This window comes from Chanodichthys erythropterus, chromosome 11, assembly GCF_024489055.1.
Source record: "Chanodichthys erythropterus isolate Z2021 chromosome 11, ASM2448905v1, whole genome shotgun sequence".
Lineage (NCBI taxonomy): Eukaryota > Metazoa > Chordata > Actinopteri > Cypriniformes > Xenocyprididae > Chanodichthys > Chanodichthys erythropterus.
Genome location: NC_090231.1, coordinates 45,821,212 through 45,893,300, shown reverse-complemented (window position 1 = coordinate 45,893,300; position 72,089 = coordinate 45,821,212). Strand labels below are relative to the sequence as shown.

The 72,089-nt window shown below is 43.2% G+C and overlaps 1 pseudogene; it reads right to left on the bottom strand.

The window, feature by feature from the left end:
* Positions 1-24,509: 24,509 nt before the first annotated feature.
* LOC137030772 (uncharacterized) lies at positions 24,510-27,966 on the bottom strand (annotated as a pseudogene).
* Positions 27,967-72,089: the final 44,123 nt, after the last annotated feature.

Below are 72,089 nucleotides of genomic sequence, written 5' to 3'. Positions count from 1 at the left end.
GCAAGCGAACAAATACACCTGAGAAACTACAGCTGCAAAACCAAAGTTATTTACTTCAACTCCAGGATGAATTGAATGGGAAAATCTATTCAAGGAAAGCAGCAAAGAACATCTTGATCCAGCCAAGCTCAGGATCCGTACTATTATTAACTTGCAGTACCTTAAGAAAACGTGTCAGCAAAAAAAAAAAAAAAAAAAAAAAAAAGGAGCAGTTTTCTTGCAGCATCATCTCTCGTCTCTAGAGAAATGAGCTTCCTGCAGGTCATTTGTTTAATGTTGAAGGCTTTTCAGAGAGTTTGAGGTATTACTAATTGGCAAAAAACCCAGAGACTTGAGCTGGATTAGTAATTCACAATGTCATTTAGCTGAAGGGTTTGTGTGTAATTATTAATATTTCTCATCTTAAACACACTTGCACTGGATGTTCACTGGTCTTCGCAAATGCATCTGCAGTGCTTCTCAAACTGCTGGTTGTGTCAGACAACTCGTTAATACCTGTCATCATCATCTTATCCTGCTGATAATTAATTAAATAAATAAAAGAGCATCTCTTTTCAGTCCCACACAGCTTCCATCTTGTTTTCCACAATGAAAGAGTCTCTGCATAAAAAGGACACGCAGCAAAACTTCTCATAAAAGAACAAAAACACTGCAAATAATAAAGCGTATTTTGGGTGTGTGTGGTTTGGAAATGAGGTTAGATCGCTTTCACTTGCTCACACTCTGACAGAAGTAGGACAGAAAACAGGAAGCGCTGGAGCGAGTTTCTCTGTGACTTCCTGTCAATCCTTTGTGTCTTTAGTTTCAGCCTCCAGCTGCCTTCCGGACACTTGTTCATTACCCTCACCATTAATATGCTGTCAAGGAAGTTTGGACGAAATCTACACTTCTGTCAAAAGCCCTCTGGAGAAAACTGTCCTGCTATATGAGGGGTTTAATTAAAACTTCATCAACACTATGATTAAACATTTATTTCACTGAGACAAACCAAGTGTGAATAATTCTGTTTAAATGTGCATTAAATTATATATACAAATCTAGAAGTCTATTGCTCAAATATTTTCAGTACATGTCTGAATCTAAACCTCAGTTTCAATAATACAGGACCAACTAGTTCAAATACTGTCAGTTTTGCAATCCTTTAAATTATTATAATACTGAACTCATGAGACAAACTGAATAAAGCAATTCATCAACAAAAAAATCTGAAAGTTTGTGATGTTACACAATTTTCTCTCGATTCAGTTGCCGTGTGACAAAAAGTGGATGACTTAGAATGTGATTTTAAGAAATCTTCTCAAAGCTCGTCTTTCATTGGTTTGAAGCACTGATGGGTGTTTCCATCCAAATGAAACTCCTGCCACTCCACAGCAATATATAAAACCCTGCTTATTAAAGCTTTAACCTGTCAACTGTCATCCCCTTTTTTGAGCAGAGATCTGAGCTTAAAAGGTTGTAATTCATTAATGCTTTGGAATACAGAGCTAAGGTTGGTCTCTTTTTAAAGAAGCATTTATCAGATTATTGCAGAAGCACTTCAAAAAATGAACGTGCAAAAATGTGATAAAAGTTTAAGTTTACTGTAATGCAAATGTACTGAACTAAACTGTTTTTATTTTTTTATTTTATACAAATATATATTTTACAAAATAATTTGGACTCTAAAATTGCTATAAAATCAAGTCCTGTCAAACTGTGTTTTTACCAAATTTGAAGAGGATATAAACGTTTGATTCAGTTTCCATGGTATCACAAAGTCCAATATCAAAACTGTTTTCACAGAATGTATTTTGAGTTTTTAAGCTTTCCAAAGAGAACCCTAATTTATGATGATTACTAAAATATGTTATAGGGGAAAAAAGGCAATAAAAAAGCACTCCAAAATGACACTGATATGTAGCGCCTGGAGCGATCAAACACAATCGTATAAGTCAATCTTCACAGCATGCAGACTCCGTAAGGTCTGCCCCCAAAATATTAGCCAAAAGTTCTCAGAGCATTCACTGTTAGCTGGGCAGATGAGGGTAGACTGAAATCTTGCACATTTAAATATCAATCAATGTATTTAAACAATGTATAAGTGAAGGTCCTCAGGTGTGTTTGAGCAGGTGATGTCAGTGTCAGAAGATGCTGAACAGGCTTGAGCTTAAGAGAAATTGAGCCTAAAAAAATGAGACATTTAACATTAGAGAAACACCTGAGATAGAGAGAGAGAGAGAGAGATAGAGAGAGAGCAGAATTCTTCACTCAAGGGCGGGGTGTGAGACAGGGCTGCACAATATCACCGACCCTCTTCAATATTTACATTAATGAATTGGTGAAACAACTACAAGAATCAGCAGCACCTGGTCTCACACTACATGATTCCAACATAAATTTCCTCCTGTATGCAGATGATCTTGGGTCTCATTTATAAAACTGTGCGTAGGATCCCTACTAAAAGTGTACGTACGCGCAAAAGCTAGATTCTGCGTACGCAGATTTATAAAACCATGCGTACGCCAGAACCTGCGTACAAATCCATTTATAAATCCCAGTCAGCGGAAGATTGTGTGTACATGCATCTCCACCCTGTCTCCTCCCCGACATCACCATATATGGAGCTTATGACGCCTAGTTTGACTATGCATAACCTCATCTGCATATCATTTCCATACATATTCCCATCCACGTGACACCACGGTTAACACAGTCAAAGGTACAAGACATTGGAAAATATTAGATATGGACTATAAATGCAATTTGTGCCACACATTATATTGATAAAGATCATCCAATATCCTCTTTATGTTTTAGAATAAATATATCAAAATATCCATAAAAACAAAATTGTATAAAATACTTAAGATAAAGGTTTTAGGATAGAGTTGATTCATTCATTTCCACTGGCCAGATAGTATTTTAATAGTTTTAAACAATTCAAATCAAATTTATGCAGTTTTGCTGATGAGGTGAACATATCTTTTAGGAAGTTTATAGGCTATTTTAGTGGAAACAGATAGGACTACTTATTTATTGCAGTGTAAATACAATTGTCTGACTCGGCGCGTCACTGACAAAGTATTTTAAAAAGAAAACATGCAAATCTTACCGTTTTCCTTAAATATATCCTTCAAATACAGTGGTAACTGTTTGAAGATCCTTCACACAACATCAACACCTCCTGCAGCTGTGGTTGTACAGTAAGATATTATCATTGGACCTATTCAAACTGGACAACGGACCGTTTGACCGTTTAATATCAAAGTTAAGTGTGCATCACTGATCGTCATTCTCGAAAAAATATTCTGTCATAACATCTGCTGTTTAGTTTAAAGAGGAATTATTGTGCTCCCAGCGCTCCTTGCTGTCATTAAAACAGTGTGTCACTGGAAAAGTGATCGAAAGTAGCACATCTACTATCTCAATTCATATCACTTTTGTTTCCAGAATGTGCGTACGCACGGCTCAAAGTTTGCTTAAAGGTGCGCACATTCTTCCGTCAAGTTTGTTTTTATAGATCACAACCTTTGTGCAGGAACTGGCGTACGCACGTTTCCAGCCCCATTTTGTGCGTACGTTCAGATTACCATCCCTGTAATAACTTACTATTTTGAGTTTAAATTTTGATTGGTGGCTCCCATCATGCACTGCAACATGAAGCACTTTTTTGATTGTCACCCTTGTTGAGGGTCATATGCTGATTCTTGATGTCTGTGGGTTTAAAAAAAAAAAAAAAAAACCCTTCAGATTATAAAAGCTCTGCTGGATCTCAAGTGGTAACCGATTTACTATAAGAAATAATATTACATCTATATCACCAGTTAATACTGGATGTCACCAATGAATCTGGCCATTTCACAATAAGAAAACACAACCATTATGACTGTGCTTCCCAAAGCATTATAAACCCAAATTGATCTACTTTGGCTCACAGCACTTTTGGGAAACACAGCCCAGATCATAATTTCTCTGGCCATAACAAACATGCTTTACAAACACAAAGTTGGAGCAGCCAGAAATAAACTAATGTTAATAAATAGAGTCAAGAGCCCAACTAAAGGAAATGCTTTTCACCATCATGGTGACTTCAAACTAAACTTTCATTAAAACATTAACATCTAAACATCTGTTAATTCTCAATAAGAACTTTTGTTGATGTATGACAAAAATCAAATCAATCTGGTTAATAATAAGTGTAATAATGTTTAATGGCTGGAAGTCGTAGTTGTTGTGTCTCTCTCTTTTTCTCTTGTTGTTTCTTCAATGATTCTGCTTATTATCATCAGGTGTCACCACTAATTGTCAATCATCACTCAATCCTCAATCAATTATCTCATTAAATTTAACACTACTTCAGTGTTACTTTTTAACACCCGGCAAGATGGACTCATGTACACTTAATAATTTAACACTGTGGATTTTGCTTTGTAGGTGTCAACTACAGCTTCAAAATAAAATCAACTCAATTTATTAAATAAGATGAACTTTTCCTTAGAAACATCTGAAAGTGAGTTCAAGTGGCTTACAACAGATAGTTCAAGTTCCAACTAGCAATTTTATTGTCAGTGAATGCAAAAATCTTCGTAAGGTGAACAATTTTGAGTTGTCGTTTTTACAGTGTACTTCAACATTTATTAGGTGAAAAAAAGAGATTGTATCCTACTAGCAACAAGATACATTAGGCTTGTTTGAGATGCGCCTGGCCTCGCCTTAAGTTCAGCCGAGAGTAGGCGGCTGCAGTGAGGGGAGGAGTGAAAAAAGTGCAGGCAAGATGGACAATTCTCCGTTCTCGGAGTGCATCAGACACCTGCAAGATCAAAGGCGGATATCGCGGGATTCACACTCGTGCGCTGTGTTGCTGATAAACGGATGTAATTTACGTTCTGTTGCTTTTAAATTAAAATAAACATAATGAACAATACACACAAAGTACTTGATATTTATTTCCATTCGAAGGATGTGTGTATCAATCATTTTTATTTTAATTACAGACATGTTTTTATATATTTTTATAAATATGATAATCACATAACCCACAGAGAGATCACACTGTCAGAGACTTTTGGAATATTCACACATAATTTGTATGCATAAAATCATGGTATTAGTGTTTCAAAATCAAACATTTAAAAAGAGATCAATACATCACGGTTGTTTAAACCAATAAGCTTTAAGCTGTGTCGTCATCAAGTCGTTTCCCATCGTGCTTTTGGTCAGCGCAGTCGGTGGAGAGCAACTGCGCTCAACTGCAGAATCCGACACGTCCGCCTCGCCCTCGCGAGAGGTTTTTGACACACGTCAGTATGACATCAGAACAAGGCGGACCACCCTCGGACACATTAGGCTTGTTTGAGATTAGCAAATTCTGCGCAGAACCGATCACCGGTGATCACCGCGAGATGCATGCCGGTTAGAAATGTGTCCGAGGGTGGTCCGCCTTGCTCTGATGTCATGCTGACGTGTGTTAAAAACCCTTCGCGAGGGCGAGGCAGACGTGTCGGATTCTGCAGTCGAGCGCAGTTCCTCTCCACTGACTGCGCTGACCAAAAGCATGATGGGAAACGACTTGATGACGACACAGCTTAAAGCTTATTGGTTTAAACAACCGTGATGTATTGATCTCTTTTAAAATGTTTGATTTTAAAACACTAATACCATGATTTTATGGGTATAAATTATGTGTGAATATTCCAAAAGTCTCTGACAGTGCGATCTCTCTATGGGTTATGTGATTGTTATCATATTTATAAAAATATATAAAAACATGTCTGTAATTAAAATAAAAATGATTGATACACACATCCTTCGAATGGAAATAAATAACAAGTACTTTGGGTGTATTGTTCATTATGTTTATTTTCATATAAAAGCAACAGAACGTGAATTACATCCAGTTTATCAGCAACACAGCGCACAAGTATGAATCCTGTGATATCCGCCTTTGATCTCGCAGGTGTCTGATGCACTACGAGAACGGAGAATTGTCCGTCTTGCCTGCACTTTTTTCACTCCTCCCCTCACTGCAGCCGCCTACTCTCGGCTGAACTTCAGGCGAGGCTAGGCGCATCTCAAACAAGCCTATTTCTAACCGGCATGCATCTCACGGTGATCACCGTTGATCGATTTTGCGCAGAATTTGCCTGTCACAAAAAGAGGGAGGAGTCGACTAATCAGTAATGCGCTCACACACACACACACACACACACACACACACACACACACACACACACACACACACACACACACACACAGAGAATTCTAAATTGTTCATATAATTCTAAATGTTGATTGATTAATCGTTCTGCTTTTTATGTTTCTATATGTACATGTGATACACTATATGTTGATAATAGAAATGCTTTGGCAATACTTTGTAACAATTTTCATGGCAATAAAGCACTTTGAATTGAATTTAATTGAATTGAGAGAGACTGTGAGAGTTTGAGCTGGGCAGCCATAAAGAGACTCATTAGGGGTTTTAAATTTAACTGGCGTTCAATAGCACATCATCTAATTAGTGACTATAGTGAAGAACAGGCATTCCCTTGCTGAGAGTCTTAAGCTGCATTGAGCACGCTGCTGAATTCTCTAAATGTAACTGCAGAAACAGATCTGTGACTGAACAAGTGTAAAACAAACCCTGATCTGATCTGGTTTGTGTTTGTGCTGAAGATCTCACACACATCTGAATACCTGCTGCCAAAAATGTTCAATGGAAGTGGTAAAATGGGCCTAGCAATTGGTTAACAATAAGTTCCCCTACATATGGGGGTGAAACTAGTAATAGATCTAATTTTAATTCTGTTAAATGTACCTTTTTTGGAAGTAAAAAGAACAAATCATTTGATAATTTACAGTGAAAACTGACATTCCCAGAATTCATTGTGTGATTTCATATTTGATGGTTTTTCATTTTAACATTAAATGAATGTTCACTTCATTATTTTTCATATTCAGTGTCATAGGTGTTACCATTGATGGTGTTTTGTATCTGTGTGCACTGCATGCACCTACAGTATATATTAGTCAGTATATATATATATATTATATATATATTAGTTTTTCTCTTTACCAACAAAACAGATTTAAGTAGCAGCGTGGCCTTGCTAATTCAGCAAAAAAAGGGGCTGTTGTATTTACCAGTTTGTTTATTTATTATAAATTACAGTTTTATGGTAAAAGTATCATGTTGTTCTGTAAATATATTCACATTCTTATAGCCTTTTTTGGTAACACTTTACAATAAGGTTGTATTAGTTAACATTAAACTAACCATGAACAACACCTCTGTTCAGCATTAGTTAATCTTTGTTAATGTTAACTCACACATATATTAATGCATCTATTCATGTTAACAGCACAATTAGTTAACATTAGTTAATGCATTAGTCAATCTTTGTTAACGTTAACTCAAGCATATATTAATGCATATATTCACATTAACAGCGTAAGTAGTTAACATTAGTTAATGCATTAGATAACATGAACTAATCATGAACAATGCCTGTAAATAGCCTTAATGTTTTAAAGTTAACTTACTGTACATATTTACATTAGTTTATGTAGCAGGTGAAAATTTCTAACTCACCATCATACCCTAAAGGTAAAAAATGGCATTGTGTACCTTATCAGCATTATTTATTAAGCATTGATTTGGGCTTTAAACATAATTCAGAAGTAGAAACCATCTGAACATTAACATCAACCTGGTATAGTCACGTTGGTCCACTTTGGAAAATGTGTAGCTGTCACGGTTTAAGCCCCTCAGATGTGAAACTTACATGTTTGCTTTAACATGTCTAGTGGAGAAATACCCGAATGGTGACACGTAATAGCCGTAAAAATCATAAAAGCCACAATCTATTTTGGTTTTCATTATAGGGATACTCCACCGTTTTTTCATATTAAACTATGTTATTCCCTTAACTAAGACGAGTTGATACATACCTCTCTCGTCTCAGTGCGTGCACTAAATCGCTCTGTCTTGCGGCGAAACTTTGTTAGCACTTAGCTTAGCCCAGTTCATTCAATAGGGGCCAAGCAGAGAAGCTACCAAACACCTCCACGTTTTCCCTGTTTAAATACAGTTACTCGAGTAGTGTAACTCGACCTAGGACGGTGACACAAAACAAAACGTTGCGCTTTTCTAAGCGTGTAAAATGGATAACTATATTGTATGGTGGAATACCACAGCAAGTGCTCTGGAGCACTTTGACTTGGTGCAGTAATATCTTCACCCCGCTCCCTCTCCTGTAAATGTCACGTTGGTTCTATTGACGGAAATAAGAGGGAGGAGGAGAGAGAGCGGGGGCCGGTGAGAGGACTTTTCACGAGTGAAGATATTACTACCCATTACTATATAGTTATCCATTTTACACGCTTAGAAAAGCGCAACGTTTTGTTTTGTGTCATCGTCCTAGGTCGAGTTATACTACTCGAGTAACTGTATTTAAATAGGGAAAACATGGAAGTGTTTGGTAGCTTCTCTGCTTGGCCCCTATTGAATGAACTGGGCTAAGCTAAGTGCTAATAAAGTTTCGCCGCGAGAAAGAGGGATTTAGTGCACGCACTGAGACGAGAGAGGTATCAACTCGTCTTAGTTAAGGGAATAACATGGTTTAATATGAAAAAACGGTGGAATATCCCTTTAAACCGATAAAAATGGAATATTGCTGTATTGACAATCACTGAGCATGCAAGTCCACGTTAAGAAACGAGACAAACGAGACATGGCCTACACATTTTTATCATTATTATCAAGGTGAAAATTATTAATTTGCCCTGATCCATGCAGAAAAAAATGTGTAAATGTCACGTTTTAATGAAGTAAAACCTTATTATTTATCTTATGTATTTGAGAGACCAACCCGGTATCAATGATCCTATAGCAGCATATTACGACCATAGACTGTAAATATATATACACCAGAAAAAGAAAAAAAAAAAATTCTGGTGTGCCGTCATCAAATGACCTTTGAATGTCCTTCGATGAGAGGAAGAGTAACCCAACATTACACCGAACGTCGTAATCCAGTTGTGTTTTATTTTATTTTATATTTAATGTTTTTTTTTTTTTTTTATGTTATTGTTCTGATTGTTTGCAATTCATGTGTAAGTAAGTTTGACGTTTTACTGTGGTATTTGTCATTAAAAACACAGTAATAACATTTACCATGCTTTTAAGACATAAACTGCTTTCACTGCGTGTTTGCTAATTTGTAAAGTACATTAACACAACACTTACCATGTTTTTACCACAGTAACTGCGGTTCCCTTTCGAGTTGGTTCTCTCAACATTGCCTCATAGCTGACATTAAGGGGAAACTCCCTATCTCCTAGAATACTGAAGCCCTATTGAATAGCGTCACGTGCATCACTGTAACGACTGAGACAAATCAGACACAGTTATTTGTACTAGTTAACCAATACTTGTTTTAAGCTCACTCTGGGGTCTGGCTTCCATCCCCCGAGAAGTTCTAAGTTACAAATTTTATTGCAGCATCAAATGCCGCATGGAGAGCAGAGAAGAGACACACAAAAACGTGCATCTTTCCTGCATTATCCACACATAACACAGACTCTCTGGCATTAATGTATAGACAGACTGGTCTATAAATGAACATGTACCTTCCCAGGAAATGGTATCCATTATTACCATTGCTGTATTACAATCATTGTATTGACGTATGTATGTGTATATTTTATGAAACATTTAAGGTAACTTAAATCATGCCATGTTTAGTGTCCATGCGTTCGTAACGAGAAGATTTAAATGCTTGTGTATGCGGTATGTCCATACCTGTACAACACATTAGTATTTCAAGAATCTTTAATAGTTCTTCTTCAAGAACTCTGCCAGTTAATCTGCCTAGTTGTAAAAGCCTCGACAAGGGGGTGCGTGGTCACCCGGAAATACAGCACCTTCATTGGCTGCATCAACCTTTAGAGGTTGGACTTTGACCAGAGGTTGAAGGCTAGAGAGCAATGCCACTCCTTCTCTTTTTCCTTGCGTTTTGGACGACTAAACTGAACCCTCTTTACCACAGGCCTAGGCCTGCCACCCTCGGCCTACAACCCAGCCATGCGCTCATCATCCAACATAGAAAAGAATGGCAACAACTTCGGACTGAATCCTCAAGATCTCTCCTCAGATGGCAAAGCCGATGCTCCTCAGCCTAAAGGCATCTTGCAAGTATCGTACATTTTAACACTAAACAGTGATTTAGTATTAATTTGTAAGACTTACCTTTGCTATTGTCTGTACAGTAATTTCTCTACTGTGCGACAGAGAGTCAAGTGGTTATGACGCAATTGTTAGCCTATTTTTACAAAAACTGTTTCTACGGGGCCATAATGTAACATAGAAGGTAATGGAGCCCTTTATACATTGTCGTGTATCTTTAGAAATAAATAATGGACAAATGGAGTCTTTAAACGCCTCAGATGTAAAGTTATTCGCTGTCAAAGTCACGCCAAAATGAATGGGAGTCAATGGGATGCTAACGCAAGTGAAGTTCTGCTACAAGATGGCGGCACGCGGCCGACTTCAACTTCCGGTCGACTTCCTTGGGCACTGCCTCTGACTCCACGAGCAAACCTCGTGCAAAATCCGGAAACTAATTTCTCCGCTGCGCCACATTCTGCGCTCTCATTGGCTCATGTTGTATTAAAAACTACTCTCTATTGGTCACATTAATAACCAAGTAAAAATATATGTTTATATAAAATTAATATTTTCTTTTATAATAGTACTTATTTCTAAGTAGTTCTCAATAGTTTTGTTTATATATTAGTATGTTTTTATATTAATAACTTTATTTCTATATTACTCTGTTAACTTTGGTTACACCAGCGTGTAAAAAAGAGTTTATATAGGAGCAGTCTGAGACTGCAAGTCCGAGAGCAGTATCCTACATGAACAGTCCAACTGTTTAAAGTCCTTTTGGGTGAGTAATCCGTGAAAAAAACAATATACTCCACAAGAGACGGTGAAAAATCAGCACAGCAAAAAAACAGTCAGGAAACGAAGCAGGGAAAAAAGATTTGTATATATATATGAAGGCAAGGTTTGCCAGAGAAGGAGCTCGTGCGGGAGTGGAGGAGACAACACTGCTACTGCAGTGTAAGTGCTCCTGCGGAATCAGGTGAGAAGACACTGCTGAAGCAAGACTATTTTAGTGGATTGATGGTGTTAATTGCGGTGGATATGGTGAGCTTGTAGGATTGAGTGAGAGAACAAGCTGAAGCTGAAGAATTTGGCTGGTAAGGGTTTGTTGAGCTTCTTTAACATGGAAGCAATTGGATTAGATAGGATATAGATCTTTAAAGCCTCTGATGGCCAGCGAGAGTGTTTGAATCTGATGATTGGAGAGGGCTTTTGGGGCAGCTGTGGTTCCTTGCCGCTGTTGCTTCTGGCTTGCTTAGTTGGGAACACTTGATATTCAACAATGTTTTGATCTGCCTTCTTTGTCTTCACTGCACACCATTGTATGTGTGGCAGTGTGAGTAAATGGGGTGAATTCAACTGTATCTAAATGACCAACTACGCCACCTCAGGGGCCTATTACCTGGGATTGCCCTTCACAGTAAAATACCTTAGGCTCACAGGTCCGTTAAGGCTGAATCAGATATCAGACAATGAGGCGTCAAGTTCAACAATAATCTTTATTTGAGATAATATAAAATACCGCTTTAATTCAATAAAAACAGTCACTCACACAGGTTACCAAATTCAGAATTGGGGGTTGGCCACACTAATCCAAGGACACCAGCAGTCACATGTGTACACTCACACCACAGCACACCACTCCTCACTGTAATTCACTGCATTCAGGCAAAAGACCCACCACCACAGCAACGAGACACTGATCCTCTGCAGCGGACTGCCTCAATTCTGAAGGGAAACAACACACTAAAACAACCACTGACAAAGTTAGTTTAAAAACAAAGAATAAAACAAACATGCATCACAAGCTCAACCAGTAAGCAAGGTGTCCAGGTCAATCCTACCAAACTGGTCAAGGGACCGCCTCCAGTCCCTACAATAACCAATTGGATGCCAGGTTGGAAACAAGTAGCCAGCAGTATTGCCAAAAAAAAACAAAAAAAAAAAAACATACAAAAACAACCTCACATCAAACAAGGCAAAAAGAAAATATAACAAAACACTTAAATCAATCACAGAAAACAAAGTAATATGGATAAATATCAAACTCATAGACACATCAGAAAATAAAATAGGTGAAACATAATATAAAGCAAAAACAATTAACTTAGAAAAATAACCAAACAAACACAAGACAGCAGAAAAGCTTGGTGACCGCTAGGTGGCTGGTCGTCTATTTCACACCACTTTAAGGCTTTAAATTGCAGTTTGTTACTCACACAATTCCAATTGATAAAAGCACCACGCCACAAGACCAAACCACAGTCCAGCCGATTCAGCAGGTGTTGGATGCTGCAAATATAAATGGTTAGTAATAGACACAATGTAACACGACCCGGCGTAAAACTAGTTAACAGCACGGAGAGATCAGTCTAGTTCAGCAATAAAACATAGGCTGTGATCCAGTCGTCCTTGTTTCACAGGAACTGAGTAATGATCGCGGTGACAAAGGTCCGATAACACAGTGTAGTAGAGGTAGAGGCGAAGCAGTCAACACGACAGGAATCCAAACGGCAATTCAAACGGAGATTTAAACGAGACACGAAGCCCACTGTAACGTCACTTGCATGTTGGCCCGCACCTGTAATGCGGCTCACATGGCACATAAACTATTGCGTGCTAAACGCATTATAGAAACAGATGATGGCATCCAACAAAGCTCCTCAGTCCACCCTCACAAACATCCACACGCCCTGCTGGAAGTTAGGTGACTCGGGAGCATTTATACACCACCAAATGAGTGTAATTAAAGAGACACTCCTCTTATTCGTGGTTTACGTCAAAACTGCTACAGTCACAAACTGAACTGTCCTGGATGACGACATCACTTTCCTCCAGAGCTGTTGTATAGATAAATTAACTATATGAATAACTAGTTTTATGATGGAATCAATCGATACTGAACTTACTTAAGCTGGACAGTGGCACCATTTTCTTCTAGAGCTGCTGTGCAGCCAAAATTATTTTACCATCACTGTAAAGCTGCCCCGACACAGCCTGCATGTAATAAGCTCTATAAAGGTAACTTAATTTGGTTGCTGCTCCTGTGCAAAACGAATATTTAGAAAAGTGAATACAGTAGGTTGGGTCAGGGTCCACCTTTGGAGCCAGCGGCCTGAATTTCAGATCAAGTCTGTGCTCTGATCTTGCTGGCGACTTCCATAAAGCAGGATAATTGTAACAACAATTTAATAAAATAACACATAATACCGACATTTCATATTACGGTTGCACAGTGTACCGGTACTACAGTAGTATTGCGATACTAAAGCTTCAAAATACTGGCAATGCCATTGTATTGGTAGTATTGTCGGTCGATAGTACTGTAAGGAATGTTGTATGAGCGGCAGGTATACTTCGTTTGAATATGCATGCCTGCAAAAACATTAAAAGAGACTGCTGTTGCCTGTCTACTGTGCCTTGTGTAGTAAATGTTGTGTAGCGCCTTATTGTTCCCCAATGTTTCACTTAATCTTGCAATGAGATAAAGTTGCACTTGCACTTGTTTTTTCGTGCTGCATTTTTTCAGGAGGTCTAAAATTATTATTATTATTATTATTATTTATTTAAAAAAAAAAAAACAGCAGCTCAAGCATCACTTAATCAACATCATTATATCTTTATATAAGAATGAATTCTCAGTTTTCCTGCTGCTCATTTAACCACTTCTGGAACAGGTGTAATTGTTTATTTATAAAAACATCTTTGCTAAGACGATTCAGACAAATGCAATTCCATTCATCAATATAGCGGCTTTGCGCTCATTTATTTATTTATTTTTATACATTATTGTATTATCTTTTAGTACTGCTCTGCAGTCAAGGTTGGAAATTTCATGCTAGAAAAAAATGCTCCTGATAGTTCATGACACGAGCAAGAGCGTTGTTTTTGTTTAGTTTCTAATTTTTGAACAAACCAGGCGAGTCGGCGACTCACTAAGCGATTTATTATTATTTTAATTTTATTTTATTTTTCAATTGTAATTGAAGCGCAAATGCATAAATGCTATGTAGCTTCATGCCGCTTATGCTACTGTACATTGTTGAATTTGTTTACAATGACTCATTTGATTGGTAAAAAAAGCCTGTTCTCATTCTCAATTAAGTATTCAGAGAAAAATCTGGTCTGTTCTACATATTAATGAAAGTTCGGTCCATTTTGTATACTGCATGGTACTGCGATACTTCAGCTGATATAGTATTATCTAATGGTATTAGATAATTTGTTAATAGCAGTTAACACTTAAAACAGTTGCAACTGGTTGGTAAAATGTTTTTCCGTGCATGCTTGAACTGACTACGCTGCATTTACCCTTCTGACCAGTAGGCAACCACCGGCGTGTGACGTTCCGAGGGAAACTGAATCATTTTCTCGAAGCGATTGGTTCAACTGATTCAAAAAGCTTTGTTTCTTCCATCACTAGGAGGAACCCTCAACAGTTATTTTCATCAGTTGTCAGAGTCTTAACATCAATTATCTTATACAGATGTCATTGAATTTATTTGAATCAATTAGTGAGAATGAATGCGTGTATGAATTTGTCTTACCAGTCTGTGCAGCATCTCTTTAATGATAGTGAAGCTGGGTTTTGAGTTACTTCAAAACAGAAACAAATCGATTAGAAACTGAAAGTTATACAGCGTTATGTTTTATGTTTATCTCAGGACAGTGCTGACGTCAACTTCTTATTAATTCTGTGACTGTGCGTGTGATCTGACTGCACATGATGTCCGAGCTGTTTAGCAGCGCCTTAGATTAGAAATGGCAAATCTATGAAAACGGTTCAAAACATCCATTTCTTCCGATCAAAAATTGAGTATCCAGAGACTGTCACGACCGTCAGTGAGAGTGCCCGAATTAGCCACTTGAGGGCACTCCATCCTGGACTGTTTTCACCCCAAGGACTACATATCCCATCACGCACTCCCCGGACTCATTATCTCATTATCATTGCACTTACCTGTTTGGCATCATTTCATTAGTGTTTGTGTATTTATACTGAGGTGTTTCTGTCTGTATTTGTGGTTCATTGTGAATGTCACCCTTGAGTCTGAGCCCTGGTTTTTCGTGTTCTCTGGTTTTTGTTTTTGGTTTCTTGTTTCGTGTTCCTTGTTTTATGTTTGGACTGCTTTTTATGGATTTCGACTCCTGCCAGTACCTGGATTACGCCTTTTGGATTTGCCCTCAATAAACACCTTTTCTGCTGCACTTGGATCTATTTGTTTGCTTCGCGATCCGTGACAGAATGAACGACCATCCACCTAGATCCAGCGGCATGGAGTTCCGGATCCCTTTCCTGTTCCACAGTAAGGAGCGGATGGCTCAACTTCGGGCATTGAGGGCCCTACGGCAAGACGGATGGGAGGTAGGCTGCTTTGCCAAGGTCTTTTGGGCGATGGCGGTGGGGCTGAGTTACAATGATGCGGCTTTGAAAGACCTTTTTAATTGCTGCCTTGATGAGCCGTTGCCCCAATGCGAGATGGAGGGGCTACGGAGTGTAGACTTCTGGAGATTTTCCGCTTATCTCAGCCGTCGGAGAGAATGGGCTTCGCAGAGTCATCCTCATACGGGCACGGAGGCCGTCACCAGTGTAAATGTTCCAGCCCATGAGTCCGTTTCAGAAGGCACAGGGGAAGTGGGCACTGAGCCTCAGCTTCACCCCAGTAAGGGAAGGAGGAGGAGAAGGAAGAAGGCTTCCTTCATCTTTCGAGGCCTGGAGGCCGCTCCAGCCAGTGGGTCCGCTCCAGCCAGTGGGTCCGCTCCAGCCAGTGGGTCTGCTCCAGCCAGTGAGTCTGCTCCAGAGCCCGCTCCAGCCAGTGAGTCCACTCCAGCCAGTGAGTCCACTCTAGAGCCCGCTCCAGACAGTGAGTCCACTCCAGAGCCCGCTCCAGTCAGTGAGTTCGCTTCAGTCAGTGAGTCCACTCCAGAGCCCGCTCCAGCCGGTGAGTCCACTCCAGAGCCCGCTCCAGCCGGTGAGTCCACTCCAGAGCCCGCTCCAGCCGGTGAGTCCACTCCAGAGCCCGCTCCAGCCGGTGAGTCCACTCCAGAGCCCGCTCCAGCCGGTGAGTCCACTCCAGAGCCCGCTCCAGCCGGTGAGTCCACTCCAGAGCCCGCTCCAGCCGGTGAGTCCACTCCAGAGCCCGCTCCAGCCGGTGAGTCCACTCCAGAGCCCGCTCCAGCCGGTGAGTCCACTCCAGAGACCGCTCCAGTCGGTGAGTCCACTCCAGAGCCCGCTCCAGTCGGTGAGTCCACTCCAGAGCCCGCTCCAGTCGGTGAGTCCACTCCAGAGCCCGCTCCAGTCGGTGAGTCCACTCCAGAGCCCGCTCCAGTCGGTGAGTCCACTCCAGAGCCCGCTCCAGTCGGTGAGTCCACTCCAGAGCCCGCTCCAGTCGGTGAGTCCACTCCAGAGCCCGCTCCAGTCTGGCTTTGAAAGACCTTTTTAATTGCTGCCTTGATGAGCCGTTGCCCCAATGCGAGATGGAGGGGCTACGGAGTGTAGACTTCTGGAGATTTGCCGCTTATCTCAGCCGTCGGAGAGAACGGGCTTCGCAGAGTCATCCTCATACGTGCACGGAGGCCGTCACCAGTGTAAATGTTGCAGCCCATTAGTCCGTTTCAGAAGGCACAGGGGAAGTGGGCACTGAGCCTCAGCTTCACCCCGTTAAGGGGAGGAGGAGGAGAAGGAAGAAGGCTTCCTTCATCTTTCGAGGCCTGGAGGCCGCTCCAGCCAGTGAGTCCGCTCCAGCCAGTGGGTCCGCTCCAGCCAGTGGGTCTGCTCCAGCCAGTGAGTCTGCTCCAGCCAGTGAGTCTGCTCCAGCCAGTGAGTCTGCTCCAGAGCCCACTCTGACGGCACCCTGAGTGCAAAAAACATTTATCTAGCCGGCTGCGTGGCGGCTCAGTGGGAGGAGACCACTCCAGACCTAATTCTTCCACCGTTTTAGTGAGGATGCGCAGCAATTCGTCATCCCCAGCGGCTGCCACGTGCTCATTTGTCTCACTATGGGGCACCGGCGATTCTGGGACAGGACTCCATGACCAATCCTCTCGTTCCGAGGCTGTAGTCGACATGGCGTCATCGTCATCCTCCGATGCGCCAAAAGATACCGATCCGCGGGCTACTTCAGAGGGGCAGAGGGAATCTTTGGCATAAGTGACGGGCTCAGGTGAGCACAAGGCATGTGGGGGCTGACCCAGTGTGAGCTCGTCTCCCGAGTGAGAGGCCTCCGGCTGGTGCTGCTTCTTTCTCCATGGCTCGTTAGCGGCGGAGGGGGGAAGCATATTTGCAGGCATTGCATCGCCATGGACGATGGCGACATGGAGGCGAAGGGCCCTAACACTCATTTCTTCACAATGGGGGCAACCAGACCCTTCCATCACTGTTTCCGTATGGGCACGACCCAGGCAAAGTATACACAAGTCGTGCCCATCTGGGAGCTCAATATGTCCTGCGCAGGAACAGCACTATTTTAAGGCCATCTCTTTCAACTTGTCCTGAAGTTCGCTGGAACGCAAAAGGGAAAATAATCCACTTTATTGCGGCGTTGATCGATGGCAAAAGGGGTAAAGTATACAGGTGTCATAAAGAAAAAAGATTCTGATGCAATGACATCAGCGGCGGCTTTATATATCGCGCTTGCCCACCCTTTTTTCGCGTGCTTGAATGTCATTGGCCAGCGTTATGTAGCGAATTAACTCAAAGGGGAAATATGAAATTTTTTTTTTTTTTCCATCAATCTCTTTATTGAATTTTAACATGAAATAGAACAAACAAAACGCCCCTTCACATTATATATATATATATATATATATATATATATATATATATATATATATATATATATATATATATATATATATATATATATATATATATATATATATATATAAAGAAAAGAATATATAATAATCAAAAATATTTTGCCAATAGGTTGTTAAAACAGGGCAAGACCAAAACATATGTATATGTGTTGCTGCTGCCTGGTGACATCGGTCACAAGTCGGGTCAATGTTATTAAACATCTTAGCGAGCCTGGTTTTAGTTAAATGAGTACGGTGTAAAATTTTACATTGGATCAGTCCATGTTTGGCGCAAACCGAGGAGTGGTGTACCTTGTCAAGAACATTCCCCCACGTATCATCACTAAATGCAATCCCCAGATCCTCCTCCCATAGCGCTTTAATTGACGACAAAGAAACCAATCTAAGTGAGTGCATCTGAGCATAAATAAATGAAATCATACCCTTCAAAGCGGGCGCTGGTTTTAAAAAAATATCAAGGGATGTGTCAGAGGGCATAGAAGGAAACTGAGGGAACCTATGAGAAACAAAATTACGAATCTGCAAGTACCTAAAAAAGTGTTGATTTGGGAGGGAAAATGTTTTGGACAACTGTTCAAATGAGGCGAAAGTGTTATCAATGTAGAGATCCTTAAATATTTTAATGCCCATATTAGACCAAATCTCAAATGCACAATCAATTAACGATGGAGGAAAGGAGTGATTAGCTGTTATTGGTGCCAAAGTAGAATATGTTTGAAGGCCAAAGGAACGTCTAAACTGATTCCAAATATTTACAGTTGTCTTAATAATGAGATTTTAATAATTTGTATTTTTTTTATAGGTGATTTAATAGGTGAATGAGCCAAATCTGAAAGTGAAACAGGTTTGCAGGAGAAATGCTCCATTCCCAACCAAACTGACGATAATAACTGTAAACCAGAATGTAACCAAAACTGAATTATTTTGAGATGAGCCGCCCAGTAGTAAAACTTAAAGTTGGGTAGGGCCATTCCCCCTAGCTTCTTTGGGCTCTGTAAATATTGTTTACGTAATCTTGGTGGCCTCCCACTCCAAACAAAATCCGAAATAATGGCGTCTAATTTACGAAAAAAGGTTTGCGGAAGGAAAATTGGTACACACTGAAACAAGTATAGAAACCTGGGATCTTAATACTATTAATCCGAGCTGCTAGAGATAAGTTCAGCACTGACCAATGATTAAAGCTACTTTGTACTTGAGACAGAAGAGTAATGAAATTAGCGCGATAAAGATCCATGAATTTAGCAGTAACTTGAATCCCAAGATATCTTAACTCGTGCTGAGCAACTTTAAATGGCAGGGTGTGAAGTGGGTATTCACGTGCCGCCTTATTAAGAGGAAGCAGCTCACTCTTTCCTAAATTTAGCTTGTAACCAGATATGGCTCCAAAAGAACCAAAAACAGAAAGTGCAGCTGGGACTGACACAGAGAAGTCAGTAATGAATAAAAGAAGATTGTCTGCATATAGAGACACTTTCTGTTCTTGCCCACAACTCACAATACCTTTAATATGTGGGTCAGCACAAAGCGCAATAGAAAGAGGCTCAATTGCCACAGCGAATAAAAGAGGACTTAAGGGACACCCTTGCCGCGTTGAACGATAAAGAGGAAAGTAAGAGGACTGATTATTATTTGTCCTAACTGACGCCAAAGGAGATGAGTATAAAAGCTTCACCCAAGAAAGGAAATTTTCCTTAAAGCCGAATTTCCCCAAATTATGAAATAAGTATGCCCATTCCACACGATCGAAGGCCTTCTCCGCGTCTAACGATATAATTGCTTGCAGTGAGGTTGTTGACGGAAGATTATAAATAGTATTAAAAAGCCTTCTCAAATTGAAAAAAGAGTGCCTATTTTTAACAAACCCCGTTTGATCAGGAGTAATGATATCTGGAAGAACAGTTTCCAAACGAAGAGCAAGCATTTTGGATAAAATTTTGAAATCAACATTCAATGAACTAATTGGTATATACGAAGAGCAACTAAGAGGGTCCTTGTCCTTCTTCAAAATAAGAGAAATCGAAGCCTGATTAAGCGTAGGGGGAAGTTTAGCCGTCAGAAAAGATTCATTAAACATATCAATCAGAACTGGAGCTAGTTTATTTTGAAAGCATCTGTAAAACTCTACAGGAAAGCCGTCTGGCCCTGGGCATTTGCCAGACTGCATCGTTTTAAGAGCACCCGGAAGTTCTTGGGCAGTTATTGGGATTTCTAATTGATCTGCCATGTCCGAATTAACCTGAGGGATTTCTAAATGGGAGAGGAAGCCATCAAAATCACACTTTTCCACATTTGTCTCTGATGTATATAATGAGGTATAATAAGCTCTAAATTCATAATTTATTTTTTCTGGGTCTATCGTAGTGCCTGAAGATGTGGCAATTTCCGGAATCTGATGAGAGGAGATAGTCTGCTGTAATTGGTGTGCCAACATTCTACCAGCTTTGTCCCCCTGTTCAAAGTATGTACTGCTAGTCTTAAGTAACAGCTCAACAGCACGGTCCGCAGCCAATGTATTAAATTCTGACTGAGCTGTGAGGCGTTCCTTATACAACTCAGGAGTTGGAGAAATGGTTAACGCTGCGTCCAATTGGGCAATGCGATTGGTTAGAGTGACCACTATCTCCCTCCTCCGCCTTCTATCATAATTCACATAAGAGATTATTTGACCTCTAATGTAAGCTTTCAATGTCTCCCATAAGACAGAAGCAGACACATCTGGGGTCCTGTTTGTACTTAAAAACAAATCAATTTGGCTGGATATCATATCAACAAATTTTTCAAATTTTTTTTGACAGTAAGCGCGTATTAAGACGCCAAGGGTAGTGTGAACGAACCAAGCCTTTAAACCTAATGTTGAGTACAACAGGGGAATGGTCTGAGATAACCATAGGTTCATATGAGGAAGAGGTAGAAGTGAGACATGGAAGAAATCTATTATCCAATAAGAGATAATCAATCCGAGTAAATGTACGATGCACAGGAGAGAAAAAGGAAAATGCTTTACTTGTAGGGTTAAAGAAACGCCAAGGATCTGAAATTGAAAAATTCACCATAAAGTCTTTTATAACTTTAGCCGAATTTGAAAGTGTTGCCGCTTTATTAGAGGAACGGTCAATATCTGGGTTCAACCAACAATTAAAGTCCCCACCTAAAATGAGTAAGTGGGAGGACATGACCGGAAGGGCAGAAAAAAGTTTCTTGAAAAACTCAGCATCATCCCAGTTTGGGGCATATACATTAATAAAAATCAGTTGGGTGCCGTATAAACTACCTGTAATAATCAAATATCTACCATTAGGATCAGACACCACTTTAGAACAAACAAAAGGAATTGATTTATGAAATAAAATGGCGACTCCCCTAGACTTGCTATAAAATGAAGAGAAATAGTTTAAGTGTGTCTCTTGAAGATAAACTGTGCTCCTAAGTTTTTGAGATGATTTAGTACCTTAGTGCGTTTCACAGGGGAGTTCAGGCCTTTACAATTCCAGGACACCAGTTTGAGATCACCTCCATCACTACTTAGGTTTACACTCGATTGGGCCATTCACCAAAAATAGGGCAGAAAAAGAATGTCAAGAAAAATGACAAATAAACCGTCAACACAGCTGCGTAAACTGGTAAAATAATTACAAAACCAATACAATAAAACCTTGAAAACACATGACAACCTCAACAAAAATAGAACACAAACCTCCCCATCCCACCACACCACCCCATTGTTAGCATCTCCCCAAATGAGATACACACAAACCCAAACCTAACTAAAGGCACAGAACGCTCCATAATAGCTCTACGCTAAAAAAAAATAGTGCTACCTGAAAGAAAATTGACTTAATAAATAAAGCTGCACAAATGTACCTATAGAGTAGTAAAGGTCACATACTCCAAATTAAGCCAGACAAATTGCTCTCGATACATTCAATGAAACCAAAACAACATAGCTTTTTACTGTGTAAGTATTAACAACTTATTCACCCCCCCAAAAAAAAAAAAAATATATATATATATATATGTATATACATATACATACACATAGCCATAAACAGCTGTAGATAACCCAGGGCCAGTATTACAGAACAAATGACCTAATACTATCTACCTGCAAGCATTAGACTGATCCTGCCATCACAATGTCCACTCTACTTACAGTTCTTTTTAACAAGAATGTTTTCTCAGAATAACTTGTTCTCCACCTCATGTTGAAGAAAATGTTAAATGACAAAGCAAATTCAGGCAAGATCATGAAAGAACAAAAAAGATATAGAAAAATTGAGCATAGGCTTTTAGGTCTATGGCATCCAAGTTAAAATAATGCCTTACATTTTCAAAACTTCACTTCAACACTAACGTAACAGCCAATACACACAAAGACACACACACACACACACACACACACACACACTCATAATACATGAAATAAATGTAGAATTCGTATGCACTGTTGCCACTAGTTAGTTAACTAATGATGCAACGTGCATAATTCAGACGTACCAATCACACGTCATTTTTTATGTAAATTTCTCACATACGCTGCCGTCACGTCGCCGCCTATGATTAGTTCTACAGTGACGTCGCAGTGACGTCGCCGCGGGTCTATCGTCTGCCCTCCCTATCAATCACATTTAAAATTTAAAATAAGGGTAGACTGCGCCTTATCCTTCGCCTGCTTAGCCTTAGAATTGGCATGAACCACCCCTCATACATTGAAAGCTTCTGGGATTTCTCGACACACGCTCCGAAGCCTCGGCACACACCATAACATCACTAGTAAATACGCTTGGGTTAATTGATGAACATCTGTCTCCCGTTTTATCCTTTTTGTTTGTTTGTTTTGTGCTGTTTAAGTGAGACAAACCTCCCCCTTATTTCACGAGTTCACACTTGCAAATAAGTCAGATAAATAAATAGTATGTGTATTTGGCGTGCTGTCCGAGGAGAGGGCTCCGAGCTCGGTATTTGGCCCGAACCCAGAGTACTCCCCCCGCATTCTGGTTAAGGAAATAACCAGGCGCGTGTGAGATTTGGTTAGGAAGATAACTATGCGAGAGTGAGGAGATGGGGTGGTGGAGGGATGCTGAAGAACTGTCGAGGAACATGGGTGAGTCGACTGTGTATTTATAATGGTCTCCACTTATGCTGATTGGGTAGACTTGTTGATTACTGATTGCTGACAGCTGGTCAGAATGACGTGATGATTGAAAGGATCATTTGAAAGTGCTCCTCCCGATTTTTGTTAATGAAACATCATTTCACGAGTTCACACTTGCAAATAAGTCAGATAAATAAATAGTATGCGTATTTGGCGTGCTGTCCGAGGAGAGGGCTCCGAGCTCGGTATTTGGCCCGAACCCAGAGTACTCCCCCAAAATTTGCCACTGACTCTGGACAGCAGCCGGAAAATGATGTTGATAACCCCCAAAATTTGCAGAACGTGAACATGGTCGCCTATGGCAAGCTCCTGCCAGAGCGGTGGCTGTGGATCGAGACTTGGATGGAACAGAGCTCCTGCAGGAGCAGGGCAGGCGATGCTGCCATCCAATAAGCTGGTTGGATAGAGAATGAGCTCTTGCTGGGGAGGTGGCGATGAAACGCCTGTGATGGAGGAACTGAACTTGCTTCAGAATTGCTTCCAATCATCCAGTGAATTGGTTGTACAGGGAATTGGATTCCTGTGGGAGCGGAAGAGATGATCCTGCTGAGACAATGTACGGTGTAGTGGAGCTCCTGTGGGAGCGAAGTAGATGACACTGCTGCGGCAGTGGAGCAAGTTGCATGGCGTGACGGTGCTCTTGCGGGAGCGAAGTGGATGACACTGCTGCGGCAGTGGAGCAAGTTGCATGGCGTGACGGAGCTCCTGCGGGAGCGAAGTGGATGACGCTGCTGCGGCAGTGGAGCAAGTTTGCATGACGTGACGGAGCTCCTGCGGGAGCGAAGAAGATGACGCTGCTGCGGCAGTGGAGCAAGTTTGCATGACGTGACGGAGCTCCTGCAGGAGCGAAGTGGATGACGCTGCTGCGGCAGTGGAGCAAGTTTGCATGACGTGACGGAGCTCCTGCAGGAGCGAAGTGGATGACGCTGCTGCGGCAGTGGAGCAAGTTTGCATGACGTGACGGAGCTCCTGCGGGAGCGAAGAAGATGACACTGCTGCGGCACTGGAGCGGGTTTGAACTGATAAAAGGAACTCCTGCAGTGTGGAGTAGATGGCCACTGCGACAGTGGACCAGACTTTCAACTTGCTTTCAACTATCCAATGAGCAAGTAGGACGGTGAGCCGAGCTCCTGTGAGCAGAGTAGATTACACTGCTGCGGCAGTTGAGCAAACTTGCTTTTCGACTTGCTTTCAACTGTCCTTAGGGTGAGTTTGGACAGAGAACTGACCTCCTGTGGGAACAGAGGAGGTCAGTGCACTGCTGCGGTGAAAGAATGAGGTGGGCTACCTGGTAGATGCTGATGCGCAGAGGAGGTAAAATTGCTTCCATTTTTTAGTGGACTGGTGATGTTAATTGGAGAGGATGCGGTGAGCCAGTAGGTTTGGGCTTTAGCTGATGAGGGTTTGTTGAGCTTCTTTGATGTGGAAATGATTGGAACGGATATAGCTCTTGTAGGCTTCTGACGACCAGCGACCTAGTGCTTGAATCTGGTGTTGGGAAAGGCCTTTCTGAGCAGCTGTAGTTGCTGCACCTATGCGAAATGAATGGCTAGAATAGTTGGCTGCTGGGATGCCAGATTCAATCAATACGGCCTTGAGGTGTTTCTGGAACCAGAAACGTGTGATGGAGTGGTTGGAGTCATCTGTGAAGAGTGGGTCAGATGGGAATTTGGCTGCGAGCTCCTGAAATGGAGGTAAGCTAAAAGGGATTGGTATGGCTGGATTGGTGATGAGAGGTTGAAAATGTAGATGAAATGGCCTTTCCTTGTTTGATCTGTCTTGCTTTGTTTGATGAAATAAGAGATGGTGTCATCATCTAGCACTGATAAATCTGAAATTGTGGGGTGGACCTTTGGATTAAAGTTGGATGTGATAGTGAGCTCTGAGCATCTGAGAAACCCGAAGAAAGCCAATATGAACATTGCATCCAGTGTGTGGGCAGTATTGATAGAGTGGTAGCCTCGGCGGAGAGTGGTGATACATTTGGTGAGTATGTCTAGTGTTATTGGTTGTCTGGCGTCTGGGCAGGTGGGTTGGGTTTTTTGGATGCCTTTTATTCAACATAGAGGTCTGTGAATTGGCTATTTCTGATGAGGGTGAACCAAAAATGAGTTTGTGAAAAAACTGAATTCCGCTTAGATAACCCTTGATGGAGCTGGCTTGGAGGTTCTTAATCCTGTTGAGATAGGATATGAATGAAGTGATGGTGAGCAGTGAAAAATCAGGAAATGGCAGGCTGTATGTGGAGTGGAAAGACTTAAAACTTTTCCAAGCGGTTTGGTAGGATTGGAGGGTTCTGGGGGAAACGGCTTGGATAATGGAATTAAGAGAGGCATCCAGCAGGGGTTTCAATGGGTGGTTTATGGGAACACCAGTTCTGAATAGTGAGGTACTGGGGTTGGAAATGGGTCCGCCTCTGGTGCCAGCAATCTGAATTTCTGGAAAGCAAAACGGGAGAGAGCATCAGCTATTTTATTTTTTGATCCAGGAACATGTTTTGCAGTTATGATGAATTGATCACAAGCTGAAATCCAAATGAGGCATCTTAGGAGAGGCATTAGTGCGGGGGAGTGAGAACGGCCTTTGTTAATGCAATGCACGGTTGCTTCGTTGTCACAGTGTACTAAGATGCTGTTAGTGGACCATTCTTTCCCCCACAGGAAGGCTGCTACAACTAGAGCTGAGCTCTAGTAAAAACTGAGCTGAGCTCGTTGCAACATGAATTAGTTAGGGAGATTTGGTCCTCTAGCGCGTGAACTGAAGATGCGAGGGTGAGGAGATGTGAGATGAAAGGGAGGCCTTGCGGGATGATGCGCATCGCGAAGTTTAAGTGGCCGAGCAAAGATAGTAGCTCGCGTTTAGAAAGATTTGGATTGTCTCGGAGGGTGGATGCGACCAGAATAATCCTGTCGATTTTTTCCTTGGGTAGTGAGGCCTGGAAATGAACTGTGTCCAAATTAATGCCCAGAAATTCGATGGATGTGGCTGGACCCCTGGTTTTATCCTGGGCGATTGGAATCCCGAGCTCGGAAAAAACCTTTTGTACTGTGAGAAGATGCGCGGCTGGGATGGAGTCGGGAGGCGAGATGATTAAGAAGTCATCTAAAAGGTGAATGGCATAAGGAATTGCATAGTTGTTAGAGAGAATCCAGCAAATAGCTTCTGAAAGCATGTCGAAAATCTTAGGGCATCCAAAAGTTAGACGGATGGAAAAATAAAATTTTCCGTGCCAGCGTATGCCGAATAAATGCCAGTAATCTGGGTGGATGGGCATCACTTTGAAGGCAGAAGTGATGTCGACTTTGGCCAGCCAAGCGCCGCGACCTGCGTCTTTGATCAGTGTTATAGCTTGGTCGATGTTGTGGTAATGAAGAGAAAATTCTTCAAGTGGGATAAGGCTGTTTATGCTTGGAAACGGGGAGTTGTGTGGTGCTGAGAGATCGATTATTAATCGTTTTTTGCCTGAAAATTTCCTGGTAGCCACTCCAATTGGGTTTAGTCGATAACATTCAAAAGGAGGAAAGTTAAACGGGCCGATCATAAAACCTGACTCGATTTCTTTTTTGATTAGAAGGTCGACTGTATCGGGCTCGGCGAGAGCAGACTGGAGATTGTGACATATGATGCTTTGGGATGGGAGGCTTTCAACGCCGGGTTTGAAACCGTGTTCGAGACCAGACAGCAAATAGTCTGTAAAGTTAGTGTCGGGGTGGTGAGACAATTCAGTAGACAGACGAGAAATGTTCACAGGAGTCGACAAATAATTTTTAGAATCTTTATTTAAAGACCTTTTTACAGGGCATATCATGCGGGCGTGAGCGCCGCGACAGAAGTTACAGATGTGCATGTAATGACAGCGCTGCCTTGGGCTTCTTCCTGAATTGAAATTATTGCAGACTTGACTGTTTGTAGAAGTGGTACGACTTTTGGAATCTGTGATTGAGTCGAAGTTGGTGTTTACTGGCCGCGGGACATAACTGGTTGACTTAACTTGAGATGAATCTGAGCAAGGGGGAATTGACGGGCTGATTAGGGGACAAGCTGTGGTGGAGTGAGCGACAGATCTGCAGACCGCGCAGGAGATGTTACGGCATCCTAAGAAAACTCTGTTGTGTAACTCAGTGTCCAAGGCACCCCAGTAAGGGCACTGGTTCCACTGAGCCACGCGGACGGCACATTTGGCTGAAAAAAGTTTATGGTAAGTGTAAAAGTGTGTTCCTCCGTATGATAATGCTAGCTCTGCGATTATCGCGAGGTAGTCATTTAGTTCTCGTCTCCTGTGGGGAAGTGCTGCGCAAATGATTTCGCTATAACGGTTGAAAGCAATACAGAATTCAGAAAAAGAAAGAACGCGGGGAGAATTGTGCACTGGATTTTTAAGGGTAACAGAAAAATCGCCACAGTCGATTTGGCGATTTGAGATGGAGGGAGAAAGTAATGATAGCAATGATGATAAATCTATGTCCGCACCTGTGAGGATCTGTGCTCTGATGTTACTGGCGACGGGGGGTGGTTCCAATGCTGTAGCGTTTGGTGGAATGGGCATCGCCGTTGCTGAAAACAGTGTGTAAGGAGATCGAGCATGGGAGAAAGTGTTAGAAGGAAGACAAGCCGGGGCCGAGGCCGCTTGCGGAGGCAACCTCACGCTAGGGTCGGCCCCTGGAGCGAGGATAGTGGAAAATGAAGGAAACTGGGGAGGAATATAGGGCGTCTGGGCCTGCACTGCTAGTGGAGGCAGCCTCGCGCTAGAAACCGATGGTGGGGCTGCAGGCCACTGACACGGGGTAGGGTTGAAAAAAGAGATTGGAAAAGGCTGAGGTTGCGCCTGTGCTGCTGGTGGAGGCATACTCACATACCACCAGGGTGGTTTGTGTCTATGGAGTCTGGTATTGTTACGTGAGGCGCTGCTGTCTGTAGCTCTGCGGAGCGAAGATGAGAGATGTCAGTAGCAGCGGAATCCGGGGCGCGGCCCAGGCTTGCAGAGGGCCGGCTGCCGCGTCCTGAAACTTGGAGGCCCTTTCTCGTGAGGGTAGGAGATGGTGTTTTTTGAGATCGTTGGTTCGGGCCCCTGCGATTTTTATTCGGCTTGTTAGCCATTTTGGAAAGTGGAGTGGATTTTGAAGATGGGAATGCCGACTGAAGAGAAACGTACAGGTTATACAGCTCTGCTTTGTTCATTCTTCTGGAAAAGTGGACATCGGCGCTTATTAGAGCTTGTCTCAATCCCAACACTGTCCACTTTTCTATTGCAGGGATTGTGGGGTGTGCTGAAGTGTAGGATGAAGCTGAAGATGATGGTGGATGTCTCGAAGGTGGAGGTGATGGCAAGCCACGGCGTCTTGGGGTACGAGAAGATGGTACTGGAGCTTCGGTTGCGGTGTCCTGTGGTGGAACGCAGGTGTCCTGTGGTTGGGCACATGTGCTCCTTGCATCGGTGCGATACGGCGAAGGATCCTGGGCAACGAGGGATTCGTCGTCAGACACACTGTCTAATCATGTATTTCTCTTTGTTTCAGCTGAAAATGAGGACCAAAGGAAAGGCTGTCAAACTCTTGTTGAACCTGTCTTGTTTGTGGAGAGGGATGAATTTGTCCATCTTGTTCGTTTACGGAGAAGACAAAAAGCTGCGAAGGCAAACATTTCCAATGGTATGTCTGTGTTGGTCTTAACACTTGATTGAACATTTCTGCAATTATATTTTGCACAGAATTTGATGTTTCTTAAACTTTGTTTTACATACCACACAGCCCCATCAGTAATAATTCATACAATTTACCAAGTCAGCAAATTCATATCATATGTGACCCAATCTGGCGAAATGAGTCGGAAGTCTCAACGTTCTATTTTAAGATATGGGCCGATAATGTGGAAAAACAATAAAAAAAAAAAAAAAAAAATTAAGCTAATTTCAAAGAGCAGACTTTCAAAAATAATCTCCCAAAGTTTCGTAGTCCAGATAATCGAGTAAAGGTATTTAAATGGCTATTAAATTTGACATGGTTTCACTAAATTAGCTGGAAATGAACTTCTCAACTCCTCTCATCACTTATGAGCATTTCCCGTTATCCCCTGAAACGGCATTATCTCTGCTCTACAAATATGGTGTTACACGTTGTACAGAACCAATCAAAAAGCTTAGAAATGTAAACACACTGACCTAAACGCTTATTTTTAACAATGAGAAGCCCCGTTTCGACTGACAGGCACGCGATCGGTCCAGCCATCCTCCTGTCAGACTAGCGCGCCTTATAAAATAAAAACTCCCATTTGCGTGTCTCTCTTTAAAAGCCAATAAAAATTGAATCCATATAGGTAGCACAAAAATTATTTTTGCATACAAAAGCAAAGACTTTAAACTTTCATATCAAGCCTCCAACATGCTTCTGTTGCGTTGTTTTCACCCTCTAATGAGTCTGAGTAATATGCGTTTACAACAAAAATAGCACAGCAGCTAACTGAATACAAGTATGTATATTTCACATGCTCATAACTTCATGAAAAATGCACAAATCATAAAAATCGCACATCAATATTTAAAGCAGATTCTCAAGATTAAAATTAATCCAAAATCAATATAATATATTGCGTTGATCACAAGATATTACTCACGAAATGATTTAACATACTTGGCTAAAAACATGTCTCATCTCTCTGGGATGCAGTGTGTATCCAATGTTCCCGGACCCATCCATGTTCGTTTTCCAACGTGGAATAACATAAAAATATATATCATTTTAAAGCATCTTTTTAATGCATCTAACCATTTTGAAAAACTCCTAACGAGTGCTGAGAAGCACCTCTAAACCGGAGTTTACCGCCCGTTGGCGCCACCTGGCTGCGGAAAAAAATGAACAACAATTTTTCAAACTATTCTTTATAATATCACCACGAAATTTGAACCAGATGCAGCTCACATATAGGAGAGCATCACCAAAAAAGATTTTTTTTAGCGATCTTATTGTGTTCCTGAGTTATTCCATGTCAAATAAAAAAAGAAATTATTTTTAAAAAAATATATATATTTTTTTGTCTGTTATCAGCTGTTTCTCGGCAATGCGGATCCATTAGCAGTTTTATTTAAAAGGCAGAAGTAAACAGATAAGGGCAAGACAATCTCGTAACCAGGGATAGGCAGAAGGTCGGAGCTGGCGGCTAGATGCAGGGTCGTGTCACAGGCAGGGATCGAGGCAGGCGGCGAGAAAGTTCAGAGTCGGTAAACAGGCAGAGTTCGGGGTAGGCAGCGAGGGTTCAGCAGAGATAAACAATCCAAGTCGTAGCAAGAAATCAGTCCACAAGAAAACGCTCAGAAATGACTACTAAAAGCAAATCAAGACTTCGCGTAGCTGTGTGTGTGTGTGTGTGTGCATCTTAAATAGTGTGGTGTGATATGGTGCAGGTGTGATGTAATCAGTCCCAGGAATGCGGGCCTATGGGAAATGGAGTCCAGATGGGTGTGAATCAGTATTTCGGGGAGGGCTCCCTCCGGTGGCCCGGAGGATGCACCGGAGGAGCTGTATTCGTGACAAAAATAAATAGTTTATCCCTTTAAATGCAATGGATTTTGAAAGATATCAACAAAAAAACGGGCAAAAAACTTTAAAAGCGATTTTCTCAGGTTTTCAATTTGAAAAAGAGGGCAGACAACCATAATTAAAATGGGTATATCTTTAAAACCATTCAAGGTATGACTTTGACTAGGATATCATTTTAAAGCTTATTGTCTCATCTTTCCATTGATACCAAAATCTAAATTTTGAAATTTGGGTCACTGTGACTCATTTTGCTGGATCAGGTCACATATTGTACAAACGTACTCATACAAAACTCGTACAAATACCGCCTTCCTCTCATTCCATTAAACTTAGACACAAAACTCTTCCTCTTTCTGCCTATTTCTTTTCATCTTAGTCTTTTACTCCCTCACTCACTTACACTTTCTTTTTTGCTTTGTTTTAAGGTAGAAACTTGGAGTTTGCATGATGTCTTTATGTTAGACTCAGTCTGATGTATAGAGATGAACTCAGGAGACTGCTAGAGTTCCTAGTGAACTTGAGCTTGAAGCTGCTAGTGAGGCTCAGCAAGTTCTTGCCATGATCAGCCTTACTCAGAAAAAGGTTTGTAGAAAATTATAATCAATATTTATTGATCAAATCCTATGGCCTGAATATTTTGGTGAATGAACTTAATTATAACTGTTTTAATGTATATGTTTAAAGAACAATAGTAATTCAATGTGGGGTCAACAGACATTTTCTTGTTTTACAGCTGAAATAGAAGACCAAAAATGCAAAGAAAATCAGTCACAGACACAGCATGCCAGTCAAACCAGTCCTGTCGGTTTATAGCTCCTAGAATGAGCAAACCAGCTGTGCCATTATCTTCAGAATTTGGGCAGGAAATTACTGAATATGGTGAGTACTGACATCAGTATTCACCAAAACAATTTTTCTGGAGTTATTATTGACTTATGTCAGATTGTTTGAAGGAGGATTAAGTCAGTTGATGAAGAAATAGGCATGTTATATGTACTAAAGAGTTTTCAACACATTACTGATTTGTTATGACTGCTTGTATTATGTTCTCATTTTCTACTTGTATAGAAAGACTACATCAAGAGGTAGAGGAACTGGCTAGCTGCACTAAAAACTAAAAACATGTCACATTTGTCTCGTTTCTTAACGTGGCTTAAACTGTGACAGCTACACGTTTTCCAAAGTGGACCAAAGTGACTATTTCACATCTTGCCGTGTACCGGGTTGTAAACAGATATGTTGATATGTTGTTCATGTTTATATGCACTTTACTATCATTACTTACATTCAATAATTCAACAATATTCATTATGTTTTGAAATCTGCTATCACTATATAAGTCATTATTTAGTTTTTTTTTTGGCGCACCAAAATATTCTCGTCGCTTTATAATATTAATATTGAACCACTGTACTCAAATGAACTGATTTAAATATGTTTTTAGTACCTTTATGGATCTTGAGAGAGGAAATGTCATTGTTCCCTATGCAGGCCTCACGGAGTCATCGGATTTCAACAAAAATATCTCAATTTGCATACCGAAGATTAATGAAGGTCTAATGAAGGTGGCACGGCATGAAGATGAGTAATAAATGACAGAATTTTCATTTTTGGGTGAACTAACCCTTTAACGTGACTTACCATTAACAAAGCATTCATTAATGGAATTTGTGAACCTTATTGTAAAGTGTGCACTATTTCAACATTAACTGATGTGTTACTAACATTTGTAGACCCTTTATTAACATGACTTACCATTAACAAATCATTCATTAATGGAATTTGTGAACTTTATTGTAAAGTGTACACTATTTCAGCATTAACTGATGTGTTACTAACATTTGTAGGCCCTTTATTAACATGACTTACCATTAACAAAGCATTTAAATGAATAACATTTCTGTAATTGTTTAACCATTTTGTAATATTTAGTTTGTTTGCTGTGCAGAAGGCGTTTTCTCCTATGCAGCAACTGACAATACATAAGATACACCAAAGCACAACATAAATTAACGAATCACATCAATTTTATTTGTTTGCTGTACTCCAAATCTTTAGAATCCATATGTTTGTAGGAACAGATCCAAATTTACGCCTGTTTCACACATAATCTGTCTGCAGTGCGTTCGGTCCGTATCCGTATTGCTGAAGCAGGAAGCGGCCATTGTGCTTTCACACAGCACACATTTGCAGTGCGCTATGAGACTGTTCGAGTTTCGGCGAAAATTCATCAAAATTGTACTGCGTACTCCAGATTTATATTCATACATTATGTACACTTTCAACATACATATTTAGATGTACATTGATACATTAAGACGTTTTGTGCGGTCCGTATGCAGTGTGTATGTGTTGCTGAAGCAGGAAGCGGCCATTGTGCTTTCACACAGCACACATTTGCAGTGCGTAATGTTATATTCATTACGCTTATATATTGACAGTTGCTGGAGTAGTTTAGTACACGTAAACATGACACAAAGATTTGAAAACTTACTGTCGACACCAACAGCCGACGAAACTGCTTCCCATGCCTTTTCCTTCGCATTCAAATCTTTGTACAATACATTCTGCGGGTCATACAGAATTTTATGTTTTTCCACCTCAACGATGAGACAATCTTGTCATCCATGTCACCTTGTTTTTGAATAGGTTGGTTTAGGTCCGCCTGTCACGTCATTGCCTGCTGGGATGCGAGTTTCCCTCCAACGATGGGGAAAAATATATCTGATCCCAATTTTGCAAGTAAACACTGTTCTTTTTTTTTTTTAAATAAAATAATTTTGAAATGATAAAACTGAACTGTGAAATTGAAATGTTTCCTTTTATCTTGTTGCTGGCATGGCGTTAAATCAAAAAAAAAAAAAAGTAGTTTAAATGTGCATAATTTCTTTTCTTTTTTTTTTTTTTACATTTTCAGGTCAATCCATGTTCATTTTGCCCACACACAATCTGCTGTGCTGCACTTGGAGCACAGCAAAAATAGACTCGGTACGTAAACGATCGCTGCACTGCTGCAGACACACCGCTCCTGGAATGCAATGACGGACCGCAACCATGTGCAGTGTGAACACTCTAATCCGTTACCATGGGTGCGTAAAAAAACACGCAACGCATACGCACTGCAGACGGATTATGTGTGAAACAGGTGTTATCCGGCGATCTCTCAGCAGCAACCGTCAAAGTCAAAGCTCATGCTCGTTATGATTCAAATTTGAAAGTTGCGCCTGTGAGAACCTTTATTGCCTTAGTTTACAGCACTGATATCGAATGCTCATTGGTTCTCACCTGCTTTGTCACAGATTGCGACATGCTGTGTTTCAGTAGATTGACATTTGAAATGAGTGCACGCCGTCACGGACAGAAGCCGGATTCATATTTTCATGGATTAATAAGTTAAATTCTGCTCTGTACCCTATAAAAAAAAACTATTACCGCCAGAGAGGACTGTGACTGCAACTCATCATCATTTGAACTACTTTTGGTATCACTTGACATTTTTGCAAAAAATAAATTATTGTGATTATGCTTGTTTGTCCGTTATTCTTTTATTTATAACAGTATAGTTTTAAGAAATGGTAATGGATTTAGGGGTAGGTGTAGGATTAGTGGCTCAAAATGTCGTTTTAATGTTATATTTTTACTAAAATTGTCATTTTCCTTTTATATCCATTGTGTATTATTATTTTAACATTCTGTATAAAATGGGTATGTTTATGTTCACGTCATTTCCAGTTTGTTGCTGCTGCGCTGTTTGAGCCAGAGCTCCGTCGAGCTGATTCCTAATTGCTTGTTTTTTTCTCTTAATATCAAATTTATAACAGATCATTCACTCTTTTACGGCGAGGGAACACATCACCTACATTACTTCATATATAAAACAGTCGGATTGCCTTGATATCGCTAGTTATCCGACTTCCCGAACATTCGCTATTAACTTTAGCCCACTAGCAGTAGTGGTGTGGTCACGATAGCGTTTGTACTCTTCTCTCTAACTATACTATTGTTTGTGTACTCTACTGGCATGTATCGGATGTTTATTTACCTTTGTGTGCAGGTGAGGACATGTTTGAGCTGCATGCGGTGCAGTTGGAGCTAGAGGCCATGGAGCGACAGATTTGAATCCTTCTCGAGAAGCAGGCCGAGCTTTGCGAGCGGCAAACAGCGCTGGAAACATCGCGTGCTGATGCTCATCAATCCTCGGTAAGTTTGCAGCGTGAAATTAACACTCCTGCTTCCTCCACGCCGTGTGTTTCTCTGCACAGGGCCCGAGCACCCAGAACGCGTTCATCCCAGCCCTTGTTCACTCCGGCGCCGTCTCACCAGGGACCTTGGGTTCTTCAGCAGCGGAAGACACGAGCCAGGCCTCGGACCAGGACCTCTCCTCCGCTGCCGCTCCCGGTCTTTGAGGTCCCGACACGGAACCGCTTCTCCCCTCTTTGCGAGGCGGAACGCGACGCCATGGTCATCAGAGACTCCATCGTCCGCCACGTTCACGCTACCACAGCCAAAGGTAAGGTGCATAGTCACTGTTTTCCTGGTGCTTGTGTTCTCGATGTCGCTGCGCAGGTTCCCGCGATCCTGAATGGTGCTGAGACCATTGGAGCTGTAGTGCTGCACGTGGGGGTGAACGACACCAGGCTGCGGCAGACGGAGGTGCTGAAGCAGGATTTCAGGAGCCTGATCGAAACGGTACGAGTCACATCGCCCGCGACGAGGATCATCGTGTCCAGACCGCTTCCGATGTACCGACGAGGACATGAAAGGTTCAGTAGATTATTTGCTTTAAATGAATGGTTGATGTATTGGTGTAATGAACAGAAGCTGCTCTTTATAAATAATTGGAATCTTTTCTGGGAGCGACCTAGGCTCTTCCGTACTGATGGCCTGCACCCCAGCATAATCGGAGCTGATCTTCTGTCAGAGAACATCTCCAAGACGCTTTGCACTGTATGACTAGTAAGTCAAACCTCAAATCACAGTCTGTGTTCTGCCCACTTAATTGATAGAAATGTTAGTGTAGTTCAGTCTATAGAAACTATGTCTATTCCCCGAATAGTGAGGTTTAACAATAAAAATAAAGGATCTATAGAAAACCTGATCGTAATCAAACCAGAAATTCACAAAATTACTGAACAAAAACAATGTCTAAAGCTAGGGCTACTAAATATTAGATCACTGACACTTAAGGCAGTTATTATAAATGAAATGATCACAGATAATAGTCTTGATGTAATTTGCCTTACTGAAACATGGTTTAAACCAAATGATTATTTTGGTCTTAATGAATCTTGTCCACCTGGCTACTGTTATAAAAACAAATGCCGTCTGATTGTCCGAGGCGGTGGTGTAGCAGCAATCTATAGAAATATTCTTAATGTTACTCAGAAAACAAACTACAGATTTAATTCCTTTGAAATTCTTATGCTTAATGTTACACTCTCGATAAGTAAAAAGTCGCTACTATCTCTTGCTTTAGCTATCGCTTACAGACCTCAAGGGCCTTATGCTGATTTCCTAAAAGAGTTTGCAGACTTTCTCTCAGATCTATTGGGCAACGTCGATAAAGCGCTGATTGTTGGAGATTTTAACATTCATGTAGACAATACAAATGATGTGTTAGGGGCTGCGTTTACAGATTTACTAAACTCCTTTGGGGTCAAACAAAACGTCACTGGACCCACTCACCGTTTTAATCATACACTAGATTTAATTATATCACATGGAATCAATCCAACCGTTATAGAAATTCTACCGCAAAGTGATGACGTCTCTGATCACTACCTCGTAACTTGCGTACTGCATACTCATGATATTTGTCAAATTGCACCGCGATTTCGACTAGGCAGAACAATTCTCCCAACAACTGTAGATAAATTCACAAATGAACTGCCTGATCTATCTCAGCTGCTCATCGTACCTAAACACACAAATCATCTAGAGAAAATGACTAGCAGCATGTGCACTATTTTCACTAGTACATTAGATATTGTTGCACCGATGAGATTAAAAAAGGTTAAAGAGAAAAATACTGTACCTTGGTACAACAGTACTACTTGCGCTATCAAAGGAGAAACTCGTAATCTAGAACGCAAATGGAGACAAACTCGTTTATGTTACGGTTGTACTGGTTTGAAGAGATGAGGCAGGTACGGATTTCCACAATACATAATACTTTAATCCAAAAGGCAAGAGGAACCAAACATACAACGTAAACATAACATTAAGACGGACGAGGAGTGAAGGGAGTGAGTGCAATATAAAGGGAGTGCAGATAATAGAGTCCAGGTGCAGGTGATCCGTGATGATGAGGAACTGACGAGGGAAGTGAGTGCAGGTGTGGAGAACAGGAGGATCATGGGAAATGGAGTCCAGGGGAACAAGGGATCTGTGACAGTACCTCCCCCTCCCGGTAGGCGTGTCCTCGCGCCGTAAATAGAATAACCGGGAGGGGGGGGCGGGCGCCCTGGAGACCTCATGCAGGTGCCGGGGGATGAGTGGACTGGAGTGGAGGTCTCCAGGGCGGATCCATGAGCCATGGCGGGTCAGGAGCCTTGGCAGGCCACGGCGGGTCAGGAGCCTTGGCAGGCCACGGCGGGTCAGGAGCCTTGGCAGGCCACGGCGGGTCAGGAGCCTTGGCAGGCCACGGCGGGTCAGGAGCCTTGGCAGGCCACGTCAGAGGCCCACCCACATGTGTGGCGCCCACATGTCCCCCACCCACGGGTACTTGGCCCCCCCCCCCAAAAAATACTTGGAGAGGTTAAGGATCATATAGAGGAGTCCAAGGAATAAAGTCAATGTGTGGGTGGAGGAGCATGGAGCTGGTTTGGCGGCGGAGACTAGAGAACTTGGCTCGGCGGCGGAGACTGGAGAACTTGGCTCGGCCGTTCTCCAGTCTCCGCCGCCGAGCCAAGTTCTCCAGTCTCCGCCGCCGAGCCAAGTTCTCCAGTCTCCGCTGAGGGCTCGTTAAAAAAGTCAATAAGCCAGTCCAGATCTGGCGGCTCGCACAGGGTTGGAGCGGGCTCTGGAGATACAGGAGCGGGCTCTGGAGATACAGGAGCGGGCTCTGGAGATACAGGAGCGGGCTCTGGAGAGACTGGAGCGGGCTCTGGAGAGACTGGAGCGGGCTCTGGAGAGACTGGAGCGGGCTCTGGAGAGACTGGAGCGGGCTCTGGAGAGACTGGAGCGGGCTCTGGAGAGACTGGAGCGGGCTCTGGAGAGACTGGAGCGGGCTCTGGAGAGACTGGAGCGGGCTCTGGAGAGACTGGAGCGGGCTCTGGAGAGACTGGAGCGGGCTCTGGAGAGACTGGAGCGGGCTCTGGAGAGACTGGAGCGGGCTCTGGAGAGACTGGAGCGGGCTCTGGAGAGACTGGAGCGGGCTGCTTCCTCCTCCGCTGCTTTCTGGACCCAATTGAGGAGTGTGGGTCCAGCGTTGACCAGGAAATCAGTTCACTGGAGGGATATGCGGAGGGAGAGGCAGGCTGACCAACTGGCCTGGCCACCCGTGTTTCAGGAGAGACTGGACGAGATGAACACATATCCTGAACCTCATCACAATAGAAACTAGATCCGTTTAAATATAAAATTAGATTAATGGTTTCGTTCAGGGAAAAATAATCTTCAGGTTCATAAAAACGGATAGTGTTCTCGTCCAGTCCGTCCAGAAACAGGGTGATTAAACGTGCCTCAGACCAGTTAGTCAGAAAAGCTAGCTCTACAAACTCCTCCACATACCTCTCCAGTGAACGTCCAATCTGGAAGAGCCCGATAAGGCGATCGCCGGATGACAGGGTGAGAGGCGTTGGAGGCGCAGGAGCCAGGGAGCTGGTCAAAGTCTCCATCTTCTTGTGGAAATCCAGTCTATATTGGTCCGTCTTTCTGTTACGGTTGTACTGGTTTGAAGAGATGAGGCAGGTACGGATTTCCACAATACATAATACTTTAATCCAAAAGGCAAGAGGAACCAAACATACAACGTAAACATAACATTAAGACGGACGAGGAGTGAAGGGAGTGAGTGCAATATAAAGGGAGTGCAGGTAATAGAGTCCAGGTGCAGGTGATCCGTGATGATGAGGAACTGACGAGGGAAGTGAGTGCAGGTGTGGAGAACAGGAGGATCATGGGAAATGGAGTCCAGGGGAACAAGGGATCTGTGACAGTTTAGAGAACAAAACATTTTATTAAAGTTTAATAGTGATGACTTTATGAATTTCTTCACTGAGAAAATCGAAAGCATCAGAAATACAATTGTAAATGTACAACCTTTAACAGAGTTTTATAATTCAGCCTCAATTATCGCCCCTCAAAAACAGTTGCAGTGCTTTACAACTATAGGACAGGAAGAGCTAAATAAACTTATCACTGCGTCTAAACCAACAACATGTTTATAAGATCCAATACCCACTAAACTACTGAATGAGTTGTAACCTGTAGCAGAAGAGCCTCTTCTCAATATTATCAACTCATCTTTATCTCTAGGTCACGTCCCACGACCGTTCAAGCTAGCAGTTATTAAGCCTCTAATTAAGAAACCACAATTAGAAATCCAAATGTATTAGCAAATTACAGACCCATTTCAAATCTTCCATTTATGTCTAAAATACTAGAAAAAGTGGTGTCGGTCCAATTGTGCTCCTTCTTGCAAAAAAACGCTATCTATGAAAATTTTCAGTCACGATTCAGATCTCATCATAGCACAGAAACTGCGCTCGTTAAAATTACAAACGACTTACTTCTAGCTTCTGACCAAGGCTGTATCTCACTGTATCTACTAGTGTTACTTGATCTCAGTGCTGCGTTCGACACTATAGATCATAAAATACTCCTAGATCGACTACAAAATTACACTGGTATTCAGGGACAGGCATTACGTTTAGGTCGTACCTATCAAACAGTCACAATTTTGTCTATCTAAACAGGGAAAAATCTAAGATAACGATAGTAAATTATGGAGTGCTGCAAGGATCAATGTTAAGCCCTCTGCTATTTTCAATCTACATGCTGCCACTCAGCAATATTATAAGAAAACATGGAATTAGTTTCCACTGCTATGCAGATGATACTCAGTTATATATTTCAACACAACCAGATGAAATCTCTAAATTATCCAATCTGACAGAGTGTGTTAAAGAAGTAAAACATTGGATGACTAGTAATTTTCTTCTATTAAATTCAGATAAGACTGAAGTATTACTTATTGGGCCAAAAACCTGTACACAGAATATCTCAGACTACAATCTACATTAGAAGGATGTACTGTTACTCCATCCTCGACAGTTAAAGACCTGGGTGTTATATTAGACAGCAACTTGTCCTTTGAAAATCATATTTCATATGTTAGAAAAACAGCCTTCTTCCACCTCAGAAACATTGCTAAGATACGGAATATGCTATCTGTTTCTGATGCAGAAAAGTTAGTTCATGCCTTCATGACGTCTTGACTAGATTACTGTAGACCTCAGAAGATGCACCATCCACATTCCCAAATTTCTATATATCCTTATTATTGTTGATGTATTTCATTTTTCCAGGAGCTCATTGCTTCTACCTTAAAATTAAATGCTAACAGTATTTGTTAATTAATTGCACAAATTATTACATTATTTGCTAACTGCATTCTTCTAATATTGTAATTTTGACATGCATTCTCTGTAAAGCTGCTTTGAAACGATATGTATTGTGAAAAGCGCTATACAAATAAATGTGAATTGAATTGTTCGGGATGGGGTTTAGGGATCTTACGTTTATCTACAAAATGATAAAAGGGAAATTATACATATATCTTTATGACACGAAGGATATATAAATATTTTAAGTTTTTTTGCTAAGTATTTTTACGTTTTAGTGCTATAAATGTGTAAATTTTGTACGTTTCAGCATCTTTCTAAATGTACAAAAATGTACGTATTAACAATGAGACCAGGCTGGTAATAAAAGTTCTGTAAATGTAATTGATGAATAGCTTTTACTCATTTAAGGTTGAGTAAAATCAATAAAGTTCACAAATTCCATTAATAAGTGTTTTGTTGAATGTAAAAAAACTTGAAACGTGATGATGAGAATGATAGTTTGAACGGATTAATAGAAATGAATACAGTTTACCAGTGTAAATAAACATTGCCAGTAAAACTTCTCTGTCTGAACACTCTTGAACTTCTAACAAGGTTCATAAAATGTTTGATACTAATAAAACTAATGACACAATCTTTAGGAAACCTGCTGGACAAATGAAAAGCACTTTAATGTCATCACTATATTTATAGAGCTGCATTATTTTATATTGCCAGAAAAATCATCAGAAATCCATCATTTGTAATGCTCTCACACATTTTTATTCCTGAATGATTCTGGAGCAAAACACTGAAGCAGAACCACAAAACAAGACATTTCATTCAGTGAATTAAATATTTAAGACGGGTCAGATTTAACCAGACGACATCAAACTGATGTAATTTTGCACACTGAGAGTGAGACTGGGGAGAAACAAGTATCAGCGCACCGGTGGAGTGTGTCGAGTTAAATGAAGCATGGTGTACTGGCCAATTAAAACTCATTCTCTACACTCATTCTTTTAAATATTTATATGCTCCTGACAGTCACAGAGACAGATTTAGTTTCACATTTAAACAAAAGTTGAGCCTGACTATAATAGAAGCATGTCTGACATCTACTGTATGTAGGAGTAAAAACACTAAAGTCTCCTAAGTGTATGGATTAAATCAGATGTTCAGAGTCTTTATTAATAAAAGTTGTGTAGATTTCATCCTAAAAGTGTACTGTATGTACGCACTAAATGTTTTGAGAGTACATCAGAACGTGCAAAATTCCTTTTAGAAATTCTAGTCAGCTGAAGATTGTGTGCACAAGCAACTCCTCCCCGAAATAATCATATATTCTTACAACGCCTAGTTTTACTATGCATACATCATGTACATATTTCCATTTTTTTTTTTTTTTTTGTACAAACTTCTTTACACCTTACTAGTCATGTCAAGTCAAGTCACCTTTATTTATATAGGGCTTTTTACAATGCAGATTGTATCAAAGCAGCTTTACATTGATAACTGGTACATAATTTGGCTGCACAGCAGCTCTTAAATAATAGTGTCAATGCAGGCAGATCAGTTGCACTGTTGAATAAATGTCAAGAATACTATTGAATATCAAATGTCAAGTGTCCCCAACTAAGCAAGCCAAAGTCAACAGCGGCAAGGAACCCAAACTCCATCAGGTGACGTCAGGTGGCAAACAAGTGGCATAAGGTGTTAAAATGGAGAAGAAAAAAAAACTTTGGGAGAAACCAGGCTTAGTCGGGGGGCCAGTTCTCCTCTGGCGAACAGTGCTTTGTTACATTCAGGTTGCTATCACAAGTCTTTTTCTGATGTAACGAGTACATCTGGTGTTATAGGAAGTGTTCCTGGTTCCGGCTGACCTAATTTATGCAGCCTAATAATCCTTTAACAGATTTGAAAATATAAATTAATAATGTGTTATGTGTATGCCAGGTTAAAGAGATGCGTTTTTAGAGTCAGGCAGAGTGTGTCTGCATCCCGAACAATGCTAGGAAGATTGTTCCAGAGTTTAGGTGCCAAATAGAAGGATCTACCACCTGCAGTTGATTTTGATATTCTAGGTATTATCAGCTGGCCTGAATTCTGAGATTGCAATAAACGTGAAGGACTATAATGTATTAAGAGCTCACTTAGGTACTGGGGAGCTAAACCATTTAGTGCTTTGTAAGTAATTAGCAAGATTTTAAAATCTATACGATGTTTAACAGGAAGCCAATGCAGTGACGACAGAACTGGGCTAATATGGTCATACTTCCTAGTTCTAGTAAGAACTCTAGCTGCTCCATTTTGTACGTGCTGTAGTTTATTTATCAAGTGGGAGGAACAACCACCCAGTAGAGCGTTACAGTAATCTAGCCTTGAGGTCATGAACGCATGAACTAACTGTTCTGCATTCTTCATCTCAACGCTGCTGCCTGCCAGCTGTCTGATCTACGCTCGGAGCTTCGTGGAGTTTATCCTAAATCATTCTCTTTATTCCTATTCACATAATATAACTTTCTTATTTTTCACTAGATTACTTAACCTATTGCATAGTATTACTAAACGGAACGATTTATTACTAGCAATCCACCAGCGTAATCACCTAGTGGTAGCCATAGCCTGCTAGCTACCGTCTACTTTCTTTTTTCCTCTAAACCAACCTTCCTTGTCGATTGAATGGCGGATTTATGCGATGTATGTTATTCTGATCTGTCCTCGCCAGATCGGGAAGCTGTGGAGACGTTGCTGCCCGGCATTCATCGATCCACCGCGAGGCACAGCGTCCCGCACATCACCCTCGCCCCAGGCACCGGCAAGCGACCGAGACATCCAGCCAGCGAGTCCCGTGTGCGTTGCAGTTTTTCGGACGGCGTTCATCAAACACACGGTCAGTCATGTCCGACGATTATCATGTGTAGTAAATGCAACATGTACAGCTTAGCTCTTTCTGTCAGCAGTGAGACTTACACATGTGATAAATGCAGGGATATTGTCAGGCTGACAGAGAGAATCTCAGAATTAGAGACACGCATCCAAACTTTAATTGAGGATAGTGAGAATGAAAGGGCCTTAGATACTGCTTTGGATGCGACTAGCCTAGTAAACACTACACATTCGGTTCCGGTTGTAGAAGCCACGCAGCAGGCTAACTGGGTGACTGTGAGGCGGCATAATGGCAAGAACAAACACCACTCTTCCGTTCCGATTAGAACATCAAACAGGTTCTCCCCACTCAGTGACGCACCCACTGAGAATCCTGTTGAAAGTGCCCTAGTAATTGGCGATTCTATTACACGGAACGTGAAAATAGAGACACCAGCCACCATAGTCACATGTTTGCCGGGGGCCAGAGCACCTGACATCAAAGCAAATTTAAAAGTGTTGGCTAATGCTAAACGTAAATATTCTAAAATCATTATCCACGTCGGCACAAATGATGTTCGACTTCGCCAGTCGGAGATCACTAAAATTAACATTAAAGAGGTGTGTGAACTCGCAAATTCAATGTCAGCAAAAGTAATTTGTTCTGGCCCTCTTCCTGTTCGTCGGAGTGATGAGATAGTTAGCAGGTTATCATCACTCAGTGGCTGGCTGTCTAAGTGGTGTGCGCAGAATAATATAGGTTTCATAGACATGCTATTACTATGGAAAAACTTTTGGGGCAGACCTGATCTGTTGAAAAGAGATGGTATTCATCCCTCCCGGGATGGTGCTGCTCTTCTCTCTAGAAATTTGGCAAATAGTCTTAGAGCTGAAACATGACAAACCAGGGCCCAGATCAGGACGCAGACAAACTGGCTAAACCGACCGTCTGCTAGCCACCTCACGTCACAGAACTCAGATAATTCACAGCACATAGAAACACTTTCACCTAGATATTATCACATAGAGACTGTGTCTGTACCTCGAACTAGTAAATACAAAAAACTTCCGAAACCTTTTAAGGGTAAAAATTTAATTGATGTTCAAAAAAATGAAAATCATAAATAAATCAGATAAACAAATGATAAAGCTTGGGTTACTGAATATTAGATCTATTTCTTCAAAAGCACTTATTGTAAATGAAATTATCACAGACAATAAACTAGACTTGCTGTGTTTGACAGAAACCTGGATAAAACCAGACGATTACATTACTTTAAATGAATCTAGTCCTCAAGGTTATGATTATCGACACAATCCTCGACAGAAAGGCAAAGGGGGAGGTGTTGCTGGAATTTATAGTAATATATTCAGAATCATTCAAAAGAATTTCAAATATAATTCCTTTGAAGTGATGGTGCTTTATGTAACATTATGTAAGTTGACATTTGTGCTGGCTACTGTATACAGGCCACCAGGGCACCATACTGACTTTATCAAAGAATTTGCTGAGTTTCTATCAGAGTTAGTACTGGATGCGGATAAAGTCCTTGTTGTTGGTGATTTTAATATCCATGTAGATAATAATAAAGACGCATTTGGATTGGCATTTGCAGATATTTTAAACTCTATTGGAGTTAGACAACACGTGTCAGGACCCACTCATTGTCGTAATCATACCCTAGATCTAATACTGTCGCATGCAATAGATATTGATGCTGTTGAAATTCTACAGCAGAGCGATGATGTATCAGATCATTATTTAGTCTCGTGCATAATACAATTAGCCAAGGCTACAAAACCACCACCCAGCCATAAATATTGTAGAACAATCACGTCTACCACTAAGGATTGCTTTATAAATAATCTCCCCGAGCAGTTTCATCGCCTTAGTATACCTGACAACTTAGAAGAACTCGATGCTGCAACAGAAACTATTGGCTCTCTCTTTTCCAGCACATTAGATGCAGTCGCTCCTTTACGTCTAAAGAAGATTAAGGAAACTAATCCAACGCCGTGGTATGATGAGCACACTCGGGCTCTAAAACGAGCTGTTAGAAAAGCTGAACGTAGTTGGAAGATTGATAATATTAGAGAGAAAATTATAAACATGCAACCGTCTACAGTTTCGCTTCAGACAGTGCACTGTAGTGTCCCTGAGGTAAAACTAGAATCATTCGCCGCTATAGGAGAGGAAGAATTATCTAAACTTATCAAATCATCAAAATCAACGACATGTATGTTAGACCCAATGCCGACTAAACTACTGAAAGAAATGCTTCCAGAGGTCGTAGGTCCACTTCTTGATATAATTGATTCATCTTTAACACTAGGACACGTGCCAAAAACCTTTAAGCAGGCTATTATCAAACCTCTTATTAAAAAACCTCAACTAGATCCGAGAGATTTTGTAAATTACAGGCCAATCTCAAATCTACCTTTTCTGTCAAAGATACTAGAAAGGCAGTTTCAACACAACTGTGCTCCTTTTTAGAAAGAAATGGAATCTGTGAGGATTTCCAGTCAGGATTTAGACCATACCATAGTACTGAGACTGCTCTCGTTAGAGTTACAAACGATCTACTCCTATCATCCGATCGTGGCTGTATTTCTCTATTAGTGTTATTAGATCTCAGTGCTGCTTTTGACACTATCGATCATAACATTCTTTTAAAAAGACTTGAAAACTATATTGGCATTAGTGGAATTGCTTTGGCATGGTTCAAATCATACTTATCTGACCGTTATCAGTCTGTGGTAGTTAATGAAGAGATGTCGTATCGATCACAGGTTAAATATGGGGTACCACAAGGCTCAGTATTAGGACCGTTGCTTTTCACTCTGTACATGCTGCCCTTAGGAGAGATAATTAGGAAGCATGGTGTTAGTTTTCACTGCTACGCTGACGATACTCAGCTCTATATTTCCTCGCGCCCTGACGAAACCTACAAATTCACAAAACTAACAGAATGCATAGCTGACATTAAAAACTGGATGACAAGAAATTTCTTATTATTAAATTCAGAAAAAACTGATATCCTAATCTTTGGACCAAAAACTTCCTCACGAAAAAACCTTGAATACTCTCTAACACTTGACGGGTGCTCCATTAAACCTTCGTCCTCAGTTAGGAACCTGGGTGTGCTCTTTGATACCAATCTTTCATTTGAAAGTCATGTTTCTAGTATCTGTAAAACCACCTTCTTCCATCTAAAAAATATATCTAAATTACGACATATGCTCTCAATGACAAATGCGGAACAGTTGGTTCATGCATTCATGACCTCAAGACTAGATTATTGTAACGCTCTACTGGGTGGTTGTTCTGCTCGGCTTTTAAACAAACTACAGTTGGTCCAAAATGCGGCAGCTAGAGTTCTTACTAGAACCAGAAAGTATGACCATATTAGCCAGTTCTGTCAACATTACATTGGCTCCCTATTAAACATTGTATAGATTTTAAAATCTTGCTACTTACTTATAAAGCTCTAAATGGTTTAGCTCCCCAGTACCTAAGTGAGCTCTTAATGTATTATAGTCCTTCACGTTTATTGCGATCTCAGAATTTAGGCCAGTTGATAATACCCAGAATATCAAAATCAACTGAAGGCGGCAGATCCTTTTCCTATTTAGCACCTAAACTCTGGAACAATCTTCCTAGCATTGTTCGGGAAGCAGACACACTCTGTCAGTTTAAATCTAGACTAAAAACACATCTCTTTGCTCTTGCATACACATAACACATTATCACTACATTAACATTTTTCAAATCCGTTAAAGGATTGTTACGCTGCAATAATTAGGTCGGCCGGAACCGAGAACATTTCCTATAACACTAGATATACCTGTACATCAGAATAAGAATGGCATCTACGCTAATATCTGTCTCTCTGCTTATCCTGAGGTTTGCCGGGTGCTGGATCCAGGCCGTATCCAGATCAGATGGAGAACCTGCGTCTGGACCTGACTACAACGTAGCCCAGGAGACAATGGGCCTAAAGATCCAATTCTGGCTGCATCTATAATTCAGATTTTTAATCCCCGTATCCGCTTACATATATTTATATATAATCTATTTTTAATCTCTATAATAAAAATGTATAATTCAGATTTTGATCTCCATATACATTTACATATATTATATATATCTTCCAAGGGGTTTTTTCCCTCCTAGGACTTTTTTCCCAGTGCTAGCACGCTGGGTTTTTCTCCTAGGGGGTTTTTTCCACCCCTGGAAGTCAGCCGACATTGGCTTAATGTAGCACCATCTTGTATATGTTACATATTACCACGCTTGTTTGTACAGTTTATTTTTAACCACTTCCCTTTTTTCTGTGCTTCTAATATGTAAAGCTGCTTTGAAACAATTACCAATTGTAAAAGCGCTATATAAATAAATTTGACTTGACTTGACTTCATTGAGAGCATATGTCGTAGTTTAGATATATTTTTAAGATGGAAGAATGCAGTTTTACAGATGCTAGTAACATGGCCTTCAAATGAAATATTGGTATCAAAGAGCACACCCAGGTTCCTAACTAACGACGAAGACTTAACAGAGCAGCCATCAAGTGTTAGACAGTATTCTAGATTATTGTGTGAATAAGTTTTCGGTCCAAAAAATTTGAATCTCTGTTTTTCCTGAATTTAGTAGTAGGAAATTACTGGTCATCCAGTTTTCTATATCAGCTATACATTCTGTTAATTTAGCGAATTGGTGATTTTCGTCAGGGCGCGAAGAAATATAGAGCTGAGTATCATCAGCGTAACAATGAAAAACTAACGCCATGCTTCCTAATGATATCTCCCAACGGTAGCATGTACAGAGTAAAAAGCAACGGTCCTCATTGCGGCTCATTGTACCATGGTGTTGGATTAATTTCCTTAATCTTTTTTTAAACGCAAAGGAGCAACTGAGTCTAATGTGCTGGAAAAGACAGAGGCAATAGTTTCTGTTGCAATATCGAGGTCTTCTAAGCTGTCTGGTATGCTAAGGCGATGAAACTGATCAGGAAGATTATTTATAAAGCAATCTTTAGTGGTAGAAGTGATGGTTCTACCATATTTATGGCAGGGAGGCAGTTTAGCCTCTTTGACTAAATGTATTATACACGAGACTAGATAATGATCAGAGATGTCGTCACTCTGCTGCAGAATTTCAACGACATCAATATCGATTCCATGTGACAATATTAGATCTAAAGTATGATTACGACAATGAGTGGGTCCCGACACTTGTTGTTTAACACCAATAGAGTTTAGAATGTCTGTAAATGCCAATCCTAATGAGTCTTTTTTATTATCTACATGGATATTAAAATCACCAACAACAAGGACTTTATCTGCAGCTAGTTCTAATTCTGATAGAAAATCGGCAATCTCTTTGATAAAGTCTGTATGATGTCCTGGTGGCCTGTATACAGTAGCCAACACTAATGTCAACTTACATAATGTTACGTAAAGCACCATCACTTCGAATGAATTACATTTGAAAGACTTCTGGCTGATACTGTAAATATTACTATAAATTATAGCAACACCTCCCCCTTTTCCTTTCTGTCGAGGATTGTGTCGATAATCATAACCTCGAGGACTTATTATTTACTAATAAATTATTGTGGTCTAAAACTGTTTCATTATCCAACCCATTGTCTGCCCTGCAGAGTTCAGTTCCAACCCTAATCAAACACACATGAACAAGCTAGTCAAACTCTTCAGAGTTGATAGAAAATTGCAGGCAAGTGAGTTCGATCACGGTTTGAGCTAAGCTCTGTAGGACAGTAGCCCTTTAGGGCTGGATCTGAGGAATGCTTGTCTAGAGTATGTGAACGGTACACACATATTTACTCCAATTTATATTTACTAAAAGTTGCATAAATCCCGACGTGTGTGGAAAATCGTCTATGGAAAATTGTGTATGTTTATACATCAGGCCCCTGCTAATGATGCTAAATTTTCAGTTTTACAAAGGACTGATGTAGCAGGTGACACAAATCACATGAAATAAGAATCTGCGCCTGTATCAGGTAGTAAGTCCTAATAGCAGAGCAGCACTCATAAACTCTTTACATTTAACATTATACAGACCAGCTGAGCACCAGAAAATTCACAAGAATGGCCACTGGAGGTAATGGAAATCAACAAGTCACATTAGTCCAGGGATTCCCAAAGTGTGGTACACGCACCCCCAGGGGTATGCGAGCTGCCACCAGGGGTTGTGCGAGAGGAAAAATGTAATGGCAGTCTGTTTTTTTTTAAGTGGGATTTTTCCATACAAAAAAAAAAAGTCTCATAATTGAACACCTCAACCAACTCCCTGTCTCCCACCCCCTCACTCTCTCTCTCTCTCTCTCTCTCTCTCTCTCTCTCTCTCTCTCTCTCTCTTGCTGCAGGCTGAGCGACTTTTGCGCTGCACTTGAAAAGTTCCAGATGGATCCTCTTTTATCCTCTTTTAATTTATTTTATGTTTGAGCATATGCTCTTTGTTACGTAATTATGTTGTGGATTGTGTGTAGGCTAATTTTATTGTCGCACTTGAAAAGTTTCAGATTGATCCTCGTTTTTATTTATTTGATCTATTTCGGAGCTTATTCTCTTTAATGTTGTTGATTGTTTGTAACTTAATTGCAATTTAATCAATGTACTGTCGTTCTAATTTCTATAACTCCAAGGTCATTTAATAGGCCTAGTCTATTGCTGCAATGTTTCTTTTACGCGGCTGAAAATAACCGCGCTTTCTGTTACTGAGCCTGTGTCTGTCACTCTTCCTCTTAAAAGTGGAAGCTTGTGCGTAGTTTTGTTGCATTATATTGAAACTTTGTTGATGTTGTTATTGTCATGCGTGTTCTGGTTATTTGCGCATGATTAAACTTGAGTCTTTATATGGCGATAAAACAAAGCTTTGTTGCGTTTTCTTTTTCTTTTTAGTGGGGATTGGGGGTGCGCCAACCCAGTTGGGACATAGAAGGGGGTGTGCAGGAAAAAAATTTTGGGAACTGCTGCATTATTCCAATGTAAAGGGAAAGAAGAATACATAATTATCACTGCCATACAGTCTCCTGTTACCATCACAATGAAACCAGTAAACATCAGATATACAACTCAGGTTTATGGTGTGAAAAGATAACCCTATTTACATATTTTAGTTAGCAATTATGCATTTCCATTTATTTCAATCTATATGCAATTCTTATTATTAACCAGGGGCAGGGGCACATAAACGCACAGGCTTCCATTGACTGGGCAGGGGCCTACTGGCTACACAAAAATTATATTTTTCAAATAATTATTTGTAGGGATGAACCAAAATTTCGTCCTCCATAAATTATCAGCCAAAAATGGCATTTTCGTTTTTGGATTTGTTTTTTTTTTTTTTGCAGAAAGCCAAAAATATAAGCCAAAAATATGCTGTCCAGCCCCATATGCTGTCCAGTAATCAGGTTTCACTCTCACACAGCATGTTTTGTAACTTTGCAATAGGCTTTACTTTTGAAGATGCACAACTTACATTTACATTTATTCATTTAGCGACTTACAAATGAGAATAGCAGAAGCAATCTTATCAACATGAGTGCATGAGTAAAGTGATCGTAGCAAGGATCCCCCCCCCCCCCCCCCCTTAATACACAAATAGATGGAGAAAGAGAATAGAAATTGAAAAAAGATAAAAGATAAATAAAAAGTAAGTGCTACTATTACTGGGTCAAGTGTTGACGAAAAAGATTTGTTTTTAGCAGTTTTTTGAACATGGCTAAAGACTCAGCTGCTTGGATAGAGCATGATAGGTCATTTCACCAGCCATTAACAGAGCCAGAGAAAGTCTGTGAGAGTGATTTTGTGCCCCTTTGGGATGGCACCACAAGGCACCATTCACTTGCAGAATGCAAGCTTCTGGAGGGTGCATAAGTCTGAAGTAGTGAGTTTAGGTATAGTGGTGCATAGCCAGTGGTTGTTCTGTAGGCAAACATCAGAGCCTTGAATCGGATGTGAGCAGCTATTGGCAGCCAAAGTAAACTGATGAAGAGAGGTCAGAGGTGTGACATGCGCTTTCTTCCACCAGCGTTTTCTTCCACCAGTCTTGCTGCAGCATTCTGGATCGGTTGTAGAGGCTTGACAGTGCATTCTGGAAGGCTTGCCAAGAGAGCATTACAATAGTCCAGTCTGGATAAAACAAGAGCTTGAACAAGAATTTGTGTGGAACGCTCTGATTGTTACAGATCCCTTGTTCTCCTAGACTCCATTTCCCAAGATCCTCCTGTTCTCCACACCTGCACTCACTTCCCTCGTCATCTCCCTATCATCACGGATCACCTGCACCTGGACTCTATTGTTAGCACTCCCTTTATATGACACTCACTCCCTTCACTCCTTGTCCGTTCTGAATGTTGTTTACTGTGTATGTTGGCGTTCCTTACCTTTGTTACATTAAAAGCATTATATTATTGTGGAAATCCGCATCTGCCTCATCTCTCTACCAGTACACGTAACACTGATAGGAAGGGTCTGATCTTTCTAATGTTGTACAAGGCAAATCTGCAGGACCGGGCCTTTGTAGCAATATGATCTGTGAAGCTTAAACAATCATCCATCACCACTCCAAGGTTCCTGATTGACCTGGAAGCAGTTATGGTTGACGAACCAAGTTGAATTGAAAGGTTATGATGAAGTGTTGGATTGGCACCAACCACAAGCAGTTCCATTTTTGCAAGGTTGAGTTGAAGGTGGTGGTCCTTCATCCAGGCAGAAATGGCTGTCAGGCAGGCTGTGATGCGACCAGCAACTGTCAGATCATCTGGTTGGAATGAGAGGTAGAGTTGTGTGTCATAACAATGATAGGAAAAAACATGTTCCTGAATGACAGATCCTAGTGATGACATGTAGATGGAGAAGAGAAGTGGTCCAAGCACTGAGACCAGAGGTACCCCAGTAGCAAGATGATGTGACTTAGGCACCTCACCTCACCCAAGATACCCTGAAGGACCTACCTGAGAGGTAAGACTTGAACCACTGGAGTGCGGTTTCTGAGATACCCTTCGACCTGAGGGTTGACAGGAGGATCTGGTGGTTAACTGTGTCAAAAGCAGCAGACTGATCCAGCAAGTTGAATATTTTGAAGTTGCTCGTGCCAGTCTCAGGGCTTCAGTAACTGAGAGCAGGGCAGTCTCAGTTGAGTGGCCACTCTTGAAGCCAGACTGGTGGTTGTTAAGGAGGTTGTTCTGTGTGAGATAAGTAGACAGTAAGTAGACTTAACTCTCTTAAGTGTCTTTGCAATGAACAGAAGTCTATAGTTTTCTAAAAGTGCTGGATTTAAAGTGGGTTTTTTAAGCAGTGAAGTAATCCTAGCCTGCTTAAAAGCTCTAGGAAATGTACCAGTGTGAAGAGAAGAATTGATAATATGAGTGAGTGCAGGTACAATTGAGGAGGAGATGGCCTCTCACAACTTCAAAGCGACTGCTCAATGTTTCACTTCGTATGTGTGCTCTCTCATGCAGTGGTGTATAAAGTACTCGAAAACCATACTTGAGTAAAAGTATAGATATCTTGCCAGAAAATGACTTTGGTAGAAGTTAAAGTTGCTGTTTAGAATGTTACTTGAGTAAAAGTTTTAAAGTACAAAAAAATATTTTTTTGATATTAAATGAACTTAAGTATTGAAAGTAAAAGTACAAGTAAATGTAAAATACAAAAGGAGCAAAAAAAAAATAATAATAAATTAATAATTGTTCTATACACAGTTTGAGCAGCAAGATTGTGTTCAGTTTTAACTCTCTTACATTTTGTTTCTTTAAATTAAAAAAAAATGGCTAAACGCTAAATGTTTATTGTAATTTTTATACATAAAAAATACTAATATATTAATTATACATTGATAGTTCGTTCATGTTAATTCATAGTGCATTATAACTAATGTAAGAGACAACTTTAAAATGTTAAAATGTAAATGATGAAATTAAAAATGAACAATACTTTTATTAACCTTATTTAATGTTACAAATGTACTCTTATTGTAAAATGTTACTATTTCATATAAATCCAAACAGTCATGCTTATAAATTACCATCTTTACACACAAAGGCATAGCATGGGTCTATTATATGTGTACTTTCACACATTATTTGGCTCTATTTTAGAAAAATTGATGATTATCTAATCAAAATGTGTGTTACAGTGCCGATAAAAACTGAAATTGAATAGGCTACATTTCTGATTTGTTAAGCTTCTGTCGCTGTATGAGAATACAGTTTAAATATGCAACTTCGCCGGATAATTAATGCATAACAGCGAACAAATAGTTATAAACTAATGCAAATGAATGGTAACAATCGTGGCATACAGTTGTTGTTGTTTTTTTGTCACATTGTTTTAACCGCTTAAGGTTAGTACTAATCTTAGCATCCTCTCAGCCTCGACGGCAAACATACTGTTCTCCACTAATGCAGCATCTAGTCAACAAACTAATTACTTTATAGTGATATGAAAACATGTACTGTAGTGCACATTGTATAACATACCGTTTTGTTGTCCGTTTTAAATCGTTTTTGAAGTGTCCCGCTCTGTGCAGCGCGCAGCCTCACATCACGTGTCAAAAGAAACCATACGAGGCATCAGTGATAGTTTTTATTTCGCCTCTAGAGGCCGCTCTTGTAATGTCTTGTAATCTATGCTCGTAATGACAGCGCACTCTTCTCAGCCGCTCCAGCAATGGACGCAACCCGGAAAATGAAATTAACCGCAGTTGTGCAAGCACTTGTTTGCACATGCTTGCTTGCAGACTGTGTTCTTCCGACTTTATTTTGTAGTAAGTAACGGAAATGTTTTGGGAAAGTGTATCGGAGTAAAAGTATATAATTTATTTAGGAAATTTAGTGGAGTAAAAGTAAAAGTTGACAGAAATATAAAAACTCAAGTATTTTTTGGGAGAATCTGTACTTTACTTAAGTACTGTAACAAAGTATTATTACTTAGTTACATTACACCACTGCTCTCATGTACCATTCATGCTTAACGGAAAAGCAAATTCTCCTCAAAAAACAAGCGACATGAAACTTCTCTGGACTTGTTTGATTCTGTTTTGGCACTTTTCCACTGTGTGGAACGACTCGGCACGGCACCGTAAGGCTCGACTCGCTTCACTTTTCCACTGCATGGTACAACTCGGCTTCGCTTGACTGATAATAATTGCTGTGTAGGACTAACTTATTTTCATAATTGGTCAAAAATAAATCTTTCATATCTGATTCTGTTGCATAGAACTGAATGGAGAATAGTATATTGATATATTGATATTAATATATTGATATTTTACATTATTTTAATACAGGCCTATTTTCTGTTCAATTTTTTGTTACGTTAGTATTAGTTTTTACTAATCTAATAATAGTCTAATAATAATAATACAATTATACAAAAAAAATTTACAGTGGCCACCATGTACACACACACACACACGCACACACAAACATATATATATATATATATATATATATATATATATATATATGTGTGTGTATACACGGTGCCCTCCACAAATATTGGCACCCTTAGCAAATATGATCAGAGGTGGCTGTGAAAAAAAAATCTGCATTGTTTATCTTTTTGGTCTTTCATTCAAAAAATTCACAAAAATCTAACCTTTCATTGAAGGTGTCATGAATGTGGCTCCCTCGTCTCATCCTCCGGACCGCCAGAGGGAGCCATCACCGGAATACTGAATCTCATTCGGACTCCATTACCCATAGGCCCTCAGTCCTGGGACTGATTGCACACACACCTGCACGGCATCACACACACCCTATATAACACACACACTTGCATTCATACATCGCGAAGTCTTGATTTGCTACGGTGGTCATTTCTGAGCGTTATTCCCTGGACTGTTATCTCGTTGTTTCTTGGACTGTTACTCTCTGCTGAACCTTTGCTGCCTACCCCGATCTCTGCCTGTGCCCTGGACTGTGTTTGTTTGCCGCCTGTCTTGATCTCTGCCTGTGACCCGACTCTGATTCTCTGCTGCCAGCCTCGACCCCTGCCTGTCCCTGTTTACGGTACTGCCTTGCCCTTGTTTGTAAACACTGCTGTGTTTTAATAAAAAGCTGCAAATGGATCCGCACTCTGTTGACCCTTCATTACAGAAGACTTCGCCACCCGGTGATCCAGCAGCTCTAATACAGATTTCCTCCGAGCTCTCAGCTCAAGCCAACCAGCTAGCGATGCATCACCATCAGCTGAGTCGACTAACTTCATTAACAGAGGAATTAGTAAAGACACTGCAGGGCCTACGGCTCAACCCCACCGAGGTCGCCACGCCGCCTCCCATGGCATCTGCCACACCAACCTTCCCGTCTCCTCCTGCTGTCAATCCCCGCCTGGCCCTTCCTGAGAAGTTTGACGGTACCCCGGCCAAATGTAAGGGCTTTCTGCTACAGTGCTCCCTGTATGTTAACCAACAGCCCTCTCTGTATACCACCGAGACGAGTAGAATATCATTTGTCTGCTCGTTACTGACGGGTAAGGCTTTGGACTGGGCTACTGCTGTTTGGAGGAATGACAGCTCAGTATTCCCCACTTTCACTGAGTTTCTGCAACAATTCAGAGAGGTGTTCGAGCATCCTGCAGGCAGCCAGAGCCCGGGTGACCAGTTAATCTCTCTCACGCAAGGTAAAACAACAGCCTCTGAATATGCCCTGCAATTCTCTAGCAGCTCAAACTAACTGGGTGGAGGATACACTGAAACTGCTGTTTCGTCGAGGGTTATCGCTGGAATTACAAGCAGAACTCGCTTGCCGCGATGAGGGAGGCTCACTAAACACGTTTATCGAACTTGCTATTCACATTGATAACCTCCTTCGTACCAGGCGTCCTGCACGGATTCCCAGCGCAACCAACATTGCCCCTGAGGCCATGCAAATCGGATACACTCCACTTCTGCCGGAGGAGAGAGAGAGGAGACGGCAGATGCATCTCTGTCTATACTGCGGCCAGGCTGGCCACGTCAAGGCTAACTGTCCAGTTCGACCCACGTCAACCAGCTCCCGGGCGGTGAGTTCTCCTCTTCCCTCTGATTACGCATCTAACTGCCTCAAAATTCCTGTCCAGATCACCTTTCATGAACGGAACATACTCACTCACGCCCTGCTGGATTCTGGAGCTGCGGGAAACTTCATGTCTGACACGTTCATTAAAGATCACCATATCCCCTTAACTGACTGCCACTTTCCCTTAACAGTGGAGGCGCTAGACGGGAGACCCATTGGAGGAGGAAAGATCGCTCATATCACCGACGAACTTAAACTCCAAGTAGGAATCCTTCATCAAGAACCCATCCGCTTCTACGTCATCCACTCACCTAACAACCCCATCATCCTTGGTATACCGTGGCTTCGTATCCATAACCCACATATCTCCTGGAAGGAGGGTCAAATCCTGCAGTGGGACACTCTTTGCCACCAAAACTGTTTCAAACACGTCACTCCTTTACCCATTCGCTCTGTGGAAATACAGGAAACCGTCCCTGGACAGCTTGACATCCCAGCTGAGTACACAGACCTGGCCATAGCCTTTAGCAAACAAAAAGCTACAGAATTACCACCTCACCGACCTGGAGACTGCGCTATAGACTTGCTACCCGACACCTCGCCTCCTAAAGGCAGAATTTTTCCCCTGTCACAACCAGAATCCGCGGCCATGAAAGCTTACATTGAGGAGGAACTAGCCAAAGGTTTTATTCGACCATCCACGTCCCCTGCATCATCAGGGTTCTTCTTTGTTAAAAAAAAAGATGGAGGTCTGAGACCCTGCATTGACTATCGAGGTCTGAACGAGATCACAGTCAAGTTTCGCTACCCATTACCATTAGTACCTGCCGCTCTGGAGCAACTAAGACAAGCCAGATACTTCACGAAACTCGACCTCCGCTGTGCCTACAACCTCATTCGGATACGTGAGGGGGACGAATGGAAGACGGCATTCTCCACAACCACCGGTCACTATGAGACCCTTGTTATGCCGTTCGGGCTCTCCAACAGTCCATCCGTCTTCCAATCCTACATTAATGATGTGTTCAGAGACATGTTGAACCGTTGGGTTATCGTCTACATCGACGACATCCTCATATATTCCAATACACTGGAGGAACACATACAACATGTTCGGGCCGTGCTACAAAGACTCATCCAACACCAGTTATACGCAAAAGCAGAGAAGTGTGAGTTCCACCAGACTTCAACCTCCTTCCTGGGGTATGTTATCAGTCAAGACGGCATCGCAATGGATGACACGAAGGTGAAATCCGTACTGGACTGGCCGAAACCACGCACGCTAAAGGAACTACAGAGATTCCTGGGCTTCGCTAATTTCTACAGGCGGTTTATACGAGGCTTCAGCAGTGTTGCAGCCCCTTTAACTTCCATGACTAAGCGTCACATATCTCGGCTGCACTGGTCCCCAGAGGCAGAGGCGGCTTTTAAAGGATTGAAGGAACGGTTCACTACAGCTCCCATACTCCGTCATCCTGATCCTGAAAGGCCCTTCATCGTCGAGGTTGATGCCTCCAACACGGGCATTGGTGCCATTCTTTCCCAATGCCAAGGTACCCCAGAGAAAATGTTTCCTTGTGCTTTTTACTCCAGAAAGTTATCCGCGGCTGAACGTAATTATGATGTGGGAGATCGTGAATTGCTGGCAATGAAGGCGGCGCTGGAAGAATGGCGTCATTGGTTGGAGGGAGCCCAACATCCATTCACGGTACTCACGGACCATAAAAATCTAGAGTACCTCCGCTCAGCCAAACGGCTTAACCCTCGCCAGGCTCGGTGGGCAATGTTCTTTACTCGCTTCCAGTTCAAGGTGACATACAGACCTGGGTCCAAGAACACGAAAGCCGACGCACTATCCCGGCAAGCTGAACACCTAGAACGTACTGAACACGCAGAACATATCATTCCTGACACTCTGCTTCTCGCACCCGTCCAGTGGGATGTAATATCCAAGATCACACAAGCCAACGAACAGTCTGCTCCTCCAGCTACATGTCCCCCTAACCGTCTGTTCGTACCAGTTGCTCTGAGAGAGAGGCTCCTGCATCATGTTCACGATTTGCCCAGCTCTGGACACCCAGGAATTACCGCCACTCACCACCTCTTGCAAAACCGGTTCTGGTGGGACACCATGCTCCGTGACGTCACCCAGTTCATTCACCACTGCACCGCTTGTCAGACATCCAAGACACCACATCAATCTCCCGCTGGTCTGCTTCAGCCACTACCCATTCCACAACGTCCCTGGTCACACATAGCCATAGACTTTGTAACCGATCTACCACTGTCACAGGGCAACACCACCATACTCACGGTTGTTGACAGATTCTCCAAAGCCTGCTGCCTCATTCCCCTTCCTAAACTTCCCACTGCCTTCGAGACTGCGGAACTACTATGCAACTTCGTGTTCAGGTTCTATGGGCTGCCTGAGGATATCGTGTCAGACAGGGGACCACAATTTACCTCTCGTGTGTGGGCAGCGTTCTTTAAACAACTGAACGTCAATATCAGCCTGACATCGGGCTACCACCCAGAATCTAATGGCCAGACAGAACGGCTAAACCATGAGATCACACGGTTCCTCCGCACCTACTGTCAGCAGAACCAGGCTGAATGGAGTCGGTATTTGATGTGGGCGGCGTATGCCCAGAATTCTCTGAGAAAACCGGCCACGGGTATCACTCCCTTCCAATGTGTCTTAGGATTTCAACCACCAATGTTCCCGTGGTCTGGTGAACCCTCTGACCTACCCTCTGTCAACGAATGGTTACAAAGGAGCGAGGAGACTTGGAACTTGGCTCATCGCCACCTACAACGGGCAGTTCGGCAACAGGAGGTACAGGCCAATCGACACCGGCGTCCCAATCCCCAGTACACCGTGGGTCAATGGGTCTGGCTCTCCACGAGAGACTTCCATCCAAGAAACTCAGTCCCAGGTTTGTAGGGCCTTTCCAAATTGTTAAACAGATCACTCCTGTCTCTTTTCGGTTAAGTTTACCTGCTAACTATCGTGTTTCTCCCACTTTCCATGTTTCGCTGCTGAAACCCTCCAGGGGTCCGAGAGGAGAACCAGAGGGAGCCGAGGGCTGTAATCCTCCACCGCTGGTAATTGAGGGCGAGGAGGCTTACCAAGTTCGGGAACTGCTCGATTCCAGGCGTCGGGGTCAGAGACTACAATACCTGGTCGACTGGGAGGGGTACGGACCGGAGGAGCGATCCTGGGTCAACCGGGATGATATCCTAGACCCCACACTCATGGAGGAATTCCATCGGACGCACCCGGAGAGGCCGGCCCCTCGACCACGTGGTAGACCCCGGCGTCCGCCTCCTCGCATCTGGAGCCGCTCGCAGGGTGGGGGCTCTGTCATGAATGTGGCTCCCTCGTCTCATCCTCCGGACCACCGGAGGGAGCCATCACCGGAATACTGAATCTCATTCGGACTCCATTACCCATAGGCCCTCATTCCTGGGACTGATTGCACACACACCTGCACGGCATCACACACACCCTATATAACACACACACTTGCATTCATACATCGCGAAGTCTTGATTTGCTACGGTGGTCATTTCTGAGCGTTATTCCCTGGACTGTTATCTCGTTGTTTCTTGGACTGTTACTCTCTGCTGAACCTTTGCTGCCTACCCCGATCTCTGCCTGTGCCCTGGACTGTGTTTGTTTGCCGCCTGTCTTGATCTCTGCCTGTGACCCGACTCTGATTCTCTGCTGCCAGCCTCGACCCCTGCCTGTCCCTGTTTACGGTACTGCTTTGCCCTTGTTTGTAAACACTGCTGTGTTTTAATAAAAAGCTGCAAATGGATCCGCACTCTGTTGACCCTTCATTACAGAAGGAAAAGAATTGAAAATGATGGAAAAAGCTCATTATGAAATAAATGTTTTTCTCCAATACATTTTTGCCACAATTATTGATCTGACTGAGTTGTCTGAGTTGTGAGATCCAGGCGATCACCAGGCGCAGTGCTCATGTACCCCGCCGAGAGCAGCTGTACCTCAGTTAGTCCTTCTGACATTCGCAGCTGGAACAGATGTCTCTGTAATGGTTAAACAAGATATCATTCATCTTGTGTATAATAGGCAATCTTTGGTCTCATTAATTTATAATTTGTTCCCAGGCAAATCGTTTTGGCTGAGTGCAAAGTCAAGTTTCATAACTTTATATATTTATTTAACTTACCGTTATACTTAGTGAGCTGTACGTTTGACTGAATTGTTTGCTTGTCTTTATTTCTTATTGTATAGCTTCTCATACTTTATACTTATACTTTTATAATGGTTATTATTGGTAATTAAAACTGACTTTTAACAAAAAGAGAGGGTTGTTTTGTCTTTTCATTTTATTATAGGTACATGTAGGTTACATAGAGTGAAGATAATCAGATTATATGCACATATTGCCTGAACAACACATTAACCCTTAAATGCATGACTGTTTCGCCAATCATTCTTACATATTCGGGTCGTTATCGACCCGGATCAATATCTAACATGGAAGGATCTCTACCTGTCGCGATAATATAAAACTCCTCTGATATTAGAGTAACAATTACAGAAGAATAAAATAAATCGTATTTTGTTACCTTTTGGAGCTTGAAAGGGCTCATTCTGAGCAGATGTTTTATGCCATCATCACTGTCCTCATCAGAGCTCATTTCCCAGTACATTCAGCAAATAATGGGCTAGTTTTATGTTTCTGGTCAACGAATATGAGCCCATTCGCGATCTCAAACGTATTCTCAAAACTATTTCATTTTCAACATCTTTAAAATCAATATTTCGATCACTAACAGCTTCACCAGATCCATCCAGTAACAGTTACAGTCATATTTCATTGCGTTCAGTACTTACTCTGCAGTAAATCACTGAGCCATTTCATGTTGTTATTATTTCGTTTTCTGTTTGAATGAGTCGTCACTTCAGCATTGTGTATCAGACACTGCCACCTTGTGGAATAAAGGTGAATCGCACTTATTCCGTCATCTAAGATTATATGTACACTCATACACACCTCGGGTCGTTTGCGACCCTATACAATTTTTACAAAAAATGCATACAAAAATAGGCATTCTTTTATGATTTTATGATTTTTTTCTTGTTATATTCTTTATAATGAATTGATTGAGGAATGCCAAGAAAGTTGATGTCTAACTTTAAAAAATGAACGAGGAGGAGGGTAGTGAATGACGTCCCGGGTCACAAAAGACCCAAGGTATGCATTTAAGGGTTAATAGGTTTCATATTTTTTTAAAATAAAAACGAAAAAGAGGCAGGGTTGTGTTTTATATTTTGTTTTGTTATATAGCCTACAGGGTTAAGAAAGGGTCCCAAAAAAGTGGTATGGCATGGTTCGGAATTATGGTACCATTCACAACTTTTGACAATGGAAACGGCAAAAATTGCGTACTGTACTGTACCGAACCGAATTGAACCATACCACTCAGTAGAAATTAGCCATAAGGTAAACATAGCCTATATTTTAGGATTTTTATATATTTTAATTGAAACAGATAGGCGGCCTTGTTTTTGCATTGTAATGACGTGTCACTGTAGCCTGACGTGGTCATACTCAATTCTAGTCAGAATATGAGTCTGATACTGCTCCATTGGGCTTTGATTATGGGGGCGTATTTCAACCGATCCAGGAAAGACCTCAATTGGATAGACCTACAACCAATCAGAGCTACAGAGTAAGTGACGTATGTTGAGCGACGCATAGTTGTCAACAGAACATCTCGGTTACGTATGTAACCCTCGTTCCCTGAAGGAGGGAACGGAGACGTACGTCAGTAGTGACCGACAAATTGGGATATCGCTTAGAGAGCCCTATCAGCTTCATGTAAACTAAAACAAGCCAATGGAATTGGCGTGCGATATTTGCATAATGTGCACCGCCTCCGACAGGTGTATATAAATAGGAAGCAGATGCAATCGCACTCTGTTTTTCGCTGAGGAGACAACTGGTGTCCGCGCTACAGCGAGGGTACAGAAACTGTGGCGACGGGACGTACGTCTCCGTTCCCTCCTTCAGGGAACGAGGGTTACATACGTAACCGAGACGTTCCCTTTCAGTCGGTCAGGTTCGACGTACGTCAGTAGTGACCGACGAATTGGGATCCCAACTAAAGCGCCACAGTTACGAAACCCCTTCCAGTGCCCAGCGCAGGCTCAGCTGCCCATAGCACCGGCTGGCGGTGAAGGGGGCGAGCTTACACCGAGAGAGTCTACTGCTGTCTAACCCATACCCACTAAGTAAACTAGACTACACTGGGGAAGCGAACCCGTAAGGGACGCTGCGGAGACCACTACCTACCCAATGGGGGAGGAGTTTACGTGGGAAATACACATATGGACTGGCCCGGGGGGCAGTACGCATATGGAGTCCCTGGGATGGCTCCACCTGGTAGGGGGAGACTCATCTGACAGGTGACAGCAGAGCTGGCTCTGCTAAGGGAAAGACACAGACTCAGCCCGTAGGGAGTTTTAAACCGTGGATAATTACACATATGGGACCGCTCACGTAGAGGGGTCACGACATATGGGCCACAGCCAACAGACAGCGTCAGCGACGGATGTAGGCCTGGCATCAGACACTCCGCAATGTCCGAGCCGAAGGGGGAGGCGGAGGAACTCGACAGGGTTCGCCAAGCGGGGAACACGATTGGAGTGAAGTATGCTCGTATCCGGCCGGTGGCGGGAATGGCACTGCAAGCCGACACTTAGAGCGGGTACAACACGTCTACCGACTAGTGGATGCGAGTACACGTGAGGATACCGGCTCTACACGTAGGCTATAAAACCTAGCGAACGTGTTTGGTGTCGCCCAGCCCACAGCTCTACAGATATCTGTCAGCGAGGCGCCATGAGCCAGCGCCCAGGAAGAGGCCACTCCTCTGGTGGAGTGGCTCTCAACCCGAGCGGGCAAGGCACGCCCTGGGAATCGTACGCCAAGGCGATGGCATCCACTATCCAGTGGGCCATCCTCTGCTTGGAGACAGCCTTTCCCTTCTGCTGGCCTCCGTAACAGACGAAGAGCTGATCTAAGGTCCTGAAGCTTCGCGTTCTGTCCACGTAAACGCGCAGAGCGCGGACGGGACAGAGCAAAGCTAGGGCTGGGTCTGCCTCCTCCGAAGGCAGCGCTTGCAGGTTCACTACCTGATCTCTGAAGGGAGTGGTAGGAACCTTGGGCACGTATCCAGGCCGGGGTCTCAGGATGACGTGAGAATCACCGGGCCCGAATTCTAGGCACGCTTCGTCGACCGAAAATGCATGCCGGTCCCCTACCCTCTTCAGGGAAGCCAATGCAACCAGAAGAACCGTCTTGAGAGACATTAGTTTCAGGTCGACTGATTGCAAAGGCTCAAAGGGATGACCCCGGAGAGCTGTGAGAACCAGGGTCAGATCCCAAGAGGGTACGGAGGAAGGGCGAGGAGGATTCAGTCTCCTGGCCCCCCTCAGGAACCTGACGATCAGATCGTGTTTCCCCAGGGACTTACCCTCAACTGCGTGGTGATGTGCGGCGATAGCGGCAACATACACCTTCAGGGTGGAGGGAGACAGCCTTCGCTCCAACCCTTCTTGCAGGAAGGAAAGCACGGATCCGACTGAACATGATCGGGGGTCCTCTCGGCGAGAGGCGCACCATTCGACGAACAGGTTCCACTTCAGCGCGTAGAGACTCCTAGTGGAAGGAGCTCTAGCGGAAGTGATGGTGTCTACGACCGCTTGCGGGAGATCACTCAGAACCTCCGCATCCCGTCCAGGGACCACACGTGGAGGTTCCATAGATCAGGACGCGGGTGCCACAGGGTGCCCCGTCTCTGAGTCAGGAGGTCCTTCCTCAGAGGAATCGGCCAGGGAGGGGCTGTCGCGAGGAGAATGAGGTCTGAGAACCAGGTCTGAGTGGGCCAGTACGGAGCCACTAACAGAACCTGCTCCACGTCCTCCCTGACCTTGCACAGGAGTTGTGCGAGAAGGCTCACTGGGGGAAACGCATATTTGCGCAGACCCGGGGGCCAGCTGTGTGCCAGGGCATCCGTGCCGAGCGTGCCGCCGGTCAGGGAATAAAACCACTGGCAGTGGGCAGTTTCTGGGGAGGCAAACAAGTCTACCTGGGCCTCGCCGAAATGCTGCCAAATCAGCTGAACCGCCTGGGGGTGGAGCCGCCACTCGCCCGCAAGTGGAGGCTGCCGTGACAGCTCGTCGGCTGCACGGTTGAGCACACCTGGGACATGAGTGGCCCGAAGGGACCTCAGATACTTCTGACTCCACAACAAGAGATGGCGGGCGAGTTGCGACATGCGACGGGAGCGTAGACCACCTTGACGGTTGATGTACGCAACGGCCGCGGTGCTGTCTGAGCGGACTAGAACGTGCTTGCCTGACAACAGCTTCTTGAAGCGGGCCAGCGCAAGACGAACCGCTAGCAACTTGAGGCAATTGATATGCCAATGCAGCTGAGGCCCCGTCCAAAGACCTGCCACTGCATGCCCGTTGTACGTGGCCCCCATCCCGTGGCAGAGGCATCTGTGGAGACCACAGCATGCCTGGACACTTGTTCGAGGGGTACTCCGGCCCGCAGGAACGAAGGGTCCGACCACCGGACAAGGGTGCGACGGCAGCTCGGTGTCACGGGGACACGGAGCGTGCCGCACTGCCACGCCCATCTCGGGACCCGGCCGCGGAGCCAGTGTTGAAGCGGTCTCATATGAAGCAATCCGAGCGGCGTGACCGCGGCTGCAGATGCCATATGCCCCAGGAGCCTCTGAAAATCTTTCAGTGGAGCCGCTGTCCTGCGCTTGAGCGAGCTCAGGCAGTTCAACACCGACTGGACGCGCGCCTCGGTGAGACGCGCAGTCCGTGCGACCGAGTCTAGCTTGAGACCGAGATAAGAGATCCTCTGCCCGGGGGCGAGTTTGCTCTTGTCCCAGTTGACCCGAAGACCCAACCGGCTGAGGTGAGCTAAAACCATGTCCCTGTGTTCGCACAACTGCTCTCGCGAGCTGGCCAGGATCAGCCAGTCGTCGAGATAGTTGAGAATACGAACGCCCTGCTCCTTGAGGGGAACAATGGCCGCCTCCGCAACCTTCGTAAAGACGCGGGGTGACAGGGCCAGCCCGAAGGGTAGGACTTTGTACTGATATGCCCGACCCTCGAACGCAAACCGGAAGAAGGGTCTGTGTCGAGGCAGAATCGAGACATGAAAGTACGCGACCTTCAGGTCTATTGCTGCAAACCAATCCCAGGGACGGACGCATTCGAAAATACGCTTCTGCGTGAGCATCTTGAACGGCATCCTATGAAGATACCGGTTCAGGACGCGCAGATCCAGGATTGGCCGTAGCCCACCGCCCTTTTTCGGTACAATGAAGTAGGGGCTGTAGAACCCCGACTTCATATCGGCTGGAGGGACCGGCTCGATTGAATCCTTCGCCAATAGGACAGCAATCTCCGCCCGGAGAACAGGTGCACTGTCCAACGACACTTGAGTGAAGTGGACACCCCTGAAAACCGGGGGACGCCGGGCGTACTGAATCACATAGCCGAGTCTGATGGTGCGAATGAGCCAGCGGGACGGGCTGGGAAGCGTGATCCACGCCTCCAGACTCCGAGCCAGCGGGACCAAAGGCACCACAAACGCACCGGGGGTGGGGCAGCAAGGCAGAGAGGGACCCGACTCGGACGGCATGGGAGCGGCCCGGAGTGAGGTCGGACTCTGCGAGGCAGCAGTACGAATGGGAGACGGCGCACGGGACGCGGTCTGCGCCATCACACTGCCGCCTACTGGCGGAATGGGAGGGGGTTGCGAGCGGCGAGGCGGGGCCTGGCACACTGGCAAACGCGCCCTCTTGTGACCTGGAGTTTGAGGAAACTGCTCTTTTTGTGGCAAAGTGGGTACCGCTGGACTCCGGAGAGCCAGCGGCGGTAGATGGACAGATGCCACAAAATCCCCCCGGCCCTCCTCCGGGGGTGGGAGAGCAGATGGAATACTCTCCCAAAGGGCAGGAACCTTCCGCTCCAGGTCGCCCGTCTCAGGGCCGAGTTTTCCTCGACCGCTTGCCACCTGGCTTGGCAGAGACGGGCTGGGCACCACGTCCGCGACCGGCACCCTGCTGTTTGGCTAATGTAGGCTGCTGCTTTGCCGACTTAGCAGGGGCGGAGGAAGACGCAGGCGGGCACCCTCGGCGTTGAACGGGCTGAGGCTGAGCCACAGGCGGCTGAGTGGAGGCAGCAGCGGACCGCCGTGGCATGACATGTCTGATAGCCTCAGCCTGCTTCTGTGCAGCGGAGAACTGTTGGGCACAGCTCTCCACCGCGTCGCCGAAAAGGCCGACCAGAGACACGGGGGAATCCAGGAACTGATGTTTGTCGGTCTCCCTCATGTCTGCCAAGGTCAGCCAGAGGTGGCGTTGCTGGACTACCAGAGTAGACATCGCCTGGCCAACAGAACGCGCTGTCACCTTCGTTGCCCGGAGGGCAAGATCAATGGCAGCGCGCAGCTCCCCAAGCAGCTGTTGGTCAGGACCTTCCTGGGGCAACTCCGACAGCGTTTTTGCCTGGTAAACCTGCAAAAGGGCCATCACGTGCAGGGCGGAGGCAGCCTGCCCACAGGCACTGTAAGCCTTCTCAGTCAGACCGGCTGAGAGTTTACAGGCCCGGGATGGGAGACGCGGCTCACCGCGCCAGCCAGTGGCTGTTGGACACAACCGCGTCGCAACAGACCGCTCGACTGGCGGGATCCTCGCGTATCCCCTGGCTTCCCCGCCGTCCAGGGAGGTGAAGGCGGACGAGGGACCAGGCCCTGTACGAGCCCTATACGGAGCTTGCCAAGACCTGGTCACCTCATCGTGTACTTCCGGGAAGAAAGGCATTGGGGCGGGACGCTGGGTTTGACCAGCGCGACCCCCCCCAAGTACCAATCATCCAACCGAGATGGGCCGGGACAGGGTGGAGGGTTCCACTCAAGCCCGACGCACAAGGCGGCCCGGGAGAGCACAGCCGCGAGCTCGGGATCCGACTCGGGCAACGCTACCGTCCCGGGCGGCAGCGCGTCCGAATCTTCCTCCCCCGAGGACTCAGGCTCACCTTCCGATGCAGCGATCGACATCCGATCCGCCGCCGGCACACCAAAGGTAACGGCTGGACAGTCCGTAGAGGGCCCAGCGGAAACCAACGGTGGCACAATGGGTTGCGGTGCTGATGAGGCGGCAGGGGCCCGAGGAGCGTTTCCGCTCGGCGGGGAAGCCCTGACCGTAATCCTCCGGTCACCCTTCCTATACACCGCCGAACCGTCATTCCGGCCCGGGCCGGAAAAAACGGTCGAACGGGGCATAGGGGAGGGGACCCCCGCTTCCTGAGACTTCAGGAAGGAGAGTCTCGACCTCAGCACCGCGATAGTCATGTTCCCGCAATGGGAACATGAACCATCCACAAAAGCTGCTTCAGCGTGCTGAATGCCCAAACACAAGATGCAACGATTGTGCCCATCAGCAGGGACCAGGGAACGACCACACCCATTAACGCACAGACGAAATGACATACTGTCAGGGTTCGTCTGTAAAGCTCTTTTAGAAGGGGAAAACAGTCAACTCGCTCGTGCCGAAGCACACAGGGAGTGACGCGATGTGCCAGGTACACCACTCCCTGGACACACCGACGAACCGGCCCAAATCGCAACACACACTTCACTCTTAGGCGTGTGCTGTGAAAACAGCAGTCGAGAGCTATAGCTCGGATCCTCGGGGGCTCGCGACCTCGCTGTAGCACCGATACACCGGCACACACGGTTTGCTGTGAATCCTCTTCGAGGCAGTTTAGTTCACACAAAACAGTCTTCTTAAACAGGGACACCACTGAATGGCTCCGAAGCGAAAGACAGAGTGCGATTGCATCTGCTTCCTATTTATATACACCTGTCGGAGGCAGTGCGCATTATGCAAATATCGCACGCCAATTGCAAAGACTCGTCCCCCTTAGTTACTGTTGCTTTGTCCGACAAGCCGTGGCGCTGTCACGCCACACAGAGTGGAAAATACATTGCAGAGCAAAGAAGATACTGACAACACATTGACAGACGAGACAGAGCAGGTTAGTTATGATATTAAACAAAGTCCCAGCTTTCAAACTGTGTAGTTATTAAAAAAATTCAAACAATAAAAACCGTTTTGTGGCTCTTTAATGTGTTGTGACCATGATCGTGACAGATTGCTGTAGCGCCTCAGCTCAAGAGGCTCGTGAACCGATCATCTCTTCCTACTAGTCCATTTATAGCATCAAATAAACATGAATGAACATGAGAATGAATGTTGTTTCAAACGCGGAAAGACGTCAATATGCACAATTTTTCAAGTTTAACTCCACCGATGTTAATCTTCTAACTCCTGACTGCTTTGTTGGACAAAATGGCGGATGCGGCGTTCTGATTGGTTAGATCGCTTGTCAATCAAACTCCCCAAGCGCTCTTTGATGACATGGGTGGTTACGTAACCGCAGATAGTCTGTCCATCATTGATTAAAGCCCGCCCTGGCAATTTGATTGGCTCGGCCTTCTGGGAGCCGAGCATAATTACTCCACAATGGATCGAGTCCAGACCGAACTTCCCGTCCAAAAAATGTTGTGGGCGGGGTTCGGGCTGGCACCCAGGCTAGTGTCACTGACAAAACATTTTAAAAATCAAACGTGCATATCTTACCGCTTCCTTCAAAATCTATACAATGACATTTTTCATAATATTGGGAAGACCATGAAATAAGTTATCTTTATGCTACTGTCTTTCTGTGCACGACACCAGCAGCACACCTGCGTTCAGCAGAGGTTGTACAGTACTGTGTACAGTAGCTAGGTACTCGTCTCTGGTATCTGTCATTATGCCATTATGTTGCTAAGCCATCTGCTTAGATGAAGTGAGCATCATTATTTGCGCAAAAATATTTTCTCAGAACATGAGTTCTGCTATATTTATAACACAATTTAAAGAGGAATTATCATGCGCCAAGCAATCCTCGCTGTAGTTAAAACATTAAAATATAGCATCCCAAAAGAAAAGTTTATATACTATTTATATAATATTTATATTTAAATTATTATGAAAATGTTGTAACTTCTGGATAATGATATCATGTAATTTCTGAGAGAGACATATTTAAAAATCTAAATGTGGAAATTGAAATGTTTAAATGGAAAACAGAGTTTAAAATCATTCTGTTTACTTCATTACTTCGCTCACTCCAGTAAAAGAGTGCGTACGCATTAGTGATGTCCGGTTCGCGAACGAATCGTTCTTTTTAACCGGTTCTTTTCAGTGAACCGGTTGAACCAGTTCACCAAATCGGTCTGAATCGTTCCAAACAGTTCGCATCTTCAGTAAGGAAACATGAATCCACAAATTACTAAAGTTACTCACTTTTTGACGTGCCTGACACTACCTCTCGAAATAAACCAACATCCCGGAGTTATTCAGTTACTCCAACAGTACAGTGACTTAACCTGCTGTAAAGAGAGAACTGATGATGATGGGCACGAGCTGCAGAGCAGCTGATATGAGTGCGCATGCGCGGCGTACACGAACGAACATACACGGCCTGTCACCGTTCTCATTCTCAAGTCAAGAACCGGTTGCAGCGGTTTTCGGATCATCAGTACACAACCGAGAACCGCTTCTTTCGGACATGTCCGATTTGAGAACCGGTGAGCTGATGATACTGCGCATGCGTGATTCAGCGTGTGATCTGAAGCTACCGAACAGTAACATCACAGCACCGGCTAACTAGACAACTGATGCTATGAAAGAACTCGAATGAGGGGCCAATCTGGCGAAACGTAAGTTTATTTAATCATAATGTAAGAGGATGGTTTCTGCGCTGTAAAACTTTGTTTGCACATCACTGCCTGTATATGTGTTTGGACGCTTTAGATGCAAAACTAAATTGTAAGAAACGCTTCAGATTATAATGTTTTAGTTGACTGATGTTATGATTACTAACTTTATATATTTGAATCACTTGTTTTTTCAACCCGGCCCGCGATAGACGACGTCATCGCGGATGACGTCATTACGTCGGAGCGTAAAAGAACCGGTGAACCGTTTTTTTCAACCAGTTTATTGAATCGAACTGTCCGAAAGAACCGGTTCGCGGAAAAGAACCGAACTTCCCATCACTAGTACGCATGGTCTGCAGCTCCCCTACTGTTGCATACAGAAGGGGAAGAAGACACAGGTAGAATACAAACAGTGTTTATTGAACAACCAGAGATAGCGGGCAGAGTGCAGGTAAGTGAAGGCAGGTATATTTCGTGGCAGGGGTGATCGTAGAACTGATACTTGTCTTGTTTTTCCCAGGGATCGTGGATGGCAGGCAGACAAGGAGCAGACCAGACACTCACGGGAGACGAGGTGAACACTAGGAGACGAGGAGAACGCTGGTGTAAGGTCTGCACAGGATCAAAAATTTGGCAGGCCCACCATAAACTGTGTTTAAGCCCTAACCCATTGAACTTTTGTCTGTAAATCTCGCATTGGCTCCGGCCTGGGGGACACTAACAGTTCACTGGACATGTTTTATGGCTATTTCGATAGATTCCTGAACATCTCGCTTGCGACTTCAAACGAGCGTGGTCAACTCGGATCGAATTACTGCAAGCCATGTGGCGGCATTCCAGCCAAATCCCAATACACACCACACACACACATACACACACAGACACACACAAACCTGCATGAAGACTGTATGCATAAATATGACTGTGCCTAAGTGTACTCGCCGTTGTATTTCAAATTGCATATATGTAGCCCTAGTATATAAGCTATGACCATAGTGTGTTAGTGTCATCCTAAACGATGAGATTTGAGTATACCATATCTTCCCTGTTTGTATAACTGTATCTTCCCTTTTATGTTTTTGCCACCTGACAAGTTTGGTTTCATTGTAAAGCTCTCTTTATGCCTTATTCGACAAAGTATGTCACATTACTGTAAAATGCATTGTTCTAGTTTTAATGGTACTTTGGAGAAAATACACTCCGATCTGACACTTCATAATTCATGCAAATGAAGTCATAAATGGAGACAAAGAAAAGTTTGCACACCAGGATTGCACCCGCATCTATTGGCTATTTCACCCAAGGAGGCGTGTTGGCTTGGTTTTCCATAAAAGACAACAACATGCAATTTTTCCTTTGTCTCTCGATTGTCTCTGAATTGTCCATCACACTCATGCACGTCTCTCCCGGACGTCTCAGACGACTGTGCTTCCATCACGCGCTATTCTTCCCTGGGACGACCATCTTCTTGGCACAAGCTTTGCTTTTGTCAAGCCTTAGTCATCCGCCATCACCTAGGAGATGGACTCTCTCTCTTCTTTCTTTTCCGGTTATTTTACTCTTCAGTTTAAACCTTGTTTGAAAAACCCACCGGAGGACACCCTCCTGAAGAAGGACTGTAACGTAGTTCGAAAATGTGGGAAGAAGGAGGCGGGAACCGGCAAACGTTCAAACAAAGTTTAATTCAAAATAAACAAAGAACAAAACGAAAGTAGTAAACATAATAAACACAAACATAATAAACAATAAAATAAAGTCCAGGCCTGGTCCTCTCTCATGCTTCACTGTAGTCGCTCCTCCTTTTATGCTCCCGGAGCTACTCCGTGAGGGACTCAAGGCCGGTGCGCCTCCCAGGTGAAGCTCATTAACACTCGCGCCACCGGCCTCGTGCCGTTCCCTCACAGCGGTACTCCCGAGACTGCGCTCTACAAAAAAAAGAACAAAACGAAAGTAATGCCGGCAGACCCTCGCGGATGTCTGCCGGCCAAACAAACATAATAAGCCATAAAATAAAGTCTAGGCCTGGTCCTCACTCGTCCTTCACTGTAGTCGCTCCTCCTTTTATGCTCCCGGAGCTCCTCCGTGAGGGACTCAAGGCCGGTGCGCCTCCCAGGTGAAGCTCATTAACACTCGCGCCACCGGTCTCGCGCCG